A 72,089-nucleotide genomic window follows, 5' to 3' on the forward strand; every position below is an offset into this window, starting at 1 on the left:
AACTGAGCTTAGAAATGTTTATTTTAGTGCAGTGGATACTATGAAAACACTCTAGTACTCCTGACATAGATAGAAAATTGTGACCTTTTATCTTTTTCTCCAGATTCTTCAATATTTTACTGTATTAAACAAATACATACTAAAAGTAAGAGCGGGAGAGCAGCATCACTCAGGAGAGTGACCCCTACTCCATGCCTGGGCAACACAGTAGAGCTGACCCTAAAGGTGTAGATGCGTGAGATCCCACCCTGAGGACATGAAGACAGAAGAACTGGTTTATTGCTGTAAGGTGTGAACTTGCCAGGACAATGCAAGAGAGCTCACCCTGGTGGTGAGCACAAGGGAGAGCTGGCAGACTGACCAACCCTGCAACTAACCAGGCCCAGAACCATGTGTTGGCCCACCCCAACAGCCTTGCGATATGTGATCGCCTGGAGCACATGAAGGGGCAAGTGAAGGGGCTGGTCCTGCAGACCCAAAGCCGCAGGATTTCCACAACATAGGGCAACAGCAGGATATCCAAGAGGTGTTCCAGTGAGGGCCCAGCATTGATAGTGTAGCAGAAACCAGAGGTTCAAAAGGACAGGGAAATGAATAGGATGGAGATGCATGATGTGAACGACACAAAGAATAAATGAAAAGAAGGAGAAAAAAAAAGTAAGTCAAAATCTCCTTTATTCTTGTTTTGGGGCTTTGAATGAAAATGGTCACCACAGCCTCATAGGGATTGGCACTGTTAGGAGGTGTAGCCTTGATGGAGTAGTTGTGGCCTTGTCGGAAGAAATGTGTCACTGGGGGTGGACTTTGATGTATCACATGCTCAAGCTAGACCCAGTGTCACACTCTCTTTCTGCTGCCTGCCAATCCAGATGTAGAACTCTCAGCTTCCTCTCCAGCATGTCTGCCTGTGTGCCCCCATGCTTCCCTCCATGACAATAATGGACTAAACCTCTGAACTGTAAGTCAGTCCCAACCAAATGTTTTCCTTTATAAGAGTTGCTATGGTCATGGTGTCTCTTCACAGCAATAAAAACCCTAAGACACTTGTTCTTTGAAAAATTTCCCTCTATTATCAGTGTGCTATATCATTATAGCACACTTAGTTTATTTCCAAATCATAATACTATATTATCTATACACATATTTACACACACACTCATATACAGACACTCAAACACACAATCAAACACATACATGCACATATTCACCATACTCTTACACACATTTTGTAGTAAATGAGTGAACACGTGAAATACAAAAGGCCTTTCTACCCTTTAGTGAACCCGCAGCACCAAGCATGTTAGAAGGAATGGGTGTCAACACTCACATTGGGGTAAATGAAGAAATTGTTCATGTTTAAAGAGAGTCATTGCCCAAGTATAGGAAGAGAACAGGGAATCGTGGGAAATATGCCAGTTTGCAATGGTGATGACAGGGCGTAGGAACTGCTGCTGGCATGGCTTGGGCAGAGCAAAACCGGGACTGTCTTTAGGAAACAAGCTATTGCTGAAGCCTGGGGACGAAGCACTGTCAGGGCTTTCCTTTGTTGCTGACAAGAATTGGTGTTCTTTTCAACTTTGGTCATTACTAACACTCTTTCTGTGAGTGTATCTTTTGAACACAGAACTCGTTTTTGTGTTCATATATGTATACCAAGGAGTGATGCTGTGGAATATATCATGTGTAGTCTCTAGTAGACACCAACAATGAGTTTTCAAAAATGTCTGTACTTTTACTCTTACCAGCAATTCTAGGACTTTCAGACATTCTACACTTTGAATAATATTACTGCTATTGAACCTTTTAGTCATTCAGTTAGTTGCTTATTAACATTATGTCAGAGTTCTATTGTGCGTTTCTCTGATAACAAGTAAAAATGAGAATTTTTGTAAATACATACTAGCCATTTAAATATTTTCTCTAAAAGTTGTTCACATATTCTGCATCTTTTTCTACTTGGTCTGGCAGCTTTTTCTTACTCATTATTTTACTTTAATTTTTTCCCCTCAGGGCTGGAGTTGTAGCTTATGTGGTAAAATGTCTGCTGAGTCTGCACAAAGCCTGGATTTGATCGCTAGCACTTTGTAAACCAGGCAAGGTGGATACCTGTATACTTAGCTCATGAGAGGTAGAGGCAGAGGATCAGGAGTTTAAATTTTCCTCAGATAGACAAGTTTGAGGTCATCCTGTCTCAAAAAAAAAAAAAAAAAGTTTTTCTGCATTCACTGAAATGATGCCCTCCCTCCCACAGGTCTCTTTCCCATCCCCCCTCCTGTCCTCTTCCTCCCCCAACTCCCCTCTCCTCTCCTCCTCTCCCCTCTCCTCCCCCACCTAAAATACTCTGTTGATTATCTTGTAAACACTAAATTACCATTGAACATCTGGGTTGCTCTAGTTGGCTAGAACCTGTTTTTAAGTTTGACTGGATTTAATACACTAATTCTTCAAATTCTTTCCCCCATCAATGTTCATAAGAGAAATTAGTCTGTAATTTTCCTTTTTTATAATGTCTTCTGCAATCAAGATTATGATGACATCCTAAAGAAAAATGTAAAACGTTTCTTCTTTCTATTTTGAACTGTGTTGGTGTTATTCTTAAATGTCAGGATGAAGTCATCCAGAGTCAGGGTGTTTGTACGGGAAGGTTTTAATGAACAGATTCAGTGTTTCTAGTAGATAGCAGGGTGTTCAGATTTTCTTCTTCATCTGTTTATTTTAATAAAATACATTTTGAGGAAAATGTGAAAACTAATAAATATGTTTGTACGAATATATTAAAATATCCTCTTTTTTGCTTTTTACTATTCAAAGAATCTGTATAGCTCTTGTCTTTATATCTTTTAAAGTTTTTTTTGGTCATGCCAGGTGTGTGTGTGTGTGTGTGTGTGTGTGTGTGTGTGTGTGCAAAAAATTTTTGTATTTTCAGTAGAAGATTGAATCTTTCTGTTACGTTTAGTCCACAGCAAGGCCTAACTTTCTTCAATTCTATGGGGGCTGAGGAAGTTACAGAAGTGTGAAGTCAGCAAAGGTTAGTTCATAAGTTTGGGGAAGAGCCTGCACCCGTACCAACAACAAAGGCACAAGGTGGTGCAGTGAGGGCCAGTGTCGGAAGTATATCAACTTGATCAGATTACGAACAGCCAGCGAACTAGTGAGCCTCACTCCTGAGTGTATCTATGACAACGTTGCCAGGGACAACTAGATCGTGATGGTAAGTGATTGATGAGTGGATAAATTTCTTGATGGATTCATATGATGTCATTATTAGGAGGTGGGGCTTCATTGGAGGAAGTAGGTCACAAAAAGCACACCCTAGAGCTGTATATTGCCCTGGCCCTTCCTTTGTAGCCCCTTCTCCCTCCTTCCTGCTGAAGCAGCTTCTAGGACATACATTTCTATTACTATGATATTTTTCCCAAGCACAGAGGGCTAAGCAACCATGGATTGAACTCTCTGAAGCCACGAGTCTACAAATATATTTATACAGACAAACAAAACAGCACCTCACCTCTGTTCATTGATTTACATCAGATATTTGATTGCAATAATAGAAAAGATAATTAGCACAAGTAAATTATCTAGATCTAGCTAAAGTAATCGATGAAGATGATACATATAATATCAGATTTTTATATAAACTGAACTGACTTAGATTGGCAGGAAGCCACTGAGGACTGCCACAGCTTTCTAGGAAAGTCCATGTTTATCGTAAAAGCTTCCCATGGTAGACGGATGCCTGGAAGCTAACGAAGCTGCTGGCTTTAAGGTGAAGTCAATGCCTTTTTCCAAGTCAAGAAAATTCTAGCGCTCTTAATAGTTATAGAAAATCTACTCCCCCTATGCTTTGTAAGTGAAATAAAGATGCTCAGATAGCAAGACACCTGTTTACAGCACGACTTCTTGAATATTTTAAATTCATCATTGAGAATGGTTGCATGTATCTCTTTGAAAGAATCCTGTTCATTGACTATACACCTGGTCACCTAAGATTTCTCCTGGAGAGCTACAGAGGGCAATGCTATTTTCATAGCTGGTAATGCAACAACCACTGTACAGCCCATAACCAAGCAATAATTTTGACTTTCAACTTTTATTATTATTTAAGAAGTACCTTGGGAGACTATACAGCTGCCATAAATAATGTATTCTGTTGATAAAATTGAGGAAAGTATACTGAAAAACTTCTAGAAAGATTCCATCATTGCAGGTAACACTAAGAACACACATGGTTTGTGGAAGAATGGCAGAACATGGACACTGACTGGACTTGGAAGAAGTTGAGTGAACCTTCATGGGTGATTTCTAGGGGTTCAGGATTTCAATGGAGGAAGTTATTAGAGATAAGATAAAAACATAAAGAAAAAGAGAGCTAGAAGTAAAGTTTCAAGATATACTTGTAGAACAGCAAGCTCACAAGGAAGCTTCAGGGCATGAGGAGTTGCTTCTCATAGATGAACATAGAAAGTAATTCTGTCAGAGGGCATCTAGACCCGGTAAAGCTCATGTGAAATTTGCTGGGAGAACAGTGACAGAGTCAGAATGTCACATAAGTTTCATTGATATGCAGAGACAGAGCTGGAGAGCATGGATGAATTTTGCCACTGGGTAAAAGGCTGTGAAATAGCCAAACATACTCCAGATGGTAGTGAAGGGAAAAGTCCACCAGTTGGCAAACTTCTCACTGTCTTATGTCAAGAAACTGTCCCAGCCACTGCAGCCTTCAGCAGCCACCATCCTGATCATCAACATCTAGTCACCATTGTAGCTGGAGTTATCTCCAGTCCTGCCCAGGCCCACAGCCACTCAGACCCAAATAAACACACAGACGCTTATATTATTTAAACTGTTTGGCCTAATGGCTTAGACTCCTTGCTAGCTAGATATTATACTTAAATTAACCCATAGTTCTTATTTGTGTTTAGCCATGTGGCTTGGTACCTTTTCCCAGTTCTGCCTTCACATCTTGCTTCTCATGGTGGCAGTGGCTGGCAGCGTCTCCTGACTCAGCCTTCCACTTCCCAGAATTCTCCTCTCTCTTTGTTCCGCCTATACTTCCTCCCTGGATACTGGCCAATCAGCACTTCATTTATTAACCAATCAGAGCAACACATTCACAGCATACAGATATTCACAGCACACCATCGTGATGAGACAGCGCTCATCAACATCTAAGCAAATCTGCCACTAGTGAAGAGTTACAACTAACAGCAGGCTTGGATGAACATCAGCGTGTTTCAAGGATGAAACATTCAAATTTAAGGAATGTACAGTGTAGACATAATGGTAGTGCGTTCTTAATAGGCCCCAGTGCAGCGTAGATGAAATTTTCACATGTACCAAGGAGAGAAAGCATTTGTGTGACTCATTTCACTGCAGTATTTTGTTAAGGTGCTTGGGAACCAAATCCACAAGAGCTTTGAGGTATGCCTGTGTTATCCAACCCCAAACCCAGTTATGATTTTACTAAACACCCACTGCCAGGAGCCATCCCCAGTGGTGAATGGGTCCTGCAGAGGATGTAAGGAGTCGGTGGGAGAAGGAAGTGAGCCAGGCCATGGTGGTCGAGAGAATCTTGCAGCCTGACTGACTAGCAGCCAGAATGTTTCTTTATTTATACAGAATTTAGTTAGCAGGGATACATTCATGATGTTCCAAAACATAGATCATATCATTTTTGTTTTTGGACATGTGTTTCACTTTGTTTTGCTCATCTTTTAGTCATCATTAATAAGCGATGACAGAACAGAGTTATCATTTCCAATCATTTCCCCTCAAGTTTTGATATCATTAATAAACAGAGTTATCATTACTCATTAACCCCATGACCCAATTTTTGAGAATTTGGAAGGCATATGACAGTCTGTGCTCAAGCTGGCTACTTTGGTTGCTTCAAGGACACTAAACCAAAACAAAAATCTTCAACCACCCTGGGCATTTTGCCATGTCTCAAGCAGTGTATTATTAACTTTTAGTGGTCAGAGTGCCCAGGAAAAATCCTCAGGCTAAAGCTGCAGTTATTACAATCAATGTTCACATTTATATTCTTATAGAATTTGTCTATATGTCTAATCCTGGAATTCTGTTGTTCCTTGGTCATATGACATTGTAGTGACTCCACATGAGTTAACTCCTAAGAGAGGGAGGTCCTAACATCTCATACTTTTATCATCTTTCCACTTCGTACTTTGCTCAATATTTCTCTGTGTAGGGCAGAATTGTATGCCACGTAATTGTCTGAGTGTACAGTGGGAAGAGGCTTGTAATCTGAACTGTGGACAATTCCTCTAGCCCACTGAATCTTGTTGACCTTTTTGAATTTACTTTGTTTTGAATATCTTGTTCCAGTGTAAGTACAGGGACAGATGTTTCAAGAATGTCTCATAGCCTCATGAAGAGACCTCTGGCTTCTTTACATGTCACAACCTCCAAGGCATAAGGAAGACCTTCAAGTAGATAAGGATATCTCCCTCAAAGTGTTTATGTGTTGGGGGGGGACAGTATGTTCAGGACTTTCCTGGATAAGCTTAAAAGCAGCATTCCTGGGAGAAGGTATAAATGATTCATAAGGAATTTTCCATCAAGCCAATATCCCCAAATTGTACAAACATTAAAAGTGCCCCAAGTATGTAACAGGTAGAGATGAAAACCAAAAGTGAAATGGCAGCCATCATGTGGCTCAGCTTTGCTGGATCTTTGTCAAGCAGCTGTGCTGGCTTTATGACTTCTGCAATTCCATTCAGATATGGCTGTGCCAACCCACTCTCTCTATGCCAAGGTCATATATGTTTGCATTTAATAATCAAATTATATTAATCTCCTTTATCTTTAATAGTGCATTCTTCCCTTTCTTTTATGTCTTTGACAGTTTTAATTGGGTCAACTCTCACACTGCCTGGTGACTTTTAAACTTAATCCATCTGATATTTGTATATAATCAGTTCTGAGGGTAACTATAATAGATGCTGTGCTCTGATAATATAGACAATGTCGCTTCTTCCCCCCTGCTAAAATGTCACTATCCTAATGTCACAGACCTGTGAATATGTCACCATAATGAGGATAGAGATATTTTTATGCCATTAAATTAAAGAGAAGATCTGGAGACTGAGAAATTGCCCTAGATCATCTCAGTGGGTCTCTCACTTATAAGGATCTTATAAGGATGGAGGCAGGAGGGTCCGAGTAATGAGTAGGCGATGCAGTGATAGAAGCAAGGTGTTGTAGAGATATGAGAAAGGGTTATGGATCACAGAATGTGCACAGCCTCTAGAAGCTTAAACAACAAAACAACAACAACTCCCCTGCTGCCTTTAAAAATAAATCCATTGATTTTAGACTTCTGAAAATAAATATAAGCAACTAAGCTTGTGGCAATCTGTTACAGGAAATTGGCAATAAGAGGTCAATGTAACTCTTTTTTAGCCATTATATCAGGAGACTCTATGTTGGAGTTTCCTGGCATTTGTATGCAAAATGATACCTTCTATGGGTATGAATCAATTCCTTCCTGGTGTCCTGTTGTACAGAATAAGAAGACAATTAAACTCCCTGTAAACTCTATTACAGGAGAGTGTACGTAGCCTCAGGCTAGTCTGTGAAGTGGTACCATCAGTGATATGAGACACAATCATTTGTGTCTGCTGTTCCAAATTGGTATACAGAGAAAATAATTTGGAAGCTCAGTAGCTGTGTGCACAATATCAGGGTGGGGGGTGTTGTTGATTTATTTGGGAAAATATTACAGCTGGAATAGCAGCTGCAAGTGCTAGAGCATTTGCCTTATCAAAGTCAAGATTTACAGTCTTCCTGTGAGATGCTTTTGCACAGGACAAAGGTAGAGATAAGAGAGCTTTGAATGACTGCAACATTCATATCTTTGATGATGAAGTTAACATCCGCTGCTGGGGATGGCATATAAGATGGCTGATGTGCTGCCAGCAGAGATTGGAGAAAAGGGGACCCGAGATTGTGAACCATCAACTCTCCATGTGTTCCCCTCCGGATCTTCTGCTTAGCATGCCTCTAGAGGGCCAAGGCAGAAATGCCTACGTGTCCCAAGGTCATGCTTTATGGCGTGCACATGTCATACCCTCCTCCATATAAATACTTCTTGTAATACTAGTCTTTTTCTTCTATTTGATCTTCATGTTCTGTGTTCCTAGGTCAATGGTGATTTCTGTGATGCAGGAAAGGAGTGAAGTAAATTTCACAGGAAATTATGCAGAGATGATCACTCAGGCTGGCGTTAAGGCAGTTATGCAGTTCATGGAAAAAAACCTGCAGCCTGGAGAAGCTTTTTAGGCTTGGATAAACTGTATTGAATGTGTGGTCAACTATAGCATATGATATTATGTGTATCAACACACTGGACATAAATTGGCCATGATGAATAATTCAGTTTCTGAGGACATTGTGTAAAACTTGAGACCTAAGGGGTATTGGCTGAAGACTATGGACAGAGTAACATATAGATGGGATGACAAACTAAAGTGTGGGAACCTAGAATAGGAGGAGAATAGTGGCCTCCACCAAGAAAGGGAGATGACAACTTTAATTCAGATACTTTTTATTCCTCCTGAAGGAGTGTGGAGATAATGTGACAATTGATGGAGTGATTGCTATAAGCTTTATTGGGTTCCTAGATTGAAAAGAGCTTCCCAAAAAGGTGAACTTCCTTTCATAGAAGCTCTATAAATTAGATTAGGTCTTCCTTGGAATTGTTGGATATAGAAGGACAGAAGTTGCTGACTTGCAGGGACAGATTTCTTGTCTGACGTCATTGTAGCCCACCAGTCATGGGGATTGGTGTTTGCAGAGGGCTGAGGAGGAAATTAGGCAGCTACAGGGGTCTTGAGGTTGGAGCAGACTGTGTGAGAAGGAAATGACTGTCTGGTACATTGACCACTGTTCTTATTTTTACCTTTTTTTGTGAAATTGCATGTTGCTAGCCTTTGGGTCAAGTGCCCAAAAGATTGTATAATCATTAACAATAAAAATAGATTGTGCTTGCTTTGGTGTTAAGTCTGGGATAGTTCCTGTGTTTAGTAAAAGATGATGAAGAATATATTGGAGATTTTCTAAGAATAACCTTTGGAATCATGAGAACATTTTGTATTAGGTGATTTCCCCTTTTCTTTCTGTTCCCCCTTGCTTATGATAATAAATGACTGAGGTCACCAGGGCAAAAGCAGAAGCTAAAGAAGCTGTAGCAAAAGCTAAGAGAAGTTAGAGAAGTTAGAGAAGCTAAGAGAAGCTAAGAGAAACTAAGAGAAGCTAAGAGAAGCCAGGGAAGCAAAAGAAACTTAGCGACTGCAGAAGCCGGAAGTGACCTGTCAGTTTGCATGAACATTGTCTCTGAGTCGTTATTGCTCCTTCCAGGTATCCCATCCTTCAGACCCCCGAAACTGCTGAGGCTGGTCCCTGGCAATCCGCAGCTCTCTCACAATCTAGTTCTGTGATGATTTGCTATCCTAGGAGGAAACTGATGCTCTGTGTATTTTACTTGGCTTGTTCTGTAATAATTGTCAGAGGTCCAATGTGGAGCATCTCTCATGGGACAGTATATATTTTTCAATTTTGTATTTAGGGACCAGATGAATAGTGATAACATAAGTAAACATTCTAGTTTAACCAAAATTCTGGGTGTTACCTGACCCACAAACCCCATTTTGATTCACAGGCTCAAAAAGGCATTGTAAAGTAACCCCCAAAAGACCTGTGCATCCCTTTTCCCTTGTAGATACTTTCTTTCCTATATAGTGACAGTGCCTTTGGGGAAATACTGAGAAAACATCTACAGCTATGTAATTATGTTAGGACCACAGAGGCTGCTTTGCGGGAGGCTTGGCTTCTGATCCACAGAACCCTGAACAGACTTAGGTGTGTGTACTGGGTCAAACACTGATTCTTCATTGACCTGTAGAACTGAGTTTTCCATGTTACATAAATACTTAATGGGCTCCTTTTTTATCTATTTCCTAAGATTAATTAATAACTACAAAGTTTTGTGAGTTAGAAACCTCTGGTTACAACCTTATTTTTGATGCCTGCTAACAATAAAAACATTTGCCTTGTCAAGGATGATGTGCGTTGCTAATGGTCTCTTCTATCCAAGGATCCCAACATCCTTAGTGACATCAGAAAGCTCATCCTAACAGTAGTGTGACCCACTACCTCAGTGAGAGGGCAGAAACAACTGTAACTGAATGTCCAATGATGTTGATACATCTCCCACTAATAAAACTTTGCATTGCCTCATGGAGAAAATTGCTATCTGGACTGTAGCAAGGGATGAAGGGAAAAGTGGGGGTATGTAGTTCACAAATGATAAAGAAACTTTGTAATCTTGGTATCTCCAAACCTTTGACTTCCTTCTTCCATGTTAAACTCGAAAACATCAGGTGCCTCTACTTCATTATGCTTAGCCAAAACTTCATTCAGTCTACTAAATCAATTACTAAAGCTACAAATAGGTATCACCTCCCCATCCCCCCATATGCACATTCATGTAAATGAATTGTATCCAATCCAAGGTTATTTTCATTATGTGTTTTATCCTACCTAGGAATCAGCCTACATGCATTCCATCACTTTAAATCATTTAAATTAGTAAAATCTTCCAAGTGTCTTAGTGTATGAACTATTTCCTCCCAGGAGATAGTCTTGTGCTTACTCCTCATTCCCTCCAAAACATGCTAAAGATCAAACTCTTAATTATGGTCTAGAAGCAACAGGGGGCCATTGGATGGGCTTTAAAGAAAATGAGTGCCTAAGTAAAGTTATGACAGGATTTTCGAGCAAGAAAGAAACTTGATTGCTGATATAAAAGAGTATTTCCCCATCTAGGGGAGGCTCACGATGAGTCAGGGTTTCAGATTCCTATTTTTGTGTCAGTCTGGATTCACTTACTGCTGTGGAGTCATTCTTCCCAGACAAACGTTCACATTTTAAAAAAAGAAACACAAGAAGACCCCACTTCTGCAAGCAATAAAGTTAGACCCTGCTTGGTTCCAGGGGAAGCATTTTCCTTATGGTTGCCAAACCAAGGCTTTTTCAAGGCTCTCCACCAGACCTGAGATTCAGTGTTGGCGATGCTTGTACCCTCGTATTTGCTTCAGTAGGCACACTGGTCCAAGCGATCACAGTTCATAGCTGAGGAAGGGTGGCGCATTGCACTCCGTAAGTTGCTAGTGTCACATTTCCCACCCCAGAAACTCAGTGCGAAGCTCAAGTCCAAACAATGACCAAACCAGTGTTAAAGTTCTGCCTTTGCAGAGCCGTGCCCTCCGACAATGCACGTTCAATTCCTGTTCAACCAGTGTCCAGTTATCAGGAAAATACTACCAACGATTCAAAAGGAAGAATGTCATACAAAGGACTGGTAACTGGGTGCAATATTTATTCAGTAGGCAAACTTTAAAGCAAAAGTGATATAAACACCTTCAGAATCAGGAGAATGAGGATGAGTTTGGAATTCAGCTTAAAAGTTTGAAGAGAGCCAGGTGGTGGTGGCGCATGCCTTTAATCCCAGCACTCGGGAGGCAGAGGCAGGCAGATCTCTGTGAGTTTGAGGCCAGCCTGGTCTACAAAGCGAGTTCCAGGGAAGGCGAAAAGCTACACAGAGAAACCTTGTCTCGAAAAACAAAAAACAAAAAACAAAAACAAAAAAAAGTTTGAAGAGAGTCTGGAGATACGGCTCAGTAGTAAAGAGCACTGGTTATTCTTCCAGAGGACCCAGGTTCAAGTCCCTGCACCTACACGGTGGCTCATAATCATTTGTAATTCTAGTCCCAAGGGATCAGTTGCCCTTTTCTGGTGTCCATAGGCACTACATGCATGTGATGAGTAGACGCACATGCACCATATGCATAAGAGAAAAGTCTGATGAACGACCCTGTGGGCCTGTGGTTGAAGCACAGCTCAACCAGTGTTAGAGTCTCCAGGTTCTCAGGAGGGCATGTTGGCAGTGGACCAAGACCTCAAGAATCTAATGTGGTTTCTGAAGGAACTGCTACCACAATGAAGCATGCTCAATATGTTAACCAAAGCATGTTCCAGGACTTCTTTTTTGTCCATGAAACAAATGCCAAGTATGTGTACAGAGAACAGCGAAAGTGCAGAATTACCCTCTTGTAGTCAACAATAGAAAAGTGATTACATTAGGGCTATATTGTACCTTACTCAGGAATCATTGGAGACAACTGTTATATCCAGATAAAAACAGTTGTAAGTGACTGGAAGTTTACGGCTAACAATAAATACAATATGTATCTGTAAATAGAATAGAATATGTTTATTCTTAATAGCCCATCGAGACCATAGATTGTGTCTTAGTCACTGTTCTATTGCTATAGAGAGCCACCATGACCAAGGCAAATCTTATAAAAAGAAGTGTTAATTAGAGACCCGTTTACAGTTTCAGAGGCTTAGTCCATTATCATTATGGTGGGGAGCATAGCAGAACAGACAGGCACTACAGCAGTATCTGAGACTTCTGCATCCTGATCTGAGCGGGGAGAGGGGCGGGGAGAGGGAGAGAGAAAGGAGACTGGGACTAACATGGGCTTTTGAACCTCAAGCCTACCCACAGTGACACACTTCTGTTGTGGGATGTCTTTCTGTATGCTGTGAATACATGCTGCTCCCATTGGTTAATAAATAAAGCTGCTTTGGCTTATGGCAAGACAGGATAGTGCCAGGCGGGAAATCCAAGCAGAGATACAGGAGAAGAAGGGTGGAGTCTAGCAGATGACATCCAGCCACCCAAGGGGCAAGATGCCAACAGTTCAGTAACACCATGGCCACGTGGCAAAATATAGATTAATAGAAATGGGTTAATTTAAGTTGTAAGAGCTAGTTAGTAATAAGCCTAAACAATAGACCAAGCATTTATAAGCCATATTAAGCCTCTGAGTGATTATTTATAAAGAACTGTGGGATGGAGTGGGATGCAGAAAAGCCTCCAGCTACACACTTCCTCCAACAAGACCACACCTATTCCTCCCAGGCCACACCTCCTAATCCTCCTAATTTTTTCAAACAGTTCCACTTCCTGGTGACTAAGCATTCAGATACATGAGCCTATGGGGGCCATTCTCATTCAAACTACCACAAGTGGTTTTGCCTTACTCAACCCTTTCAATGTTTGGAAATCACTATTGAATAGGGTTGGCAATGTCAACACTTAGAGAAAGAAGCAGGAAGATTGTGAGGACAAAACAGAAAAAACAACCTCCAAAGAGATTCCTCTGTCAACACTCTAACCATTGGCCACTTATAGCTCATGTAAGTGATCTAGGGAGAGAACTGGAGAGCTGGTCATATGCAACAATCAGAAGAAAACACTCTGCCTCCTATGTGGGTTGCCTGGTCCAAACCACCATCATGTCTCACAGAGTGAGTGATTAAGCCTCCTACATATTCTATATTCATACGTGTTTATCTTTTGTAGACTATTCTTAACACAGCCACAGAGTAATCATGTTAAAAGCTAAGTTTTGTCACTTTTCCACCCAAATCATCCTGTTTGCTTCCTCATGCGATGTCTCATACAAGTTACATTTGTTCTCTGCATCCTGGGCCCAATGACGGATCCCTTTCTGACTCATCTTCTACTCTTCTCCCCAACCCACTGTGTTCTATGTGCACTGACTTTCTTGCAATACCTCCAAACAAGTCCCCATACTTAGACCTCAGGGCATTTCCCTTCATAGAGCCTCCATCTAGGATGCTGTCCCTACCATAGCTCCATGACTTTCTCATTCCCATTTTTACTCACTCTTTTCAGCAACACTCTCCCTCTTATTCTAATGAAAGTATCAATATATACATGGGCATTCTCTCCTTCTGACTTCTTGTTTGAGTATCTCTTACCGCCTTCTTCCATCTGGATTTTATAGACCTGGGACTTTTCATTTCTTGTTCATTGATGAATCCTCAGCATCTTCCAAGTCCCTGGTTTATATCTGGTCATTAATAAATATTACTAACTAAATGAATGAAAACAACCCTGGTCTTTTCATCTAAATCACTGGCTGTAAAAAACAATTGGATTTTATTTTTCTACTTGAATTCATTTCTGGGTAATATAAAGTCTATTATGCTCCAACTTATTTCATTGCCATGTCATCATTGATTATACATTCACATTTCCAAAGACCTTCAAATTTCTGAATAAAAAGAAGAAAATAAGATGTTTGTATTTAGAGATAAAGTTAAAAAAAAAAGCTTTGCCTTGGGAGTTACAAGACTTAGAGATGAGAAATCTTAGAAACTACTTTATGCTTCACATTAAAGTAACCCAATTTCCCCTTTCTACCTGTTAGTGTGCTGTGAACTTTGGGAAAAAGCATAAAATGCAGTGTGTATATAATTGGAGAGATCTTAATGAGATGTCCCTTGTATTCTTGGGCATTTGAATACTTCGTCCCCAGTTTGTGACACTGTTGGGTAGGATTGGGAGATGTGGCCTTGTTGGAGTACTTGTGTCACTACAGGGGGCTCTGAGGTTTCAGAAGCCATAAGCCATTCTTAGTTTCTTCTCTTGGCTTTCTGCTTATAATTCAAGCCAGCTGCCAGCTGCCTCTGCTCCTCCATCATGAACTACTCTTATCTGTCTGGAACCATCAATCCAAATAAGTCTTTTCTTCTATAAGTTGGCTTACAGTGTTTTATCATAGCAATAGAAAAGCAACTAAGACAGTACTTAACATTATTTTCTTCATTTTTCTCTTTTATAACGGGGAAAAAGGTTAAGGGATTAATGCTAATATCAGCAAGGGATACTCATCTCTGAGTTGGTAGTGACACTAATTCTAATAAACAAGGTGTGTGTTGCATGATTTTTTTCTGTTGAATCATAAAGAAATGTCTAGTCACATAGTGAGCATGGGGAGATCAGAGAAAACGTTCTTCCAAATCCAGTTTAGTGAACTAACAACTTTACTGGGGTTACTTAAGAAAGAATGGGTGCTTTAGAGGTTACTACACACTGAAGACTGCTACCCAGAGTGTCAGTGACCCACAAAAAGGCCACCACTGAAAAGTTTCCTTCGTTTTCACCCAAGCAAATCATTTGCTGTGTGTCCAATCTCAGGGTGGGTACCTGTGAACCTTAGAGTCTGTTGAGCCTCCTCTCACTTCATAAGAGGATTGAAATAGACCAGATCTTGTTAGGGTTCCACATTTGTATATAATCACAGCTGCTCAAGGTGGTTCAAGATGTAATGGTCCAATCCAGAGGAAATTACTACCCATAGGGTGAGTGGATTTAGACTCTGCAAGATAAGCTTAACTAAGGTTTGTCACTATTAACTCTACCCATTCTCTAGCTATATGTGACCAACAGTGAAGGCTGTGTGTAATTTTCTTATGTTACCTTAAAATGCATCTGAAGTAGAGGCTCTGACGATTGATGCTACACTACCGTAGGTTGCTTTTGCTATTAGTTATCTCTGCAAGGGCAAAATATTTCTAGCACATGATTCAGGAGCTCATAATATCTTGGATTTATATAAAAATGACTGCTTAATATGTTGATTAGTAAAAGTGTACTCTTTTAGAATAGTTGTATGTCTTCTTGATTATATAGAGATAGGGTCCCAATTAGCTCTGACTATCAGCTTGGCACAGCCTACAGTCATCTCAGAAAGGAATTGGCCAGATCAGGTTGGCCTGTGAGCATGTCTGTTGGAGAACACCTTGATATAAGAGGCCCCACTCCACTATGGGCAGCAATAGTCTCTGGGCAGAAAGTCCTGGACCATATAAAAAAGCTACCCAACGAGGATAGAAAGATGGCTCAGCAATTAAGAACACTTACTGCTCTTGTGAAGGACCCAGGTTCAGCTCCCAGCACCCACATGGCAAATCACAACTCTGTAATTCCAGTTTCAGGGGATCTGACATCCTCTCCTGGTCTCCAAGGACACTGCATACATGTGGTGTGCACTTACATTCATACAGGTGAAACACTCATCCACATGACGTAAACTAAATAAAATACTTAACAAAAAAGCAAGATATTTAAGCATATATTTGCTATCAAGCCAGCAAGCAGTGTTCCTCCATAGTTTCTTCAAGTTCTTGAGTTCCTACCATGACTTGCCTGGTGATAGACTATAATCTGTAAGCTGAAATAAACACTTAGCTTCCTCAGGCTGTTTTTGGTCATGAAGTGTGTCACAGAAGAAGAGCATATTTAGAACAGACAGGTTTCTGTATGCCACACAACATACCTAAGAGGACAATTCCATAAAATCTGTCCTGTTGGGTCTTGTAAAATATATGGAGAGACTCATAAGAGCTGCAGCCCCATTTATAATCACTTTTTCTTTGATTGCTTATAACATGCCAACTCTACACTCTAAATCAGCGGTTCTAACCTGAGTCTCGACCCTTTTGGCAAACCTCTATCTCCAAAAATATTTACATTGTAACAGTAGCAAAATTACTGTTATGAAGTAGCAACAGAAATAATTTTATGATTGACAGCTACCACAACATGAGGGACTGTATTAAAGGGCCACAGCATTAGGAAGGTTGAGAACCACTGCTCTAAAGGGACTTTCTACAAGTGACAAGGATTTGTTTTACCTGTAACATTAAGTGAGGAACCATTCTCTTATCAATATCACATCAGAATCTAGGTGATCCAAAAGAATCCACATGCATTCCAAAAGCTGTGGCTGACCAAGGCACAGGGAAAATATGCAATGGTATTATCTGTACAATTTTCCTGATATCTTTCTGTCTTTTCATTACCAAAACCTATCATGGATTGTTGAAAAAAATTTACCTCTTAGATAGTTCCAGACAGCCAGAGTAATCCTGTGCATTCATCCACTATTTTAAAACTCAAATAGTGCCTTTGCCTATGTTTATGTAAACAGTGGCATGGGGCTGACTGTTGGCTTGCTGGCATTAATGGACTGTACAAGACCACACTGGTGTTCATATTAAGGAGGACTAGGAAAGGAACATGTTCAGTAGTTCTGGCCCTAGGAAGACTAAGACTGTTGTTTTTGTGATCTCCAAATATAACCTCTTGGGAAAACCACTCTGCTTGAAGAAGTTAACAATAGTAAACCAAACAATGTTCTAGGAATAAATGTTAGATCTATCTTTAGTGCAACGGTATGCACAAGGTTAGACTAAGCCAGAAGGAATGTGCTTTGTGTGGTGAGGAATAAACTGAACTTATTTGGTACTGTTTCTCTTAGTTCACACCCTAGTCCTGGGCCCCCAGGATCATTGTTGGTTCTAGGGTTCCATTATTTGGAACATTGAAGGGAGATGAATGGTGAAGTCAAAGACTGTCTGAGAAACTTTTCCTCTTTGGGCTTAAAATCGGTGACTTATTCAAAGTACTTGAAGAATACTGGAGCTCCTGCCTGCCCTTATCATTACAACATGTGCAGAAGTAGAGGACTTCCGCAGCTGCCATGGCTGCTGTGATCTAACAGATGGCATTTCATAATTAAGGTTGGAATCAGGTTGGTGCATAACTTAAAAAATAAGTAGGAGTTAATGAGACCTGAGATGAGGGCTGTTTTCTTTGTCTGCCCTTTAATGATTAATTTGCTCTGACTAGACTTCTTATCTTGTCTTATTTCCCTCTAAATTATAGGAGGTGTGAACCTAGTGTTACTTAGCTTGATATCAAAATAATACTATAATTATTTGAAAATCTTTATTTTCCTGGAAAATGATTGTATTATTTTTCTTGTTTCTATGACAAAGTGAATGGCAGAAGCAATTTAAGGGAAGGAATTGACAGTTCACAGTTTGCAATTGAAGGTGATGGAGTCCATTATGGTAGGGAAAGCATGATGGAGTTGGAGCATGTTGCTGGTACTCTTCACATCTTGGTGGACCAGGGAAGAGAAAGACCCAAAGTAGGGCTTAGCTATCCAGTTCAAGTCTCTCTCCCACAGTGACACACTCCCTCCAGTCCTACCCACCTCCCAAAGGTTCCACAACCTCCCCAAATAGCACCACCATCTGGTAACAAAATGTTTAATCACAGGGACCTGTAAGGGACATTTCATGTCCTAATGACAACTATGGAATATTGATTTGTCCATTTGCATAAGATTTAAGGTAGGAGCAAGTTTCTGATATGTTTCTTGTGATCGGAGACACCCAGCCTTGGTGTCTCTTCATTCATTATTCACATTCAGTGAAAGTTCCCAGCACCTTCTAAAGGAAATGGTGTGGCCTGATAGGCTCTTGGTATTGTGAACAACCAACTTTTAAAGACAAGTGTAAACCATATGTAAGAAGCCAAATTGTTTGTCAATAAATTTATCAGTAAGTATGGGTATAATACTAATTCTGTTTTGAAGTTTAGATGTTCACATAGGTTGGTTCAGAAAGGGTGAGAGGTTAGCCTGGAGAATCAAAGTAAAACAAATGATAGAAATGTATATCACAAACAGAAAGACTTGTCCAGATGCTGAATCTCTGCTCTTAAGTCTGTTGACAGCATCTGTCACTAACTAGTCATTTATCACAATAGTGTGTTGCATGTAAGAAATATTAGAGGAAATCTGAGAAAAGAGAAATGAATGTGGAAGGTGAATATTTTGTTATTTTCTCCACTTACAGTTTCTTCTGTTCTTCACATTCCTTCTCAAGAGGTAGAATATGAAAAGGAATGTGAAGAATAGGAGAAACTGTAAGTGGAGGGGAAAAAAGAACAAAATTTTCTGTTTGAAGGAGAACGTGAGCCTGTTAATGGTTAATTTTCAACTTGACTGGATCCAGAGTTACATAGAGGACACACCTCAGGGTGTGCCTGTGAGTGCATTTCCAGAGAGGAAGATCCATCCTGAACGTGGGTGGCACCATCCCATGGGCTGGAATCACAGGCTGAATAAAAAAAGCAAAAGGAAAACAACAACAACCAACAATGTACTGCTGTTCCTTTTTCTTTGCTTTGTAGTCTTCCCAGACATGAGCAAGCAGCCTCTAGTTCCTGGGAGCACAGTGGTGAGCCATGTGTGCCTCCATGCTTTCCCTATGATGATGGGCTGTACACTCAAACCTCGAGACAAAGTAAATGCTTCCTTCCTCAGATTGTCAAGCATTTGGTCACAGCATTATAAGAGTGATTAATACAAGCCCAGATAAAAAGAGCAGAATGTCTCTTTCAAAACTGTTGTACCTTGATCAAATTCAGAAAATTCAACATCAGTATTCTAACACTATTTCATATACAAACTATGTTCAAATTTTCTGCCCTTGGTGTTATAATATTTTTTATCCAAGATCTATCTAGTTCAATGTCTCTGTTGGTTACCTTTCCATTACTCAAAGACAGTGGTTCTCAAGCTTCCTAATGCTGTGACCCTTTAATATAGTTCCTTGTGTCGTAGTGACTCCTGACAATAAAATTATTTCATTGCTACTTCTTAATTGTAATTTTGCTACTGTTATGAATTGTAATATAAATATCTGATATGAAGGATATCTGGTATATGACTCTGAAAAGGGTTGAGAACCACAGGTTGAGAACCACTGCTCTAAGAACTAAATGAATAATAATGGTGTATTTTGATTTGTAATTGCCAATGTGCCAGTCTATGATAAACTGGCCCAATTGCTTTGGGCCTATGGTCAAGCAGCCTGTTATGCAGAAGCACATGATAGAACAAAACCAGTCATTTCATACAGAGAGAAAAAGAAAGGAAGACAGCAGGTCATCTCATGGCTAAGATTGCAAGGTCCTCTTCAAAGCCACAGCTTAATAACCTAAGTCTTCTTACTAAGCCCCTCCTCGTAAAGATCCTGCCTCTACATCCCCATAGCACCATGTGCTGCATATTATGCCCACATGGGCCTTAGAGGGACATTTGTTCAAAAGTTAACATTCTATTATTTGTAAGACAAATTGCTAAATGGTCATATTAATTAAAAAAAAAACCAGAGTCAGATATTGGCGTGAAAACCTGAGAGATCAGAGGAATAGGACAAGCTACAGACAACTTCATCTCACCAACACCTTAGTTTCCAAAGAGACCTACTTCCTGTATGTATACCCATGCCTATATGCCTGATGGGTGATGTTGTTCTGTATGCTGTGAGTATGTGTTATTCTGATTGGTTGATAAATAAAGCTGTTTGACCAAAGGTGAAGCTGAATAAGATTAAGCAGGACAGTCTAACTAGAGAAAGAGGAAGAAGAAAGAGCAGAGAAGATGCTGCTAACTGCTGCTAGGAGAAGCAAGATGTAAAGGTACCAGTAAGCCATGAGCCATGTGGCAAAGTATAGATTTACAAAAATGGGTTAATTTAAGATGTAAGAGATAGCTAGCAAGAATCCTGAGCCATTAGGCCATACAGTTTGTAATTAATATAAGCCTCTGTGTGTTTATTTGGGTCTAAGTGGCTGCAGACCAGGCGGGATGCAGGAAAACTTTCAGCTACATATGCCTTTCTGTTCTGCCATCTCATTTCCTCTCTCCACCCAGCTATATCACTTCCACTTTCTGCCCAGCTCTGTCACTTCCTGTCTGTCTGTACAGACCTCCAGACCTTTATGGTTAGTGCTGGGATTAAAAGTATGTACCACCACTTACGGCTCTGTTCCCAGTGTGGCCTTGAACTCACAGAGATCCAGACGGATCTCCACCTCCCAAATGATAGGATTAAAGGTGTGTGCTATCATTGCCTGACCTATATGTTTACTACAGTGGCTGTCTTTTTCCTCTGATCCTCAGATAAAATTTATTAGGATGCACAATATATTGGGGACACAATATATCACCACAATTATTGGCTTCCAAAGTCTCATGTACGTTTCAAAATGCAAGTTGAATCTAGTCTGTTTCTAAGAGTCCCGAAGTCTTACTTGTTGCAGCATCATTCAATAGTCAAGTCCAAAGTCTCTGAATCAAAAGCACAAGTTATCTGAAATACAATGGTATGGGGAAAACATTTCCTATTGAAAAGGGAGGAATTGGACCAAAGAAGACTGAAAGCCAGCAGTGGGAATGTTCTAGAGCTCTGTGCCTGGCCTTCAGAGAATGCTGTGTCAAGATGCTGGCATAAAAGGGTTTGTCAATCCTGTCCTTAAGCCTGTGGTCAGGGGCTGTTTGCAGGGACACCAACCCTGTTACACTTTGGTCATCCTGACTTTGTCTTGCTATCCTGGTGGAAACTTATAACCTGATAATTTTTGCAATTTCTCATTAATTTTAGCTCTCATGATCTGACTTTCTTGCTTTTATAACCTTAAAATGTTGTTTAGACTAATTTTTTCATTTTTTTATTTTCATCAAATTAAGATTAGCATGTTTGTTGTATAAGATGGTGGTTTTCATTTGTGGTGTTTTCATAAATGTATAGCATAGTCATTGTTCATATTTATCCCCAATTACCCTCTCCCCATCTCTTGCCTCCCCTCCAGCCTTTGCTGTTTTCCTCTTTCCCTTTCAGTCTGGCTTGTATCACTTAAGATGATGATCTCTTGCTCTATCCATTTTCCTGCAAATAGCACAACTTGTTTTTCTTTATGGCTGGATAAAAGTCCATTGTGAGTCTGGGCATGCTGGTGCACATCTTTAATTCTTGCACTGAGACAGTGTCTGACAGGGTCTCTTGAATTTCAGGCCAGACCGGTCTACAAAGAATTCCAGGCCAGCCAGGGCCACATAGTAAGATCTTGTTTTTCACACACACACACACACACACACACACACACACACACACACACCCCAACAAATAAATAGGTAAATAAATAAAATCCAATGTGCATATTTAACACATTTTCTTTATTATCCATCCGTTTATTGATAAACATGTAGGATAATACTATAAGCTGGCTATTATGAATGTCATAATAGATATTGACATATCTCTTTTCCTTGAAGATTTAGTTTCTTTTTTTTAAAATTCATCTATTTATTTTATATCCAGGCCTTAGTCTCTTCCCTAATCATCCCCTCCCAGTCCCTCTCCCCCATTCCTCCCTCCCACTTCCCAATCCTCTCATCTTCTGACTCCATCCAGGAAATTCCTATGGGTGTCAATAAAATATGGCATGTCAAGTTGCAGTAAAACTAGGCCCACCCCATGTATTAAGACTGGGCAAAGCAACCCAGTATGAGAAGCAGGGTCCCAAAAGCCAGTAAAAGAGTTAGACACAGCCCCTGCTCCCACTGTTAGGAGTCCCATAAGAAGACCAAACTACACAACTGTAACATATATGCAGAGTGCCTAGGTCAGTCTCTGTTCCCTGTTCCCCCTCCCTCACCTTCTCCGGCTCCTTCCCACCTATCCCCATGCCATCCCCATCTCCACCCCCTCCTCATAGAGGGTATGGCCTCCCCTGGGTAGTCAACACAGGCCAGCACACGAAGTTGGGGCCAGACCTAGCCCCTCCCCACAATCAAGATTGTCCCCCACTAAGACTCATAGCAATGGTAGAGAGGTGCTTGATCTAGCCTTCCCCTGAACTCAAATTGGTGTCTACCCTAATTGTCATCATAGAACCTACACCAGTGACCTGATGGTAGCAGATGCAGACCACAGGCAAGCACTTGGCCAAGATCCTGGAGTTCAGTTGAAGAGACTCAGAAAGGATTATAAGAGCAAGGGGGGCCAGAATCGTGATGGGAATAATTGAAAGATTTTCTATAGCTTTAGTTGTATCTCAGCCTTTTCTTGTACTCCACAGATTCTTAAATTTTCTCTCTTGATCATGTTTCAGAGTTTTTCAAATTTGTGATCATACTTTTCTATTTTCTACGTTCTTGCTGATGTCTGAATGTAGTAGTTTTTTTGATTTTGTGTTTAATCCTTGTTACTATTTACTCTGCTTGACTTAGTCTACTGGTGATGCTTTCCATTGTGCTCTATTCTGATTTACTTCTTATTTCCACCTCTTTTTTTTCTTCCAAATCTCAATTTCCTTGCTGAATGCTGTTGGCTTTCACATCCAGATTTTGAATTGATTTTCTTTTTCACTCAACTGCTTATTTGCTTTATGAGGTCATCAACCATTCAAAAAACTAGACTAATGAATTTTCTAGGATTTCAACCATTTCAGTATCTTTTGCTTCCACAATTGAGATAATTTCAATCATATATATGAGTTATCTTGCCTTGGCTGTTTTTCTTTTTGTTGTAAAGTGGTAGGGTATATAACTCTTTCAGTTTTACTGGAGAGGTGTCATTAGTGAACAGCTTTTTCTTGAAGGCTCAATGCTCAGTACCCCTCAGAGGGGAGAAAACAAATCAGACAACTTCAAATATCACCACTCCAGCTGTAGCTACCAGATGGTGCCTGAGGGTTTTTTGTTCTTTTGTTTGTTTGACTTTTTTATGATGAGATTAAACTTATGAATCTTAGACAAGAATGCTACTTGGATGATTTTTTTTTCTTTCTCGGTGTATCACACAGGAAATATATGATTTGTGACACTCACTTTGTCTCCTTATGTGTCTTATCATCGATGGCATTAATTTTTATGACTCAGTTAAAATGATGACTGTGAGATTTCTCCATAGTAAATTTAACCATTTTCTTCTTATAATTTATTTGTTATTATGTTTTTATCACTTAAGACAATTTTTAAGTTCAAATATATTTTGATCATCTTCTTCCCCTCGCCCAGCTCCTTCCAGATCCTCTCCTCCTCCCTACCCATCCAACTTTCAGTTTTTTCTCAAAAAACAACCCCCAAACCCAATACAATAACAAAGTCCCACAAACCTAGGAAACAAAATACATCAATATTCCAAAAAGAAAGAAAAAAACTGGTACCAAATATAAGTGCGCGCACACACACACAAACCTGTGGAGTTTATTATTCATTGGTCAGCTACTCCTTAACATGAGACCTGCTCTGAAGTGGTTGATATATACAGTGTCATTTTACTGGAGAAAACTGATCTTCCCTCTCCCAGCATGTATAAATGATAGTTCATTTGTTAAACTTTACTCTAATGACTAGGTTTTTATTCATTTATTTTTTTAATTATAACACAACAGAATATAATAAGGTAAAACAAGAAACTATCACATCAAAGTTGGACAAAACAAACCAAAAGAAGGAAAAGAGCACAAGAGAAGACACAAGAGTAAGAGACCCACTCACTTGCACACTCAGGAATCCCATAAAAACAGTAAACTGAAAGTCATAAATAAAGAGGACCTAGTAAAGGTCCATGCTGGCCCTGTGCATGCAGCTTCAGTCTCTGTGAGGTTATATGAGCTTTGATCATGTTGGTTTAAAGGGTGTTGTGTTCTTGGTGTCCTGCATCTCCTCCAGTTCTTATATTCTTTTCACCTCAGCTTCCATGGGGAGATATGATGGAGGGCTGAGTGTTCCAAGATCTCTCACTGTGTAATGTCTGGCTGTGGGTCTCTGTATTTGTTCCCATCGGCTGCAGGAGGAAGTTTCTCTGATGATGTTAACCATTTTAAATATGTCATTAATAAGTGCTCTACGGAGGAACTCTTAGCAGTGAGAAAGCATTCCAAAATCCAGGAAGGAACACAAAGAAGTCCAAACAAAAGCCAGTGACCACATTAATACTGACGTCAGCTTAGGTCAAAGGAGCTTCTGCTTTTCTCAAGAGGTCATCAATGACTACAGAGTTTCACAACTGTGTAAAATACTGAGGAAAAGTGATTCCTGGGTGCCCTGTTATAAATGGGACACCTACTTCAGTTCCTCAAAAGCACAGAAAACACCATAGAAAGAAGAGAGGAGCCAGAGAAAAGTGGGGAGAGAGGAGACTACCATGTTGAGCACTGACTTCTAGGCATGATACAGCTGTTACTCTCTTGAATTCTCAGTAGTTATGACTGAGCCTGTTGCCCCCTGTCATGAAAGGAGGAGGGGGTTCATGGGTCTACAGCTCTCTCTGAGCCTTCATATGCAGTTCATGGTTGATCAGGGAGAGACTGGTAAGATGCTTATGCTAATGTAAACAACATAATGAAACTCATTTTCTCTCTCTCTCTCTCTCTCACACACACACACACACATACATAGACACACACACACACATACACATACAAGTCATGAAGGAGAAGGGGGTTTATTTGAAAGAGGAAGGCAGTATGACAAGAGAGGGAAATGGGGGTGAGTATGATTGAAATACATTATGTGAATGTAGGAAAATATTATAATGAAATCTATTATTATATACAGTTAATATATGCTAATTAGGTGACGATTTAAATGCAAATGATTGAAAAATCAGCAATCTGTGGTGGGATGTTTTTCAATAATGTCCTCATTACATCTTCATTAAATTGCTTTGTCATCCATTAAAAATTCATAGGAAAGCTATTTCTTTGCTAGAAAAATTCCCAGTGGGAGTAGAATTCTTTGGAATTTTCTATGTAAATAATTATGTTATTTTAAAATAAATGCTTAAATCAATCAAGCAAGAAATATTTATTCATTTCTAATCCCGAACTTTTATTTCTGTCTCATGATCTATTGCAGGTTAGGACCTTACGTACAATGTTGAGCAAAAATCATAAGAACAAACATTCTTGCCTTGTTTTGGATCATAGAGAGAAAGGATACTGTCTGGTAGCTGTGAGATTTTCATAAATATTCTTTATTGGTGCTAATTCCTTTCCATTTCTGTTTTCTCAATATTTCTTACCCCCTTCTCCTTCTTTTAGAGTACTAAGAATGGGTCCAAGTGCCTTGTGCTGCACCACTGTGAGCTATTCCCAGACCTCTGATTGTTTCTTAATCCTAAAACGGTATTATTTTTGTTTGTTTGTTTTTGTTTTTAGTTTTGATCATTTATATTTTGATTTATTGGTTAGCATGATCTGGGCTTTGTAGAGATCCCCAGCAGAGGCCTCTTTCAAACATGTCTTAAACAAGCAATGAAATCAGAATAAGGTGAAAATTTTTCTTTTCTTTCCTTTTATAAGGAATCTTGAGGGATTTTATTTTTTCCTTTTATTAAAAATAAATTTTTCTCTCACATAATCCTACCACTCTATGAGCATAGGAGATCTTTCCATCTTCTGATATCTTTGTCTTCTCTTCTCCTTCTTTCCTCCTTCCTTCCTTCCTTCCTTCCTTCCTTCCTTCCTTCCTTCCTTCCTTCCTTCCTTCCTCCCTCCCTCCCTCCTTCCCTCCCTCCCTCTCTCTTTCTTTCTTTGTGGTTTTTTGAGACAGGTTTTCTCTTTGTAGACCCGGCTGCCCTGGAACTGACAGCTTTTTCAATGCCGTAGTGTTTTTATCATACAAGTCTTTCACTTGCTTGGCTGGAGTTACCCCAAGATATTTTATACTATTTAAGGTTATTGTGAAAGGTGTTGTTTCCCTTGATTTCTTTCTCAGTCTGTTTGTCACTTGTATATAAGAGGGCTACTGATAGAAACCTTTTGCCCATTTCCCTTCATGTTTAGAAAGTAATGAAATTAAAAGCTCTTCTTTATGCAGAATATAGAAAGAATCTTTAAAACTAGTAATGTGATGAGCAAAACCCTCGGATTGAATCTCTAGAAAGAATGATAGCAAAAAAAAAAAAAAAACCAAAAAACAAAACAAAAAACCCACAGGCTAACAAGCAGATGAAAACATGTTCACTCTCATTAGCTCACCATGTTTCAGTCAATACGACCTTCTTGTTTTTTATTCCCAGCCAATTCTCACAGCCTTTGCTGTTTTCTTTGTATGAGTCACTTTTCCCATGACCTCTCCACGATTTTCTTCTCTGCTGTCTTCAGATTTCTACTAAAGGGTAACACATGTTGAAGCTACAAGGAGATGTGTATTCTACAATAATAATATTTTTAAAAGACCAACGTTGTCAGTATCAAAAAGAATGTAGAATAAGCAGAATTCTTCATTGCCAAAGGGAATAAAAAATGGGACAACTACTTTTGAAAACCACCCAGTTCTGTTGTATTTAAAATCAAAAGTACATTTGTCCTATGGCCCAGAAATTCCTCTTTAAATATTTATCCAAGAGAAATTAAGATGTATAAACACAATGAATTTATATATAATAAAATAACAGTAATAATAATAAAAGCTTTATTCATCATTGGGAGTAATGATATAATTCAAATGAATACTAAGAGAAATGGATAATTGTGCTACGTTCATACATTAGAACACCAACTAAACATCAGTGAAGAAAAAGAATAACTGGTAATTTTCCATTTAAGATCTGTATATTTTACTGAATCTAAACTTTATATGAGTTTAAAAAAATCTGTGCTTGAGTCCTCTGTGGATTTCTCTTATCACAGTGTCCCCACTCACTAGGCTTTGACCACCATGACCTTTTTGTCCTGGAAATCAACAAACAGCACCTGCTCTTCTCTTGGCTTGCAAACCTCTTTTCAATGTTTCTTTGTGGATTGCTTCCTTGCCACCTTGAGGCTTCTGCTCTTTGCCATCAGGTAAGAAACTCTGGCCAATCTCCTTGAACTCTACTCCCCGACTTACTGCCTGTGTGGTTCATCTCTGTTGCTGTGATAAAACATTCTGACAAAAAGAAAATTAGCAGGGGGGATGGGTTGACTTGGCTTACAATTCTGGGTTACAGACCATGATCTGGGGAAAGTCAAGGCAGGAACTAAGGCGTCACATCCATAGCCGAGAGCAAAGAGAGACAAATGCGTCCCTGCTGTCTGTCTGCTTGCTGGCTATCTTTTTTACTCTCATGTGGTTCAGTGCACAGCTTCAGGAATGCTACCACCCACAGTGTGTTGTATCTTCTTCCTACTCCAGCTAACAATCAAGACAATCCACCAAAGGCATGCCCACAGAGCAGCATGCTCTTGAAAATCCTTCATTTTAACTCTCTTCCCGGGTGATCCTAGGTGGGGTCAAGTTGACAGTTAATGCTAACTGGCATACCCCTCCAGATGCTGGGTCATTAATGTTAACACAAGAAACACAGCTCTCTGAAGAATGTTCCTAATTAGTCTTTACAATAAAAACCTGGAGTCAGATATAGAGGGTGAAAGCTGAAAGATCAGAGAAGCAAAGGAGCAGCCACAGTCTCTTCTTAACTCTCTGGATCCTCTGACTGAATGGACGTAATCCTGTCTCTGAATCCTTTGGCTGAATGGGCGGGATCCTGTCTCTATGAATCCCCTGACTGAATGGGCAGCTGAGATCCTGTCTCGACCCACCTTATATTCCTCTTTCTACCTCCCTAGTTCTGAGATCAAAGGCATGCACCACCACTGCCTGGCTCTGTTTCTCTTTTAGACTACTTCAATCTAGCCCAGGGTTCAATGTAGCCCAGGGTGGCCTTGAACTCCTGATACTTCCTGCTTCCTCCTCCCAAGTGCTGGAATTAAAGGTGTATGCCACCACTGCCTGGCCACTATGGTTAACTAGTGGCTAGCTCTGCCCTCTGATCTCCAGGCAAGCTTTATTTGTCAGAACACAAACGAAATGTCATACAACAGCTCTCATATCAAAGGATATAGGGTTACATGTTGGAGAGAGAGAGAGAGAGAGAGAGAGAGAGAGAGAGAGAGAGAGAGAGAGTAGAATTGGGTCCAAGAAAATGAGGTGACATATAGCTGTGAATCTAGTGGCTTCTTATAGGACTTATGACAGAAACTGGATTGAGGTATGGGGAGATGAGCTGGTTTAATATGACTTAATGCGTTAACCTGATTACGATGTGAGTTTAATAATAGCACATCTTTTGTTGTTTATCACTCTATCTCCAGTACTTAAAACAGCATTGACACAGAGGAACTCTTCAGTAATACCCGATGAATGAAGAAATGAGTGTTTCTACGGCTTTAGTTGGAGGTATTTTGGTGCCAACATCTGCTTGGCTTCTGGTAAGGACTTTGTGAAGCTTCCATTCATTTCATGGGTGAAAATGGGAACCTAACTCTGGGAACCTAACTTCCAGAGAGAAGATTAGCAAGGTCTCTTAACCTCTGAGCCATCTGTCCAGCTTATGGGTGGAAATGGAAGGGTGGGTATGCAGGATGGCTCAGCAGGTAAAGGCACTTGCTGCCAAGCCTGATGATCTGAGTTGGATCCCTGGGACCTGCAGGGTAGAGGAGACAACTGACTCCCACAAGTTGTCCTCTGACCTCCACATGTACTCTGTGATACTCCTGTGCCTTGAGGCAGGGTGATCCCCTTCGTACAAAATCAGCTTAGGTTACATAATGACTTCAGTGCTAACCAGAGCTACAATGGGAGATGCTATCTTAAAAAAAAAAAAGCTGATAAAATTCTTTAATTTATTTTTTACATTAAAATGATTGAAATGGCCAAGTGAGCAAAATTTCATATAGCTATCTATTCCATTCCATTATTAGATTAAGGTAGAAACACTAACACTGACAGATACTCATATTAAAAAAAATCTAGAATTATTTTAAATGAAAAAGTATCCAATATTTACATGGGCAATGATAGAGAACTTTGGTTTGACCTCCTGGAGATAAAATCCCCAAATTTCACAAAGTCGATTTCTATTAAGTGTCATATGCCCAATATTAGACTGTATTGCCAAGGACATGATTTCTCAAAGAGTCAGAAGGCTCCTTCCTACACTAGTTCTATATAACTTTGCTAATGATGCTGAGGTTTCCAGAATAACACGGAGTTGAACATACATCACGCTTTGGTTGAACATTAAATATGATGACACCACACTGTACAGCTCCGGACTACTGAGTGAAGAAATCCCAGGAGCTGATGTTACTATGTTTATTCTTCACTAACTGTGAGTGTGAGCCCACATCACTGAAGACTTCAGAAACTTTAGCACCAGAGGCAGCTTGGGGTCTACTAAGGCAGGAAGATGTTCTCCCAGGCCACAGGTTTGCTGTTTTAACAAAAGGAGGTCTGGACACAAGTTTCTTTTCCAAAGTCTGTTCCAAGTTTCTTTCTCAGAAATTACTTCAGTGAGTAAACAGTTCCCAGCTCTGCAGCTCTACCACGACTTCCTAACTCATTATGCCCCCCACCACCACTCGTGAATGTTCTTCAGAGCACTTAACACATAGAGTTTATCAAATGCATTGTTCACAGCCACTTGAGGTTTATCTAACAACAGCCTCTGCGACCTGGAGAGACAAGCGACAGGATTGCAAGTGATTTCCTATTTTTCTGGCAGATGTTATGAAACAATATTAGCAGGGGAAAATGACATTAGCAACAAAGGGAAAATAGAGCAACGAAAGTTCTTGGAGGAAAAACACGATGAAGGTAATTGGTCCTCACTTCTAGTTGTTGACTCACTGGAGATGAGGTGCTGGAGTACACAGCTGAACGTACTCACTGACAGCCCTCCTCCGCGAGAGAAAGACTGGAAATTTGTTTCAAAATGAATCACAGAACTCAGTGCTCCACAGAGTCATTCAGAGAGCTTAATTAACTGAAAAGCCTTTCTTGTAACAGCTCATTTATAACGAGGGCAGTAGTACTTCATGAAGACAGCTCTGTTCCATGCTCCTTTGTTGGAGAAGATGATTCCATGACAAACATCTAGAGCTCTGCCCCAGATGCCTCCCTCCTCCCCGAAGGGCCCATCAATCTTGGGTTCACTTCCTTCTCCTCGCCTTCCAGTATTATCTAGGAATGGAGCTTGGGCGTGGGGGGCTGTGTTCTGGGAGGAGAGCATAGAAATGAAGTTTTGAATTTCATTGTTGAGTATGCTCAAACATATTTTTCTACAACAACACAAGCAATGGAAAAGAATTACTCTCACACAAACATTTCTGAAATATAAACAGAATGTATGTGCATGTGTAGGTGTGGGTGCATGCTCACATGTACGCATGTACATGTGGAGGCCAGAAGTTGAACACTGGGTGTTTTTCTCAATTACTCTCCAACTTATTTTTTGAGACAGGGACTCTCACTGAACCTGGAGTTCACTGATTTGACTAGATGGGCTGACCAGCAAGCTCCAGGGTTCTCCCCGGTCTGTGCTTCTTCATCATTTGGATACAGATAGGCCACACTGTCTGGCTTTTTACAGGGATGTGGGGGATTCGAGCCAAGGTCTTCATGTTTGCCCAGCAAGCACTACCAGTTGAGCTGTCTCCCAAGCCCCCAAACCGGAATCTCTGAAGCTGTACAAGTCTTCATTTCTGAGGGAGGAAGGGGACAGCTTGCTGTCTTGTTCTTGTCACTCATGTCTGCTTTTCAAGCCTTAACCTCTGCGTTTTCCCAACATACACCACTAAATCTACTTGCCCATCAATGCACTGAACTGAAAGCATGATATATATATATATACCTTTGCCTTGGGGCTGTAGAGATGGCTCAGTGGTTAAGTACAGTTGATGTTCTAGAGGGCAGGAGTTTGGTTGCTAGCACCCACATTAGGCCACACCAGCAGTCAGCCACCTGTAGCTCCAATTTCAAAGGATCCAATGCCTTCTTTTGGCCTCCTCAAGCACCCCTTACACATGTGGCTCTCTCTTTCTCTCTCTCTCTCTCTCTCTCTCTCTCTCTCTCTCTCTCTCTCTCTCTCTCTCACATACACACACACTCACACAAACACACACACACATACACACTCATACACATTTGTTATTATTATACAGCACAGTGTTATTCATTAAGCAGCACTGTTTACCATGTGAGAAAAGCCACAAGGCACAACAAAACCCACTGTAAGAGTTTATTAGGGGAAAGAGAACAGGGGGGCAGTGCTTAGGCCTATGAGAAATGGTGCAGGGAGGGAGAAGAAGAAGAAGCGGGGAGGAGTCTGTGACTCACTTTTTATGGATTCCCCTACACATGGGCATGAGTTTATGTAGCTGTGCCATGTAGCTAGAGTTTTCCTGCCTGGCCCACAGTCAGGACAAATCTCTCTCACCTGCCAGTCCCACAGCCGCTCAGACCCAACCAAGTAAATACAGAGACTTATATTGCTTACAAACTATATGGCCATACCAGGCTTCTTGCTAACTGTTCTTACAGCTTAAATTAATCCATTTCTATAAATCTATACCTTGCCACGTGGCTCGTGGCTTACCGGCATCTTCACATGCTGTTTGTCATCGTGGCAGCTGGCAGTGTCTCTTTCTGCCTTCCTGTTCTTTCTTTTCTCCTCTCTGTTAGTCCCACCCATACTTCCTGCCTAGCCACTGGCCAATCAGTGTTTTATTTATTGACCAATCAGAGCAACACATTTGCCATACAGAACACCCCACAGCAGTGCCACACATGTGCATAGATTATGTGATCATGCTGTGCATAAATTACGTGATCATGCAGCGCACAGATTACATAGGATGTAAAGCCCTGCAATAATTAAATACCTTGCCTGGCTACTGCACAGCACATGTGTGGTCATGTAGCTGGGGGAGTGGCCAGGAATTCCAAAATTCCAGACTCTTTGCTTATTATAAAAAAAAAAAAAGGTGGGTAAATGGGAATGAGAGCACCGTGTCTCCTGAAACTGCTTCCAGCTGATTTGGTGGGCATCGGTCAACTCTTGGGGGGGGGCAGGGTAGGGAAGGGGACTTTTGAGGTAGCTAAATGTCCTGAGGTAGTGGATTATCCTCAGCTGCTTTGAGAATCATCTAACACCTTTCACTGCTTAGGGCTCTGTGGCTGTTTGGGTCTGACAAGCTGACAAGGTGCTGTCCAGGTGGATTCAAGCTGGCTCTGGAGCTCAGAAGAATTTTTTAAAATGTTAATAAGCAGCCACAGGAAATTTAAAATCTTGAGCTGGTAGCCATGATATTATAATGTTTAGTACTCTATTGGTTAGTGTTTGTGTGTGTGTGTGTGTGTGTGTGTGTGTGTGTGTGTGTGTGAGAGAGAGAGAGAGAGAGAGAGAGAGAGAGAGAGAGAGAGAGAGAGAGAGAGAGAGAGAGAGACCTGGAACATGCTTTTAATTTTTACCTGAGACAAGCTTTATCTAAGACAAACCTCCAAGGCATCTGTTTTCTTTAGTAGTTTAGCAGAGTCCAGACCCTTTTGAGTCTGCGAATGTAGTGTAAATACCTCTGCACTGTTACTGTTTTTTACCACCTGGGTATACTTGGTGGTCCTTGGCCTCCAGCTCTGTGATGGTCCTGTAACAATTAGCTGAGCAGTTAATTAGAGATTTCAATGTGTTATTAGAGACAAAAGGAAACTGATGTAGCAGAATATGGTCAGTAGAGACAGAAGGGTGTCTTGCAGCTGATAAGTCTGCAAATAAAATAAATGCTCCTACTTTAGCTAGAAAATCTCCTCCCATTAGGGGAACAGGGCAGGTTGGCACAACTAAAAAATGTGTGGGTGAGAGGGATATCCCTGAAAATACAATTTAGTGGTAGGGTCTGGTGAGGTGGGTAAGGCTGTCCCACTATCCCAACAATAGGGAAATGAGAAGAAGAGATGGGACTGCAGAACTCCCTCAGGACTGAGTAGGTGGCTCCAGTGTACAAAAGAAAAGAAATGGATAGACCTGATACTGCAATGGCTACCCTGGTTTCCCTGTGACAGATGGCACCTTCAATCCTCACCCACAGCCAAGCCTACAAGATCCACTAGAGGATGGTCTTTGTTTGATGTCCTCATGCCATGAGATGCATGGGGGCAGTCAGCTGACCAGTGTCCCTCTTGGTGGCACTTTTGACAAGGCCCAGTTGGTGGTCCATGTGGGGCAGGGCATTCACGAGCCCAGTGGCCTTCTCTACCACATTTTTATTTTTATTTTTTTGGTTTTTCGAGACAGGGTTTCTCTGTGTAGCTTTGCACCTTTCCTGGGACTCACTTGGTAGCCCAGGCTGGCCTCGAACTCACAGAGATCCACCTGGCTCTGCCTCCCGAGTGCTGGGATTAAAGGCGTGCGCCACCACCGCCCGGCTCTCTACCACATTTAAAACAGGGACCTGGAGGCTTTGGGCTGCTGGTTGGATAGTGTGTGCCAGCATTTGGCAGTTCTGTTTATGGCCACCTCTAAGATTTCTGCCTATGGAAGGGGCCCACTCTCAAGATGCTTAAGTTTAGCCCTGATATCAGGGAAGCTCTGGGAGACATGGGATGGATTTTATTCCTTACCTTGAATTATGTTTTCTAGCTTTTTATAGTTTACTGGTTTGAGGGCAGCCTTAGGAATATCTGCCAGGAGGCAGGTTATAAACTGATCTCTAGCTAGAAAGCCACCAGGATATTATATTCCCAATGTGGGTCCTGATTGGGAACAGCCTCAGCCCTGGGTGGGTGAGCAGCATTAGTTTGATGAAACTCATTTGCATGTATCCTAGCCTGTTCCCAGCCCCATCTGTGCTCCTCAGGGCAGCTCGAGAATTAGTGACAGGAGGAGTAAAGGTGGGAGCCAGGGTCCAGCCATTGGAGTGCTTGCCCAATACCAGAGAGGAGAAGAGTGCTAAAGGTTTATTGGAGTTAGAGATTCCTCAGGTTCCTTGCAAAGCTAGGAGCATGTGGGAAGGAGAGAAAGAATCAAGGAGGGAGGAAAAAACTTAGGTAAACAAAGCTTGGGGATAAGGTAACTTTTCGTTTGCCTATTCACTGGCAGAAGTTAGATAATTTCCATGAAATATCAGGGTGCAAGAAGCCATTAGGTGGCCATTTTTATTGTTACCTAAGGGATATTTAAGGCATTTCTCAGAGGAGTGAGACTAAGAGGAAGAAGCCTTATGTCTATGACTGCAGCAGAAAAAAAAAACAAAAAAAAAACAAAAAACCATGATCCAAGACAATCTCAGGCATCCACAAGATCAAGGAAGGATCTGACACACTGGTGCAAGTCACCCAAAGCTTCAGCAAGAAGAAGGGTGAGGGCCAAGGTGTGCATAGCTGGGGAGGCCCCAGGGATCTGACAGCATTTAATGCTTCATCGAGCATGAGAGAATGAGTAACGTGTACACAGCGCGAGGACGCCCTGGGGGTCCAACAGCGAGAAAAATATCTCAGACTACAGTCGTGGGAAATGGCCAGAGAATGAAGGCAGTTTATGCTGGCTGAAAAGGGAGAACTCACCAACTGAAGCAGCTGGTGTTATGTGAAGTGGTTCCGTGGCTGGGCAAGTGAAGAAGCAGGCAGTTGTAGATAGAGCAAAACCTTGGTACAGGGTCCCGGGTGCAGAGCGCTGGGAGAGCCTGCTTCATCTCGGCACCAAAGTTAGTTATTATTATGTGGCACTGAGTTATTCATGAAGCAGCACTGTTTACCATGCAAGAAAAGCCACAAGGCAAGGCAAAACCCACTATAAGAGTTTTTTAGGGGAAAAAGAACAGGGGGCAGAGCTTAGGCCTATGAGAAATGGTGCAGGGAGAGAGAGGAAGAAGAGGGGGGAGGAGTCTGTGACCTGCTTTTTTATGGATTCCCCCACACATGGGCATATGGGCTTATGTAACTATACCATGAATGTGCATAGATTATGTGATCACGCTGCACATTAATTATGTGATCATGCAGCGCACAGATTACATAGGACGTAAAGCTCTACAATGACTAAACATCTTGCCTAGCTACTGGACAGCGTGTGTGCAGTCATGTAGCTGGGGGTCAGGGGGAGTGGCCAGGAATTCCGACAACAACACACTCACATATACACAATATTAAAAAAATACATTTGTCCAGATTTCTTTTTTCCATAAATTATGGATAAAATTTTCATTAGAAGTTTCACTAAATTTCTCTTTTTTAACATGCTTTTCTAGATACCTCCTATTCTTAATTGATGCTATAAGACATTGCTTCTAACACCTCAGCATTGACATTACTTTGCTTTCATTAGCATCTGGTTTCTGCAAGCATATTGTTCACCACCTGAAGTCAGAAAGCAAAACTTTAACATCATTGCATCTGAAATGCCTGGTGGTGTTTACTGAACCATAGCTGAGGATGCAAAATTAACCCTAGCTTTATTACTTACAACCTATTCAAAGTTAGCTGTATCATTTTACCTGTTGGAATTCACCTGGTTATACACATCTAAAAATGGCTTTACTAATACCAATGCCTTGCTGCAAGGGTTAACTATGGCAACAAATGCAAAGCACTTCAAATGCCATCTGATCCATTGTTTGTGATTGGTAAATGGTAGCTTAAAACAAACGCTGTGTTCTGTAGTAGTGAGGTATAATAATAACCTTCTTCAGATAAATAACTCTGCTATGCTTTCAAGTTGATCTTCAGTTAAAAACAAGAGCCATCTGTGAAGCTGAAGAGCAAAGCACTTCCTGGCAATTCTATTCTGTAGGAAGCCTTGCCCCTCTTTTCTGTGATGCTGTTAGCAGCCCTACTCATCTGTGAATGTTACCTGTAGATCTCTCTATGTCTACAATACTAGGATAAACTTTGCAAAAAATTGAAAAGACCTTCCAAGATACTTTTCCAGGTAGCCATCTGGATAATTTTGCTTAGATATTTGCTGGGGTAACAGTTATGTCCAGCATTTTCAGACCTGTGTGAGAGCATTCTACTAGGTACTTTTCTCATTGCTGAGGCAAAGTGCCTGATAAGAAGGAACCTAGGTTGGTCTTGAATTCTACAACTTCCTTCCACTTCTTCCAGTCTGTACTACTAGGCTCAAATTGATTGCTGTGGGATGTTTTTTCTGTATGCTATGAATATATGTTGCTCTGATTGGTTGATAAATAAAGCACTGATTGGCCAGTGGCCAGACAGGAAGTATAGATGGGACAAGAAGATGAGGAGAATGCAGGGAAGAGGAAGGGCTGAGTCACCAGCCAGACACAGAGGAAGCAAGATGACAAGGCAGAACAGAGAAAAGCCATGTGGCTAAACAGAGATAAGAATTATGGGTTAATTTAAGCATAAGAGCTAGTCAATAATAAGCCTGAGCTAATGGCTGAGCAGTTATAATTAATATAAGCTTCTGAATGATTATTCTTTAAGTGGGCCACAGGACTGTGGGGGCTTGGTGGGACCTGAGGAACATCCAACTATACTTGAAATAACTTCTCAATTAAGTTTTCTGTGATTTTTCTTTCCTAATAAAGTGATGACCCTCTCCAATGTAATTCCACTGTGTCTTTCACAGTGTTCCTTCACAGAACTGTCAATATGTTATTGCTCTTGATAAGTAGGTAGGCAGGAACTAACATGTATTCATGTTTGTGATCTTACTTTTTATACTCTACCACATTGGCTATGGTACATGACAATCAAGGTGATTTCAATGAATTAGCACATTTTACCATGTTCATACTCCTTCAGTAAGTTGATCTAAGACTTTGAAATCTAGGGGGAAAGATACTAGCTATAAAGAAGCTGTTCCTTGAGCCAATCACAGATGTGAGTGGGATAGCCTGGATTATCAACTTTGCAGACCTAACTTTAGTCTAGCCTATGCTACCTCTCTCAGTACAGGGTTGTGTAGCTGGAAGATTTTCTGTGTCCTACCCAGTCCTTCAGCCACTTGAAACACAGTTAAACACACAGAGGCTTATATTACTTACAAACTGTATGGTCTATGGCAGGCATCTTGCTAGCTAGCTCTTATATCTTAAATGAACCCATTTCTATAAATCTATACTTTGCCACATGGTTTGTGGCTTACCAATACCTTACATCTTGCTTCTCCTGGCAGTAGCTAGCAGTATCTGCTTTACCTCTCCTTTCTCTTTTTGTCTATCTGTTTAGATTTCCAGCCTGCCTCTAAGCTGCCTTGCCATAGGCCAAACAGCTTTATTTATCAACCAATCAGAGCAACATATATTCACAGCATACAGAAAGACATCCACAGCAGGGTTGACTGAGTTGGAAAAGCAGAGATCAAAGCACTTTGTTTATTAGATCTGAGTGAGGCTAGCAGGCCTCTGAAACATGCAGAGAGTCATCTCTGTCGGGGTCTAATATGGTTAGAGACAATGATTTACATTTACCCTTGATTTTTCTTAATGGACTGATTAACAAGCCTCAGGATCAAAGACTCCGGCCATTTATCTTTGTTCTTTCACTTTAATGATGGTTGACATGCTGTCAGGGTTTCCTAGAGGAGCTTTGATTTTATTCAACATGAGATAATGGAAATCTCACCATATTCTATATATAGAGAGATGATGGAATCTCACCGTGTTCGTTCTATCTGTCTGTCTGTCTATCTATCTATCTATCTATCTATCTATCTATCTATCTATCTATCTATCTATCTATCTATCTGATATATATATATCCTATAGTGATCCTAAAAAGGGGGAGTAGGAATAGAATTATCCTGGTTAAAAATTAGCTATCCCTAATCTTCATTTTGTAGATAAGGAATCAGAGAATCAGAGATACAATTTGATTCCCTGCACTGAGCACTGGCTAGGATACAAAGTAGGAGTAAGTATTGCCCTGGAAAACACAGCCTGGTGCACATAACCTTTTATTTATTTCCATCATTATCGGTACTCCTTTTGGAATCTTGGACATTAATAATTCTTCTTATCTTTAGGATAGATAGAGATAGAGATGGAGTCAGGAAGAGAAAGAGCAAGAGCCAGTGAGAGAGAGGGAGAGAGAGAGAGAGAGAGAGAGAGAGAGAGAGAGAGAGAGAGAGAGAGAGAGAGAGAGAGAAGGCACTATATTAACAGATGTTTGGTAAAACATAGCATACAAAGTTTCTCAGTAAAACTAGCTTTGGGAAAATGGGTAGGGCCAGCTTATAACCATTTTACATCTTCCACAAGTGTGAACGTAGGCACTGTCAATAGAAATACATGGGTCCAAAGCCAAGAGAAAAACTAGAGAATGGTCTACTTCACCAGTGGGGACAACAGATGCTCCCCTCTGTGTGTTTCCTAATGGGAGGAAGAGCTGAGAACATCCTTTCCTGTCTTGTAAAGTATGGGGCATAAAATCTGAGGAAAGAAATTTACTCACATTTCCGTTCAATTTAATAGACAAAAATTAAGTGAAGTTACTCCTCAGCTGAGCAGGAAGCTCTCCAATTTCAAACCCTTGATTGAAAACAACCATGGGAGGAGGGAGAGACAGGAAGGGTGTGCACAGGAAGTAATGTAAAATATCTCTTCTAGCCAATAAATAGCAAGTTTTCTTCTAGAAGCTTTTAGTTTAGTGCTCATCACTTCCCCCCATGCACCATAGTAACAGCCCCTAACTGGTGTGTGTGTTTCCAGTTTAATTTGTTTTTAACAGCGTGCAAATTCCTCCTCTTGGATGGTTGAAGCATGGCTTTTTCTTCCATATGTTTACTATTACCTGAAAAAAGTTACAGCTTATACTTCAGTTTCCTCTTCTATAAAACAAGGAAGGTGTTCACTGGCATGTAAGGGATTGTCACAATCAGATGTATTAACTCTATAAATCACTAGCAGGTTATGTTTTTCTTTTCCTCTTTATCTTGGCTGCTTCTGGTTAGTCTATGGAATTCCTCTTACTAGGTACCAATCTTACTAGGCAACAGATCCTAGAATCAAGTCCTGAGGCAGGACTCCCTCCAGAAGTCTTTAATCTATCCATCTAATGAATCTTGGATGATCTAGGACAAGAGACCCCTTAAAGAAGACCATTGGCTTCCCTAGTTGAGTCTTATGGATGTCTGCAACCGAAGCTTGGGCCACTTTGGTTGCCGGATGACATGCTGGTAAGAATCACTTGAGACTCAAGATGCAATTTCTATCTTCTGGAAGCCCTGGTCACTGCACTAACTGTAAGTAAAATAAGAAAGACAAAGCCAAACACAAAAAGAGTGTCTACAATTGTGGCTGTGGCCTTTATCCTTCAATATAATTTGACCATCTTTATGAATGTTGTCTCAAGTATTCATGCTGTACATGCATGAGGACAGGGATCTGTAATGATACACCATTGTAACTGAGTCATTGTGGACCAAAGATTCAACAGAACTGAGGTTTAACCTGGAGCAGAGAAAACTTTGCAGTAGCCAGATCCAAGGGCAAAGTTCAGGATTTGGCCTTTTCCTGCTTACCTCATCACTGTTTAAAGCTCTTGGCAGAAAGGTCCTGGAAAAAATAGAAAATATTATTACTTAGATTAGTGCCAGTTTCAGCTAAGCTCCACTGAGTCAATAGTTCAGCGCCAGAGGACTGGTTGAGACAGTAAGAATAAATAACTTCTAAATGTCTCTGAGCATTTAAATTTATGATCTATAAAATTCTACCCAGAGAGGGGGAAATTCTGTATATATTTAAATTACAGACAGGTTCTGCCCAGGGATTAGTCATTAACAAGGGAGTTTTCCATAAATACATGCTTTAGATGTTTTTAGCAGACTTAAGTATTTCAAATATCACAGACCCCCTACTACATAGGAGGTACTGCTCAAAGGACTGGATAGATATGGTTATGATTTATGAAGTTTAGGTTCTATGGGAGGGGGACATTCAACACTGGAAGTTGTCACTGATAGGCTTTGGATTGATTTTCCTCAGTTACACTCAAGCTTGAGGGGTCAGCCTCCAGCTACCACCAGGGTATGCAAATAATTCCATGAAGGTGGTGAAGCCTTAGAAAAAATTCTTATATATCTGAGGACTAGACTTTTTCTATCTGAGAGTCTTTAGAAATAAGTTTTTATCTACCTGAGGGGTAAAATAAAAAACACACTTTCTGATGATAACTTTCTCTTTTACTCCATTTTAAAAATTGTCTCTGATTCCTTCTGTCTTTACATTGCTACGTACTATGCATACAGCTACATATATTTCTTTCTATACATACCACCATATATCTCTACACACAGTTACATCTGTTTTCACTCACTCTCTCATTCATTCATTCTCTCACATTTCTCTCCCCCTCTCTATTGCTTCTTCTTCATCTCTAGCTCAGCACACACACACTTCACTCACGTTCTGCATAGTTTCCTCCTCTATATTGCCACTGCTTTCTCTTAGCCAAACTCTGGACAATTATATGTTACATTTTCAGGGTCTGGCCCATGGTCCTAACACATGATAAGTCACACAGTTTTTCTCAGGCTAGTTAGGTCACAAAGACCAGCCAGTAAGTAAACACTTGGCCTTGTATGTGACTCTTTCCCAGACAGAGAATGACATTGAAATTCAGGGCTTACAATAGCAGTAGCAGGGCTGAACCCTGAGTGGTAGGGGTACGTGCAGAAAAAGAATTATTGCAGGGAGTTATGTCTACTAAAGTTGCTTCTGTTCCGACCTTGATTTATCAACAAAAAACACCTGGGATCTTGTCTTTGTATATTTTTTGCAGAGGCAGCTTAGTCTGTTTTGAATTTGTTCTAATATTAGCTGTGTTTGAGACTGAGAATACTGTTACTTTCCTGTGTCAGTTAAGAAAAATATTCCGATATTATTTTTATACATCAGAATTATACAGCTTAAACAGAAATCATCTTCCTGACCATCCACGACTGTGAGTGTGCCCAAGGATGGAAAACACACTACCAATGGGCTATGAAAGGAACCCCACAGATGTTCTTTTTAGGGAGGTATAGCAGTGGCACATGAGAAAGTTACAGACAGAAAACAACCAGTTTCCACAGCCAATGACCCCACAGCTTTGCCAGGTGGGGCTCCCCATCAGGCAGTTATACATCTGGTGGGTTGACTTGTCAAAAACTAGTTGTCACCTGCTGTATACTGCCATGGCCCTCAGCACACTCATGTAGGAGGCAAGCAAACAAGAGGAGTGCCCTTATGAGTAGTGACAAGGACAAGTCCATGCTGCTTCTTCTACTCTGCAGTCTCTGGAGTTCAGTTACCTGCCTATCATCTCTTTCGATCCTCTGAATGCCTGGAAGTTCTACACCAGCTGGTCCAGATAAGCTGTGGCCACATGTTCTGACAGCCCTGTGTTGAGACCAGTGTAAAAAACAAAAAGTGAACATGTCCATTTTGCCAGGTATACCTTCAGAGGGAGTGCCAACAACTGACATAGCCAAAAGAATAGAATTGGTATATCAGAGCTATACTACGTGGACTAGGGCTCTGGTTTGCCTCAGAGACACGAGGTGCATGTAGGAACTTGTAAGAAGTACATGAGTAAGTTTGGATCACTGCAAGAACTTGGTGAGACAACAAGATGTGCATCTCCATTTTGTTGGAGGTAACTGGATGAAGACAGCTTGCTGGATTATTGTATTACCCACCACAGCTCAGAAAGGAGGCCTGTGTTCTGTTTGCTTTGCCATTTACTACCTAATGGAAGTCTAAGTACCTTCAATGGCAGTTTAATTAGACATTTGCAAGTCAGCTACACTTTGTTTTTTGATTTTATAATTTTTGAGGACTTGCTTATATAAAGAATGTTAGATGGCTCAGTTATTAAATATGTAAATCATTCAAACACCACATAATTTTATGAATAGAAAAGGGACCATTCACTTATACCATTTAAAATGATACTTGAAGGACTGGAGGGAAATTATCAATGTTTGATGGAGAAAAATATACTACAGTCTTATACATTTGTCTTTGTTTTGTTGCATTCAAGAACTTCTTTCATTATGATGGTTTAGATCTGCTTTTACACTCTTGAGGTTCTGAGACACGTAACCATAAAGAATAGTCTCCATTAGCCATTGACAGATGAGACACAGGCTGAGTATGTGGTGGATGAGCTCTGTGTGCACATTGGTGATGCTGTGTATAATACTACTTGCTCATGACTATCATCATGGTTAGACAAGATAATCAATTTCTGTTCTATGTAAAAAGATAGAGAATGGAAGAAACCAAGGACACCAGAGGAAATCTGAAATCAATTTTAATGTTCATGTTCTAGTCTCTAGTAAAGGAGTGTGAATATTCTTATGTGAGAGGAGGAAAGGAAAAAATTGAAGTCAAGAAGATCCATTTTAATCAAATTAAAGTACATGATGCTACAATAAATTTTGTGTTTAGAATGTATACTTAGTTTGGCGTAGTGGTGCATGCCTAAAGTTCAAGTTCTTGGGAGGTAAGGGTGAAAAAAATCAGGAGTTCAAGGCCAGCCTTAGCTAATGACACCATACCCTAAAAAACATTAGGAAACTGAAAAAAAGGAAGAAAATATATGTAAACTCAACTATTGTCATACTATATCTATATATATAAGAATTTAATGCCATATATTTTGAAATATTTGTAGCTTATTACTTAGAAATATTTTGATAATGTAAGTAATTTCTTAACCCACCTGATGATATTTATGGCAGAAGTTTTTCACATTGATAATTTTGAGTGGAAATCCTAAGCTTGTAATTTTAACATCTTAAGAAAGTATAAAATAAAGCATAAATTCTAAAAACTAAAGTGGGGAGCAGCATAGAGGAGATCAACTCAGTCCTCTGTCATGCTTAAAATGACTTTGCATTTTCTTTGAATGGACAGTTCTTTCTTTGTGACGGGTGATGGTTTCTCACTGGAGCTGGTATACATACAGGATTATAGAGCATACTGTATACTTACTATCTTGAGAAATTTTGTAAACACGAAAATATTTTTATTTTCATTTTTTAAAATTCCAAAACCACAATGTAAAAAATATTAAGCACAGAGAGAAATTATCCCATGCCCTATGACTCCAGTACAATCTGGCCTTATCTTTTTCTTTTCCACTGATTCATACTTTTCTTATTTTAAAATAAAACACAGTTTATATATAGAATACGATTTACATATTGAATAACACTGTAATAGAATGATTTGATGTGGTTTTAGACAGACTAAATGGGGAAATTTTTCAGGTTATAAAACCTGTCTCCCAGGACAAATTTCTTTTAAATCACTTTTTCTAAGTGGGCTATTGTGATAAATGTGCTCAGTGACTAGTTCTGTCTGTTATTGTACTGATGGTCAACAGAATTGAAGAGAGATCCCAACTTTTACAGTCACTGGCTCACAGTAACAGCACACATTGGTTTCTTTGGGGATGCAAAGCTCATCCTCAGTGCACAGAAAGTTGCGTTCACATATATCCACCATGAAAACCAAGTAATGGAGTTGAAACAAGAACAGACCTAGCTTTGTATCTTTCAAGACTCCAAAGTGGTCTTTGTCTGTGCTCCAACCTTTCTCATCACCTTGTACTTTTCTTAAAGATTTTTAAGTGTATGTTTCAGGATGCACGGCTTGGGTTTTTCACTTGTTTCTGTGTTCCTTTGTTCCAAAGGGGTTTTTATAAAATCTCATGTCTATCAGTGTCATCTGTATGTTGATAGCTCCTCACATTAAGGCTCTAGCCTAGATAATTTGCTGTATTTTTGTGCTGTGGGATAATGCTCTTGTACACTGGTTTAATAAAATGCTGATTGGCCAGTAGCCAGGCAGGAAGTATAGGTGGGGTGAGCAGACTAGGACAGTGCTGGGAAGACGAAGGGAGGAGTCAGAAGTTGCCAGGTAGACATAGAGGAAGCAAGAAGACAAGGCAGAACTGAGAAAAGGTACCAAGCCATTAGGCTAAACATAAATAAGAATTATGGGTTAATGTAAGTGTAAGAGCTAGTTAGTAATAAGCCTGAGCTAATGGCCAAGCAGTTATAATTAATATAAGCTTCTGAATGATTATTTTATAAATGGGCTGGGGGACTGTGGGGCCAGGCAGGACTGGAGAAAACTTTCAACTACACTTTTGAGTGTTACTCACCTCATCCCTCAGCAACCACTATCTCCTGCTGTGTAAATGTGTCTCTTTCTGAATGATGTAAAATAGTACCCATATAGAATGTAGACTTTTAAGATTGACTTGCTTTCACTCAGCATACTTTTGCTGAGAGATTAGATATTACACATGTCAATGGCCATTCATTTTCATTGTACATTCCCACCACTCTTTATTTAAATGTTCATCTGTTGAGAGATACTGGAGTTATTTTCAACTTATGGCTCTTACAAATAAACCTTCTAAAGGAATTAATATACATTTTTAGTACACACATGCTTTCATTTTTCTAGAATAGATATTCAGGAGTGTGATTGATGAGTCAGAACTTAAGTTTATATTTAGTTTTCTGAGGAACTGTCAAATCATTTCCTAGAGTAGCTTCATCACTTTACTTTCCCATCAGCCATGTAGGAGAAACTTGTTTGTGTACCTCCCTGCCAGCAGTCGCTATAAGGAGTCTACAAAGATGGACCTCCTCAGTGTGTGTACTGAAATCTCATTACTTCCTTAGTGATGGATGACGGCAAACATCTTTTCATGTCTCTACTCCCTACACATGCTTTTCACCAATTTTCCTTTCATTTATTTGTTCATTGTCCATTTCTATTTTTCTTTCTTTTATTGAGTTTCTTGAATATTCTATGTGAATCCTGTCAGAGATAAGCTTTGCAAATTCATTCTCTGCAGTTTGTCTTTCTTCTTTGTTGAGACAGGATCTTTCTAGGTCATCTAAGCTGGCTTTGTCTCTGCTATCCTGAGAGTATAGACATCATCGTACCTGGCTGTCTTTTCATGATCTTTATAGTGTGGTCTGCAAAGAAAAATTAAAAATCCATTTAACTGTGGTTATTCCAGTTTTTCAGTTAATTAGAATTATCTTTTTGCCCCATAGTTATCATATTACAGATTACAAATATTCTACAAAACGCACTTAAATGTTGTTCCAGCCACTTCCTGACTTCTTTTCACACCATCCAAACATACCTGTTTCTGTCTATTGAATCTAATTTTCTTTCAGTTCTTTCTACTAGAGACAAAGAACCAAACTGGAATCAAACTTAGCGCAGTTTATAGCAAACTGGATGCTATAATAATGCACCAGCATGCAGACTGATGGTTCCCAAGAGCTTCCTGGAGACAAATTTAAAACCAACAAGTGACATGAAGAGTGGCAATTTTCATCTACATGGAAGCTGTTTAGAGACATTATTTAGATTGTAACCCAGAAACAGATTTGAGTCCTGAATTTACCAATACATATTTCTGTGTCTCTGGAATAACTTCCTTGTCTGTAGGATGTAGCTAGAGTTTTTTCCAGTCCTTCTTGGCCTATGGTCAGGACAAATCTCTCTCATCCGCCAGTCCTGTAGCTGCTCAGACCCAACCAAGTAATCACACAGAGACTTATATTACTTATGAACTGTATGGCCATAGCAGGCTTCTTGTTAACTGTTCTTATTATCTTAAATCAACCCATTTCTATTAATCTATAAGTTGCCATGTGGCTCACGGCTTACCGGTATCTTAACATCTTCTCATGGTGGCGGCTGGCAGAGTCTCTCTGACTCAGCCTTCCTGTTCCCAGAATTCTCTTCTCTGCTTGTCCCACCTATACTTCCTGCCTGGCTACTGGCCAATCAGTGTTTTATTTATTAACCAATCAGAGCAACATATTTAACATACAGAACATCCCACAGCAGTAGGGGCTGCGGCAAATTTAATATTCTACAATTCTAAATCATGGTGACATATCACCCAGTTGCAGACAGGGGTCTTACCTGTGAGAAAAGTGCTGCACAATCCTGATTGGGAGCATTCAGAGGGGGATGAGGTGGCCATCCCAATAACTCTAGAGAAAGCTTTCTTGTTTGTTTAGTTTTGGGTAGGACAATCATAATGAAGACACCAGATACTTCCTATTCTTTCTAGAATTTAGTGTTTAATAAATCCTCCACGTCTCTGGGATTTCTGTATTGCAGTACTCTGAAATTCGTTAATTCTAATCTTAACCCATACTGAAAATGAGTGATTGGCTTTAAATTAGACAGAATAGCACCTTTTTTTTTCTTATTGTAAGTCTGGGTTAAGGGACAAGAGGGGCAGGGGTGGGAAGGGAGGAAGAAACAGATACACAGCCATGCAGTAAGAAAAATACCACCAGGCTTGGCTTCTAAGGAATTATAATAGCATCTTTGCTCCAAGAGAACTTCACAAAGAGAAGTACATCTCCAAGGCAATTTGGGAATCAGTTTTAAAGACGTTTTTCTTCCGACCTGTCACTGTAAGATTAGGAAACAAAAGATTCTGTGCATATATGGAGGGAAGAGAAGTGTAAGAATGCTAATAGCTGCTGCTGCTGGAGGAGATGGAGTAGAGACAGAGCCTCTCTCCAGATCATGAGTGGGAACATGGAGGAACATGGTCATCAAATTGTGTTGAGCAGTTGGGGAGATGGTCCAGTGGGTAAGAGTGTTTGCTGTGCTGTGTGCTGGGAGTTTAGAGCTCCCATCCTCCACATAAAAATAGCACAGGCCTGGTTACATGCACCTGTAATTGTGCAGTGGAGACAAGTGGAGCCTGGAAGCTCCCTGCTCAGCCAGCAGAGCCAAAATTATGAATTTCAGGTTCAGTGAGAGACTCTGTTGAAAGGGAATAAGTCTTCCTTTGGCTTTCACATATGAATCCTTACCACCCAACACACACACATACTCAGACACACTCACACACATAATCAAACTGATACTTAGAAAAGTAGTTGGTTAATTGGATCCAAACATTTAACTGGGTGTGGGAGTAGATCAATCCAAGATGGAGGTTGTTGAACTGGAGATCACAACTACAGAAAGAGATGAAAATATAATTTAATCAGGGGGTTGCTAACCCAGAACACTGGGTTAAACTTCCTCCATGGAACAGTTGGATGCTCTGTTTGTTTTTTGTTTTTGTTTTAAAGGAGAATAAAAGCAGAACTTGGCAAACAAACCTTTAATTGATCCCTAAGTTTGATACTGTTGGAGACTTTCGGGCTCTGTACAACTATATCCAGTCGTTTAGTAATTTAATGTCTGGCTCTGACTACCCACTTCTTAAGAACAGCTTTGAGAAGATAAAAAAACAAACTTGGAAGATGATGGCTGATTACGTTGAACGAACAGCAGAGACAACGTGACCTCAGCCACTTTGGCTAGAGACCCTGCAGGGCCTCACTGGAAAATCCTTTGATGACTAGAGTGATGATGTTTGCAGAGCTGTTGTTAATGTTACAGCTAGAGATGCTAAGACAGTGACATGGACCACGGACTTTGAAAATAGAGAAGCAGTCACACACATAGGGAGGGTATACGAGGAAAGGTTGGGACTTCCTCCAAACACGGCTATTGGTCATCAGCCCCATGCACACTCAGCTACAAAGAGCGGTCCCACCATTAAAGAGTACACTTTCAGAGTATTCTCATAGGACACTGGTCAAAATTTGGGAACTGAACCAAAGTCTCATCAAAGCAGAGTGGACTGCACTGAAGTTTGATTCCATCTAAATGTGGCTAAGACATAAGAGAAGTCTCCTTCACCTTTGTCTTGTACGTCTTTTCTTCTAGAATGTCCATTATCCCAATCAAAGAATTACAGTACACGTCATCCCCAGAATCCACAAATGTGTTCCTGGTCCACTCGGCAACAGCTGAGTAGAATTAACATCACACATGCTTGCCTTCCTACTCTGGGTGGTGTGAAAGTATGAATACAGTTTTCTAGCAATCTGTTGCCTTTGTAATAGGCCCCCAGACCTTAGCACAACTGACACCATGATAGTGTTCCATTTAAGGCCTTGAAACTCAGCACACAGGCAATAAGAACAAAGACCTAATCCATCAAAGTCCATAGATCTGGGAGAATCCCTAAATGTACCAACCTTGCTTTTTGGCTTCTGTGATTCCAGTTCTGGCTAACTGTTCTTACTTATTAGCTGAGGTGTGTCAAACCAGGATATGGTTTTCGTGCTTAGAAGCCCACCCTGAGAAAAGCTCAGGACTGGGCTTGGGTCCCGAATATCTAGCATAGTTGCTGACCAGCTAGTTAAAGACTTTCTATTGGCTTGAACTTGTGTCTTCTTTGGTGAATGCCTCACATCACCTTCCACAGTGTTTTCCCTGCCTGTAGTCTTGCTGATGGCTGCTTAATTATCATCTGCTCCCTCCTTGACAACATCAGTGATTCTGATTCCAGTTTTTACTTTTGTTTTGATATTTTTTTCCTCATATAACACTTGTGGGGGATCCAGGAATATGACAAAAAGGTGGAATAAACACTAAGTATGTGCATTCTGTGACCTTTTTTTGTGACTGCAAAGCTTTGCTACAAATGTAAGCATTTCATTCAAATCAGTGATCTATTTGTGTGGTTTCCTAAACATAATTGTGGAGTACAAAAAAAATGTAACATCATAATTATATTCCTAGCTAGAATTGGTGCACCTGTTCTTGCACCTTTTTGTTTTGTTTTGTTTTGTTTTGTTTTGTTTCCGAGACAGGGTTTCTCTATATAGTTTTGGTGCCTGTCCTGGAATTCGCTCTGTAGACCAGGCTGGCCTTGAACTCACAGAGATTTGCCTGGCTCTGTCTCCCAAGTGCTGGGATTAAAGGCGTGGGCCACCACCGCCTGGCTGTGTTTTTGCATCTTTAAGCTGGTATTTTAGCACTTTTTAAAACTCGGTTATTTTAATTTGGTTAGAAATGGCTCAAGTTGAACAGTGGTCCCATTCATATGAAAACAATGTACAAAACCAAATAAATATGTACAGTCAACTGTCTTTTAGAAAACTAGATCTCTCCTGTTTCTCCATATCTGTGGAAGGAATCTGTACTTTGTAGTACACAGAAGTCGCTTCTCTTCTTGTAGTATCTTCCCATGGACAGTCCAAGTTTGGAGCATTAGTTTATTATTATGTCTATTAAATTATGTTAATAAATTGAATAGATAGCTCATATACTGAAACCATTTAACCATCTCAGATTTGGAAAGGATTTGAAGGTGACCCACTGGCCAACTCTTCTTCTTTTCTTTTTTTTTTGTGCACAATATAACCAATTATTCAGTTTTGACCATTTTCTTTCCCTTCTAACCTTTCTACCCCACCTAACTTTATGGTCTCTCTCTCTCACTTTCTCTAAGACAAAACAAAAACCGCATTAAAAACATGGAGTCTGCTTTGTGTTGGCATAGAGCCTGCCTGGGAGTGTGGTTGATAGACCCAGTGACACTCTGAGAAAACTGATTTCTCTTTCCCAGCAAGTATCAGCTGCAAATAACTTCTTGGTTAGAGGTGGGACTCTGTGGCTACTTTCCATTCTCAGCCCAGCACACTTTTGGACATGTACCCTGGGCCAAGACTTGCCACAAATCTTGAGGATCCCCAAATGATTCAGACACAATCCCTTTCATGAAAGAGCTGGCATCTGCAACCAGCAAGTCTAGTCAATACAGCAAGATAAACAGTGCCAAGGACCGGGGAGATAATCCAGTCAGGAAGAAGAGCTCCTGCTGCCCGTGTGCAAGGACTTGAGTTTGGATCCCTGCCATCCATGTCACATCCAGGCACGGCCATCCACATCTGTGATCCCAGTGTCTGGGCACAAGGGTGATGGAGACAGGAGGATCACTGAGGATTTCAGGGGGTTGCTGGGCAGTCAGAAAATGACAAGCTCTGGGCTCATCTGGAGATCCTGTTTCAAGGAAGTAAGGCAGAGAATAACACACACACACACACACACACACACACACACACACACACACACAGTGGTGACAAGGATACAAGATGTGGTGTTTCTGAGGCATGTGCAGAAACTACTGAAAACAGGAAGGAAGAATGATGATTTCACCCTAGACGCATGGAAAAACCACACGAGAGATTTGTAGTTGGGGGGGATAAAGTTAGAGAAGGTTTCAGAGTCAAAGAGGAGTCCTCTCTGGGCTCTAGTAGCACCAGATTATTCTTTTGAAGGTACAGATGGAGTGAGGAGACTAGGAGGTGAATGGGGTAGAGTTAAGTAGACATCCCCAGGCTTCTAATCTGCAACCAAATGCAAAAAAAAAAAAATGTCCCTATTACAATGTTATTAAAGATTCAAATTTTTGCTTTATGTTTTAAAAATCCGTTATATTGTCAACAGAATGATTTGTCTGAAAACAGCATCAGAATCTGAGCATTGGTTAGTACCTTGGAGAGTATGTCTAAAGAGAAAGAGGCAAGAGCAGACATATCCTTTGTACAGCTGGGACTAAACTCAGAATCCAGTTTTTGTTGCCTTTTTCCATTATCTTGCTTCACAAACACACAACCCACCCCTTTCAGGCTATACTTACACTCTCCCCAGGGTGCTAGATAATGTTGTCTATTTAGACTATTTTCATTTTTACATCATTTTCCCATGAAGATTTTGTTGTTTCCTCTTTCAGACATGACATGAGGACCTCAGGCTGGCCTGATCCCCATGGCACCTTAAAAGACAGTGTTCCCCAGGGAGAGGCAATGTTGGGGATTAGTGGTCTCAGAGGCTGCATTCCCATCGGCCCTGGGCTATCTTAGAAGAGCTAGAACACAGGCAAGGTTCATTCCTTGTGGAGGAAAACATTCACGACTGCAGCCAGCACGGCTTCTTCTGATGCCATTTACAAACACTGCGGTTTGAATCTGTTCACAGAAAAATTAATTGTCGGTTTTGAATGTTATTGCAGAAGAACCCCGATCAGTTTCTCAGTGTACCATTCTGGGAAAATCTGACCATCTACAAGATTCTATTTCAGATGGTCTCCAGGAAACAGCTTATTAAAAGCATGCCCTTTCCAGGAGTGGCTTAAGCGGACAAAGCTCTTTCCCTTTCGGTCCCCAAGACAATGCAGGCATTGTACGAAGACAGAAGAAAATGTGTCTACATTTATGTGTTTTAGAAAAGCTAAAGGTGTCCAACTGTAAAATGTTTCTCTCCTCACTGACACTTCTGACCTGCCTTCATATGTTTCTCCATGACTTAGACCTCATAGTCCCTAACCAAAGCTTACCTACAGAAGAATGCAAACCAAACACATATCTCGATAGCTGTGAGAGCATTAGCATAATGTTTGGCCAAGAGTCAGTGATCCATGTGTGCTGACTAATCTGGTAGTGATTTCTTTCTTTGCTTGCTGGTCGGAATCCCTAAACTCTGTTTGTATCAAGCCCTGGAGTTAAGAGGCACTCACTTTGAGATCAAACAGTATACTCACAGTCCCTGAGGAGAAGAGCACCTGGGAACACACTTGTGACCGAGTGCAAAAAGTGATTTCAGTGGCTGGAACTCTGGCTATGATAAGGGAGCATCAAGTGCCCTCAGAGACAGGGAAGGGGTGTAGATGATCTCTGACTCTCAAATCCCAGGAGCTGTTGCATAATTCCTAGAAACTGCAGCCATTTTTCAACACCCATTAGTACAATGCAATTTGCTAAGAATCTACTGGGAAGCTCCAGAGAGCCTGATAAGCAGAGAGGGCCATCATCCTGAGTGAGGTAACCCAGACTCAGAAGGACATAGTATGTACCCACTCATAAGTGGATACTAGATGTAAAGCAAAGGTTTAACCAGACTACAATCCACAGCTCCAGAGAAGCTAGCTAACAAGGAAGACCCAAAGAGGGACCCATGGAAATAGATGAAATCTCCATGAGTAAACTTTTGATGAGGACTGGGCAATGGAGGGTAGGGGATAGGGGATGAGAACATAAGGGAATGGGATGGTTAAGCTGGAACAGGGATGGAGTGGGAAAGCAATGAAAGAGATATCTTGATAGAGGGAGACATCATGGTGATAGAGAGAAACCAGGTGCTAGAGAAGTTGCCAGGAATCCCCAAAAATGACCCCAGCTTGGACTACTAGAAATAGTGCAGAGGGTGCCTGAACTGAACTGGCTTGCCCCAGCGATCAGATCAGTGAATACCCTGTCATCACAGAGCTTTTCTACAGTGACTGATGGAAGCAGATGCAGAGATCCACTGCCAAACACCAGGTGGAGCTCCAGGAGTCCAGTCAAAGAGAGAGGAGAGGGATTCTATGAGCAAGTGCATCAGGATCATGATGGGGAAACCTGCAGAGACGACCAAACCAAACTAGTGGGAACTCATGAAAGTTGGATCAACGGCTGTGGAGCCTGCATGGGACTGGACTAGGCCCTCTGAATGGAGAGACAGTTGTGTAGCTTGATCTGCTTGGGGGGCCCCCTGGCAGTAGGATCAAAATCCATCCCTGGTGCATGAGCGGGCTTTTTGGAGCCCACTACCTATGATGGGACACCTCATGCAGCCTTGAGGCAGGAGGAAGGGCTTGGACTTGCCTCTACTGGATGTGCCTCCCCATGGGAGGCCTTGCCTTCTTGTGGGGTGTGTGGGGGGGATGGGTTGGGAGGGGGAGGCTGGGGGGACAGGAGGAGGGAAGAGGGGATCTTTGATTGGTGTGTAAAATGAAAAAAAATTTCATAATTAAAAAAAAAGAAAGGAGGTCCTATAAGCAAAGAAGGTTACAGAGGATGGAAGAAAGAGAGAGAGAGAGAGAGAGAGAGAGAGAGAGAGAGAGAGAGAGAGAGAGAGAGATCCAAATGCACAAACAATAGTGAGAGGCAGTGTTTGAAAGGATGCACAGGGGACAAGTGCCCTGAGTGCTGAGTTTTCAGGGAACAGACTATTTCCTCTGGCAGGGAGGGGGAAGACAGTGCAGCAAAAGGGAAGCCAATGTCAATTCTGAAGGAGCACTGAGGACCCCTGAAGTTAGGATCCCCGTGTTCATTGTGCTCACAAGGCAGGGAAACTTTTTTGTTTTTAAGATGTATTTGTTTATTTATTATGTAGACAGTGTTCTTTCTGCCTGCATGCCAGAAGAGGGCACCAGATCTCATTACAGATGGTTGTGAGCCACCATGTGGTTGCTGGGAATTGAACTCAAGACCTCTGGAAGAACAGCCAGTGCTCTTAACTGTTGAGCCATCTCTCCAGCTCAAGGCAGTGAAATCTTATCAATAATACACAGCACGTTCATCCCCACTTATTCTTTAAACTGTATGTGTATACTTGTGTGTCTGTGTGTAAGTGGAGGCACACGTGTACCACAGCATGCATGCAAAGTCAGAATCTGTCTGTTTTGTCTCTGCCACCTTGATGGATTTCAGGATAGCTGCCCAGTAAGCTTCAAGCCACGCTGCCATCTGTGCCTCCCATCTGACTTTGGCATGGGTTCTGGTGATTGAACTCAGGCCACTGAACTACAGTGTAGCAAGTTAAAATATCTATAAACATTATTGTATATATTGTAGACTTATGTTTTCTTTCTTTTTTGAGACAGGGTTTTTTTGTGGCTGTCCTAGAATTCACTCTGTAGACAAGGCTGGCCTCAAACTCACAGAGATCTGCCTGCCTCTGCCTCCCAAGTGCCTGATTAAAAGTGTGAGGCACTACTGCCCTGCTTATGTTTCTTAATATAGAAAAGAAAATCATATATATATATATGATTATATATAATCATATATATGTATATATATTATATATAGATATATGTATATGTATATCTATATCTATATCTAGATATAGATATACATATACATATAGATATAGATATAGATATATATAGAGAGAGGAGAGATTAAGTGACTTGCCCAAGGTAACACAGCTAGAAAGGCCAGAGATAGTCATTCAGACCCAGAGGCTACGATTTTGTTTCTCATAGTGTCCTGAAGCTTCCCAGGTTCAGAAACAGGCATATTTGGATTTGAATTAATGTAAGTAAATTCTGTGCTCATTTTTTTGTGGTGTCTTCTTTCTATTTCCTCTTGTTTGTAGTCTACTAATAGGATCATTGGTTGATTTGCGTTAGTTATAACTCCCATATAAATGTTCTCTTTCCTCATTTGCTTTCTTAAGAAAAAAGGCCTAGCCAGGAACTGATGGTACACACCTTTAATCCGAGCACTGACAAGGCAGAGGCAAGCGGATCTCTGAATTTGAGACCAGCCTGGTTTACAGAGAAAGATCCAGGAGAGCCAAGGCTACACAGAGAAACCCTGTCTTAGGAAAAAGAAAAAGAAAAATGGCCTTACTACACTGAAACTATAGCCCATACTCCAAAGAACACAACTTCAGTTAACCTGCTTCAATACTGTCACTAAGAAAAAAAAACATTGGAAATTACCAAAAGCCCCAACTGTTTCCCTGACCTGGATGCGTATCTTTCATTGTACTTATTGACTACAGCATGAGGTTTAAATATTGCCCATCCAATGGGCTAAACCATAAGACCCATAAGATCATGAACATCCTCACTTTTGTTCAGAGATGCAGTCTAGTAAGTAGTCCTAGAAACCTGGATGTTTCCTGCCGTATCTGTTTACTGGACTGAGTGACCACTGAAGCCAGAAGGATGGGTAGACTGTGTGGGTCTCAGTACGTGTATCCAAACATGAATGTATGAGGGAGGCAAAGACATGGACAGCAATTCAGTTGATGCGAATCTAAATCCTCCAATTAACTTTTATAACTCACATTGGACTTCAAACACATATTTTGCTACTGTGTAGCATTATGTGTGCTCTCTCTGTCCCAAGTTGGAATCTAAGATTTGACGGTGAGTTTCCAAAGGCTCAACATGCACTTCGAGGATGATGTTTGGACTTCATTCATCTATCCATCCCAGTCACTACTGTGGTGTCCTTTGGTCCTCTCCATAATGGTTTCTCTCTAGATCTTAGAATTCTGTCAGTCCATCCTTCATATACACATAGGTACAGGATTTTGAGTGCAGTTTTTCAGCCCTGTCTTGAAGTCTGTCTGTGGACCTCTTCACCTGGATACTCTAAGGAACCATTTCCCTCAAAGGATATTCTTGTGTTTCTCAGGTTCTGTTTTAAAAGGTTGGTCCATCTTCTACTCTCCAGGCCCCCATAGACCTGGACCCATCTTCCTAGGTGTGTTAGTTACTTTTCTCATACTGTGACGAAATAACTGACAATAAATGACATAAGGATGCTCGCTTCGGCAGCACATAGACTAAAATTGGAACAATACAGAGAAGATCAGCATGGCCCCTGCACAAGGATGACTTGCAAATTCATGAAGCCTTCCATATTTAAATAAACAAATAAATAGATAAATAGATAGATAGATAGATAGATAGATAGATAGATAGATAGATAGATAGATAAATGACATAAGGTAGGAAGGACTGATTTGGGCTCACAGTTTGAGAGCATAATCTGTCCTGCATGAAAGGTCTGATAAACAGCGCTGGTGGCAGCGCTGGTTACGACAGAACTCAGTATCAATATTCACAGCTTTATTAGGAGGAAAAGCGGGGAAGGGGATACAGGAGAGCCAGGCCTGGAGAGGAAAGCACGTACGGAGAGAGGGAAAGATGGTGGGGGAAGAGACAGAGCAGAACAGAGTGCGGGTGGGGTCAGTGACCGGCTTTTTTTTTTTTTTTTGGTTTTTTCAAGACAAGGTTTCTCTGTGTAGCTTTGTGCCTTTCCTGGAACTCACTTGGTAGCCCAGGCTGGCCTCGAACTCACAGAGATTCACCTGGCTCTGCCTCCCCAGTGCTGGGATTAAAGGCGTGCGCCACCACCGCCCGGCTAGTGACCGGCTTTTTTTTTTTTTTTTTTTTTTTTTTTTTTTTGGTTTTTCGAGACAGGGTTTCTCTGTGTAGCTTTGCGCCTTTCCTGGGACTCACTTGGTAGCCCAGGCTGGCCTCGAACTCACAGAGATCCGCCTGGCTCTGCCTCCCGAGTGCTGGGATTAAAGGCGTGCGCCACCACCGCCCGGCGTGACCGGCTTTTTAAGGGCTCTCCATGAAGCAGGCTTGCGGAGCTTCACACATAGTCAATGTAGTCACCAGCACACACTGATGACGTAAGACACAAGACCTTTTGCTTAACTCCTAAACTGCATATGTGCGGCCACACAGCTGGAGTAAGGGCAGAATTCTAACACTGCAGGGAAAGCAAGATGACAGGAGCAGCTTGTGGCTGTGGTTTGGCAGAAGGTCAGGATCCCTGATCACATCTGGGCAGATGAAGAATCAGGGAAATTGGAATACAGATACCCAGCTGGATCTCCCTTCCATCTCCTCTTATTCAACTGGTAAATCCAGCCTGTGGGATTTGTGTCATCCATATGCTGGGTTGGTTTTTCACTCCCCAGTCAATCCTCTCTGGAAAAATCCTCACTGGTGCACCCTCATCAATAGGTATTCCATAATCAAGTCAAGTTGACAAAATTCATGTCACACAGGGACCATATAAGAGATATAGAATGAAGGTCTTCTGTTTCCAAGGCCCAGAAAACTAAGTTCGCATCAACTCCCTCCTGTCTTTTCTTTTCTTCCCAGGCCTGGAGAAGTATTTTTCTAGTCGATGGGGTGAGGCTCACCTGACTTCTAGCTTTGTCTACTTTCCAACGATTTCACATCTTCTTCGATTCTTTCTAGAAAGTTTTGGAAAACAAATCCAAAATCAAAAGACTCACAAGGCATTTTGGTCCTCACCAGAATGGTAAATAGAAACTACAAGCTTGTATAGAAGAAAAAAATGGGAAGACCACAGGGGGTGATTTCTACTTCAAAAACATTTCATCATATTTCTTTTTGGTAAATCTTTGCATTCCTGTGGGATAAGAAGATATTTCTCATCCAATCTTTTGATATCTTTCCTCAAGAGATTAGAACCTGGGGCTGTCTCAAATTAGGGTCTCTAGGGAGATAAGCTCCTTAGGCAAAGCAATACAAAGAAAAACAGCATACTACTCACAGTAGAGCTGGCCATTTTGAGGTCACTTGTCAGTAGTTGCTGAGGTTGACATGGTTAGTGACGGAAGCTGGCTTATATTTTCATGGTGGGGTGGGGAATTCTCAAGTCTATTGCATCTTGCTGAGGCATTTTCTCAACACACGTACGTAATGTCAATGTCATAATAGTTATCTTGGTAACAGAACATGAATCCTTGGGCATCAGTGTGCCTGTCAGTATTTGTTCTCATTCTGGGAGGTGTGGGGGGGCGCAAAACAGGTTGACCACACAGCTTCTGTGACAGGCTTACTGGCAGGCAACATCTAGATCCAGCCATAAACTGACACCACCCAGGGATCTACCCAGGGATGGGGAAGTACCTAACACCCCAAACATTCGAACCATTAGATAAGGTGGCCAGATGTCCCTGAGTCTAGCACACACCTATTTTTTTTTTTACAGATACCCCTAGACAATTGTCAGCCAATCAAGATCCTGAATCCTGGAAATCCCCTCATCCAAACCTCTACTATGATAAAAACCCTACCCTGCCTGGGCCCAGGGCTCTTTGCTCTTACCACTGCCTCAGACAGAGAGACCAAGTCCCCGGAGCTTGAAGATTATAAAGGATCTTTGCTTTTACATACCAGATTTGGTCTCTGTGGTGGTCTTTGAGGGGTCCCCTAGATCTGGGCATAACAGTTCTCAGATAGTATTACATTGGAGAGCCTAGGATGGTATCTAGTTATTTGGATTTTCTGGGATTCTGCCTTTGGTGTCAAGCAGTTGTCTCCGTTTCAAACACCACAGGGCTGGTCGGAAGGCATGGTACTTGGAGGTCCATCATCACCTCCAGTTTCTGCTGTGTAATATTCTTGTCCAGTCTTGTTCATAAGTGAACTGAATTACATATGCCAAGAGACAGATGATGATGTACATTTGTAATCCTAGCCCTCAGGAGATACAGGCATGAGAATCAGGAGTTCAAGGCAAGCCTCAGCTATGTAGTGAGTTTGAGGCCAGTCTGGGCTACAAGAGGCCCTACTTCTAAATCAAAAAGGAATAATTAGAGTAAATAGATAGTATGTCAAGAAGCTCCTACATTTACCATTGAGCAGTTGAGGAGAGTGCTGCCTGATGTATATGCACAGGCCTTTTGTTGTCTTTCGCACAAGCTGTGGGGAGTACATTCTTTGTTTCCACCAGTGGCTCTAGAGAAAGAACAACTTGTCTAATCTTACACTTCACATTAAAACATTTTTTGTTAAGCATCACAGACTTGGTCTCAAATGCTTCCAAGGGGTAAAATTTGATCACAGCAATGACTGCATTATCCTGGCAAGAACTTGAGATCCATAGTCAGGAAATGAGGGCCGGAGTTCCAGCTCCATCACTTTTAGGTCCAGTGATTTGGTGTGACAAATCTTGATTTAAATCTCATTTTCTCAGGTTATAAAATTACATGAATAGTCATGTCTACCTCATCAGCTAGAAAGATTAAGTGAAATCTCATCTATGAATAACACTTTGTGATCTCTGAATTAAACAAAAGCCCATGTGTTCATTATTTACACTGTTCATCTGTGATTCCTAGACTCACTGTGTGACTCACACTCTTCAGTTTTCCCCAGACCTTGCCAAGGTCATCCGTGATTGCATAATGCAGATACCTACCCAACAATATAATCTTCATCTCCTTGACCCTAAGTCCTTCCCCACAAGCAATCCAATATTGCAGAATCTGGGCCTTGGAATAGCCTGACCTCTGTGATAGTAAATTCCAATATTCTACAATCTGATCCCCATCTCCCCAGCCCCTACATAAAGTGGTTCTATTCCTCCAATGCAGCCAGGCTCCTTACTTCATTACAACTTTGTTCTTAAGCCAAGCATGGTGGCTCATGTCTAGGGTCCAAATAATCAAGAGGCTGAGGCAGAAGCGTTGATATAAGTTAGAGGTCAGCCTGGTTAGGTAGTAAATTGCAAGCCATCTTGGGTTGTAAGATGAGGTAGCCACTGGTAGGATTCTCATGCTTTGGGGGATGGATGGCCCTTCATCCCTGTAGATATGGATGAGTTGGGAGAAGAACATGTTGAAGGAATTATGATCAGGGATGGAGACTATATGATCATATTTTATTTTATTTTATACGTAAAATTCTCCAAAGTAAAGAAAAATTAAAAATAATAACAAATAAGAATTTAAAAAACACCAGAGTGAATAAACAGCTAAGCAAATTAAAGAAATACTGAGTGTTCAGAAAGGAAGGCTTTGTTCTTCAGTTTTTTCTTTTCCTCTCAGTCCATCACACTTCTGATAGTTTCATAGTTTCTCCGTTTTTCCTACCCATCAGGGATCCACACTGAATCTCTCACAGCACTTTGAAGACTGGACTTCACCTCTCTATGATTCCCCGTGTCTCTTCATGGCTGCTGACAACTCCATCTGCATCTGCCTTCTCACCCACACCTTTGAATTTCAGTGCACTCCTACAGGGTGTTGGAAATCTGGCCCCTGACCCAGTGGTGTGCCCTTGTGGTCTGACGAACCTTTATCTCTGTTCAGGCTTCTCTCATCTCCAAATGGAGCTGGCTTGTATTCCTTAATGCCTCACAATGCAAATTTCTAAGAATAAAGATGATTTTTTTACTCTACCCCCTCTGAAACATCACTGATGACCACAGGCACCTTAGGTTTATGAGGAATGTACCATCTATCTCTGAGCCCACAGACTTACAATTTATTCTAATACGCATTTGTCTCTGCAATTTCTGCATCCCTTTTCATTTTACTTTTGTTAGTATTTTGTATTGTTTTGTGTTTTTGAGACAGGGCTTCACTGTATAACCATGTTGGCCTCCAACTCAGGATCTACCTTTCTCAACCTCCTGAGTGTTGGAATACAGGCATACACTACCACATGCCATGACTGTTTCCACTCACAGAGAGAGAAGGAAGATTTTTCTTCTCCAGATCAGTGTTAGTTCTTTTTACGTCTGATGATTTATTCCCATAAAGTAATTTATATCTTCAATGTTGTCTTTAAAGTTCTACTTACTTTGCTTACCCATTCCTTCTTTCTTCCTTCCTCTCTGATTCTGTTTCTGTCTCTGTCTCTCTGTCTCTTGTCTCTGTCTCTCTGTCTCTGTCTCTCTGTCTCTATCTCTCTCTCTGTCTCTCTCTCTGTCTCTCTCTGTGTCTCTCTATGTCTCTCTCTCTCTGTCTCTCTCTCTCTCACTCTCTCTCTCTCTCTTTCAGAGCCTGGGCTGGGCTGGACTAAAACCAAGCTGGTTCTCATCCTCGTTGTTATGAGTGACATTTCTCAGACATTTTCCTCATCTAAACTTCCTATGGTTCTCTAGATAACTTAATTTTCTTATCTGTTAAAATCCCATTAAGGAAAAAAAATGTGTAAGTGACACTAAGTGCTTTGGTTGTAAAACTGTAAGGCTTATCTCTTTTTAAGAAAACAGTGGTTATCCCAGACATAAACAATAACCCTCAAATTGGGAGTCTTGGTTTAACTATGGCTATTATTCATCATCATTTAAAAAAAAAAAAAACCTGGAAGCATGTAACACCAGAGCCAAGTAGCTTTTTCCTTGTAACTAGAGTGTGTTGAGAGCATTGAAGGTTACGTCATACAATACCTTCATTGTGTGGATAAGGAAACAGAGGTCCCAAGAGTTCAAGTGATTGATTAAGCCAGTATTGATAATGTATGTGTTTTATTCCCTATGTCTTTGATGCTCTGGTATTTGAGGCTTTGATACTGGAAAGACTGCCCTGTATAGTACTAGTTAAGTCCTAGAGAAAGCAAAGCACCCATATGCAGATTTTGGTATAGAAAGTCCAAACCACCATCTGTTTGTTTGGGCCCAGACTAGTCTTGAACTGAACTAAATTAGTCTGGAATTGAACTGGAGATCATCCAGCTTCTCAAATGTTGGGATTACAAGGATGTGCCGGCACACCATGTTCGACTCTGTGTTTCATCAGACCCTCACATCAATACTCCTGTAAGGTACCTCAGTGCCAGGTTGTAGCTGCTAAGGCTACTGTTCCAGCTCATAGCCTTCAAAATGGAATCAGAAGATATGATCTTAAACTTTTGTAGTTTACGTAAGCTATCTGTCTGTGCCTTCCTGGAATAACCACAACACAGGCTCTGGACCATTTTCCACTATATTTCTTCTCTTTCCTGACCGGTTAGGTGGCCCCTATAGGCTTGAATTTCTAGGAATCGGTGAAGATAAACTTTCTGTGTGAAAACAGTTCCATGTCTGCTCTGACCCCGCTGGTTCAGGTACATTTCCAACAATATCAGTTGTTAGTAGTAAGAGATATGGGACTGGTACCTGAATGTCAGACAGGAAACCCTTTCTTCTTTTACTTTTACCGTGCTCATACAACACCAACCACCTCCAGAGAGACCTGAAGTCCAAGGATGTGTCTCTGAAGAGGACCAAGTGAGATCATAAAGATAACTGCTGCTGGAACAAAAATTAAATACAGCACAAATGTATAGTGACATACAGTGTTAATTACTATTCCCAGAAATATCTAAAGGAATATTCATAATGTCTGTTGGTGTTGTATTTATGCTCACATGTGGAAGGAGGTTAACATGAAATTGAGCTGGAGCTAGGGAAAGGAACCAAGATTTGCTCACCTGGGTTTTGTGCTTGCCTATTGGGCATCTGTGGAAGCTTGCCTTATGGGCATCTGTGGAAGCTTGGCCTAAGCATAGTAACATTAGAAATTCAGTGGAAATGCTTAGCCTTGTGGTCAATGATTATGATCCCAGCACTGGAGTTGAGGTAGGAAGGTGGTATTGGGGGTATTGAGGCAGGAAGAACATGAGCAAGAAGCCAGCCTGGGTCAGAGTGGACATGAGAAGTCACTTGGTTTATGTGCACACGGGAATGAGAAGAGCCAAAGACCCACCTGCACATGTTGGTGTGCCTGGAGTGGAGCGACCTCAAAGAAAGCTTTTATACTCCATATCTGAGGAAACTGAGACATGGTTATCTATTTCCTAGCCAGGCCAGCTAATCTGTTCTAAATGGTCTGACATCATAGACGTTGGGCTCTAAATGGCTGTTTTTGTGAGAACGCTGAATTCCTGGGGTGAATTGGCTGCTATAGGGAGCAGCGGGTAAAGTGATCAGAGACGGTGAAAAGAATACCCACCTCTCTCACTGCTCTAAAGAAGTCAGAGCAAGCTCAAAAAAGGTCCAAGATTTTGAACATCCCGGAAAACAGTTATGACAGTGAAGAGGACGTCCCTGACTAGAATGAGAAGAGGCAGAAGGAGGCAATGTTTCATCCCTGAGCTCTCCCAAGACCAGGATTCCTCAGCTCCCCTTTGAAGGCTTGCGGTCCTCAGTCAGTTTGGGACTTTAAGGCAGGAAAATGTGGATTATCTATGTAAAGATCATGTCGTTTGGATCCGGGTCACTTGCTGCAGGACCTGAGATGTTAAGATGACTGCATGTTAATTTTCTTGTTTTTCAGCACAGCACCACCATGTAACTACTATGTTATTACTAAGTCCACTCAATGTATGGAGAAGAGAGAACTGAAGATTTCAAATGCCTGAAACCCCAATCTTTACTAATGAAACAGAAAACAGCTCAATAGTTTTCTAATCTATCACTTATCTCTGTTTCGTTTTTGTCTGGAGTACAATTTTTAAGACAATTTAATCACTTCTCTACATGTGTATGAACTTGACCTGACTCTCCACTTTTCTGGGACAATCATTTTGGCCTCTTAATGAATGGAATTAATAAAAATGTATATGTTGATATTACATGAAATCTCTCATATTGACTGGACATGATTGCATACATCTTTAATCTCAGCACTCAGGAGGCAGAGGCAGGCAAATCTCTGTTGAGTACAAAACCAGCCTGGTCTACATAGCATGCTCCAGGTCAGACAGGGGCTAAATGAGACTTTGTCTGTGAAAGAGAAGTCTGTCAAATTGAACTGGAATGGAGACATATACTCAAGCTAATTAAGTAAGCTCTAAAGAGTTATTCCATTACTATGTGACTCCTTAGGACTTCGTGGATGTAAAAGGTCTGATTTGGAGTTACTGCCTCTTATTCTTTTGAGCATATTTGCTATCTAGTCTCTGTGTTGGGAAAAGCAAAATGCAAGGTCTCAGGCACTAAGCAAGCCAGGCAGCACTGAAGCATGTCTCCAGACCTGCCATTTGCACCCTCAGCATAGCTCTCAGCTAAAGGAATTCACAAGGACCTTGTAGCCCCATAGTCACTCTGGAAGTTTCAGAACATGGATACCTGTTAAGAAGGAAGATTGTGCCGGGCAGTGGTGGCACCCACATTTAATCCCAGCACTTGGGATGCAGAGGCAGGTGGATCTCTGTGAGTTCAAGGCCAGCCTGGTCTACAGAGTGAGATCTAGGACAGCCAGGGCTGCTATACAGAGAAAGCTTGTCTCAAAAAACCAGAGAGAGAGAGAGAGACAGAGACAGAGACAGAGACAGAGACAGAGACAGAGAGAGAGACTGTTGGGAAAAATAAACTGAACTGCTGCTAAATTATCTCAGGAGAACATTTGAAAAACGTTTTCAGTTTTCATTTGTTAATGAAATTCACACATGCTATTTAGACATCTCCTCCAGGGACAGCAGAAAATTCAAAAGTCCTCTGGGGAATTAAGCATTTAAATTTCCCATAAACTTGTTTCTTTGCAAGCAGAGTTAATCAAGTCAGGCAATGAGAAAGGAAAGGAATTGCCTTTATCCAAATATACAAAGCTGGACTTCTCGGGAGACGCTGGTCTCTCCCAGACCTCATGGATTTCTAAAGCTTTAAAAAAAATACATAGTTGAAGATTGAATTTTTTAATGTTGTTCATTCTTTTTTATATTTCTTTTTTTCTTTATTTTATTTTTTTCTATCATCAGCTAGATACAGTTTAAATTCTTATCCTAATAGTGAAATGTTTCACTGAAGCTTGCCCAGTGATTGAGTAAAACCAAAACTTATTATAAGCCACAGTCATCCTAGGGTCCCCCCTGCTATGTAGCCTTCCTTGTTCTGTATGTTTCAGTCTGATTGTTCTTTGCTTTATAACTAGTATCCACTTATGAGTGAGTACATACTATGTTTGTCCTTCTGAGTCTGGGTTACCTCACTCAGGATGATATTTTCTAGTTCCATCCATTTGCCTGCAAATTTCATGCTGTCATTGTTTTTCTCTGCTGAGCAGTACTCCATTGTGTATATGTACCACATTTTCTTAATCCATTCTTCAGTTGACAGGCATCTAGGTTGTTTCCAGGTTCTGGCTGTTATGAATAATGCTGCTATGAACATAGTTGAGCATGTATCTTTGTGGTATGATTGAGCATTCCTTGGGAATATGCCCAAGAGTGGTATGGCTGGGTCGTGAGGTAGATTGATTCCCAATTTTCTGAGAAACCGTCATACTGATTTCCACAGTGGTTGTACAAGTTTGCACTCCCACCAATAGTGGAGAAGTGTTCCCTTTGCTCCACATCCTCTCCAACATAGACTGTCATTAGTGTTTTTGATCATAGCCATTTTGACAGGTGTAACGTGGTATCTCAGAGTTGTTTTGATTTGCATTTCTCTGATGACTAAGGATGTTGGACATTTCCTTAAATGTCTTTCAGCCATTTGAGATTCTTCTTTTGAGAATTCTGTTTAGCTCTTTAGACCATTTTTTAATTGCATTGTTCAGTATTTTGATGTCTAGTTTCTTGAGTTCTTTTTTTTTAAGATTTATTTATTTATTATGTATACAGTGTTCGCTTGCATGTGTCCCTTCAAGGCCAGAAGAGGGCACCAGATCTCTTTACAGATGGTTGTGGGCCACCATGTGGTTGCTGGGAATTGAACTCAGGACCTCTGGAAGAACAGCCAGTGCTTTTAACCTCTGAGCCATCTCTCCAGCCCCTTGAGTTCTTTATATACTTTGGAGATCAGTCTTCTGTCAGATGTGGGGTTGGTGAAGATCTTTTTCCATTCTGTAGGCTGTCCTTTAGTCTTATTGACCATGTCTTTTGCCCTACAAAAGCTTCTCAGTTTCAAGAGGTCCCATTTATTAATCATTGCTCTCAATGTCTGCGCTACTGGTGTTATATTTAGGAAGTGGTCTGCTGTGCCAATGCATTCAAGAGTACTTCCTACTTTCTTGAAGATTGAATCTTAATACTATAATCATTGTATTCACTGAAATTGTGTAAGTCAGTGATATATAGTTTTGTGGTTATTAGTGATTTTAGAACTGCTCAAAATTTCCTCTCAATTCTGTCTGTAACCAACACAGTCAGTTTACTACCAGGGCCCATTACCACAGGCTGCAGCTAACCACTACTTTGTTTCTCCACGAAGTGGCTTTCTCTAGTCAGTTCATGAAAGTGGAACCATGGAATAGCCTTTTGCAACTGGCACTTTCCAGTCCTTCTAATGCTAATCCATAGTTGTGAACTGAAATCCTCTCCTTTAAACTCATGTGCTGACATCCTATCCCTACTAGAATGATATTGTGAGATAGAATTTTGGGCAAGGAATTAACTTGCAGTGATCCTTGAGGGCAGAGTCTCCATCGTAGCATTAGTATCTTTATAAGAGAAAGAGACTGAAATATGTTCTTCATGCTACACTAAGATTTGAGAAAATGGTTCTCTACAACCCAAGAAAAAGGTCCATGTTCTCTCCTTGGACTGTGTCGCCTCCAGGACTGTGGGAAAGAAATGTCTATAGTTTGAACCTCCCAGTCTATGATATCTTGTTATAAGAGCTCAAATTGAAAGATATTCATATTGTGATAGCTGTCACATCATTTATTTCTACTACTGAATGCTATTCCTTTGTATGTATATACCACTCTTAATATTTTTTCAAGACAGGGTTTCTCTGTGTAGCCCGGACTGTGCTGGAACTCTCTCTGTAGCCTAGGCTGGTCTCAAACTCACAGAGATCTGCCTCTGCCTCCTAAGTGCTGGAATTAAAGGCATGTAACACAGCTGCCCAGCTATACCACTCCTTAATATCAGCTGATGCATAATTAGACTGCTTCTACTTCAGGGCTGTTACAAACCATAATGCTATGAATATTTGTATACCTTTCTGTGCTTGTCTATCCTTTTGTTTTGTTTTTTAAATGTAGATTTCTAAGGGTTTTGCTGCTTGGGTCATATGGGGAATTGAATTGTTTTAAGAAGCTCCTTATTTCCCAAAGTGGTCCTGGCATTTTACATTTCTCCCAGTGGGTTCCCTGTGTCCCAATTCCTCACCAGTGCTTCATCTTGCCTTTTTGATTACAGCCATCTGTGTAGCCACATCCTATTCTATTTCCCCAGTGACTAATAATGTGAAGACATTATCTGATGTCATCTTCAAGGAGATGTGTTCCTGGTGTCTTGTGAATGTGAGATTTTAACTGTTTACCTTCTTGGTGTGAGTTATAAGACTGTGTGGGCAGATTGCAAGCCCAGTGCCACTTTGAGATCTTTGGCAGCAGTTAACTCTGCAGCTCACACACGATTGAACCTGTATGATAATGGGTATTCATAGACGGGTAATGCCTGGGGAAAGCTCACCAACCTAAGACAGAGCACCTGTGTGGCCTGGGCAGGTGTCACCATGACGGGTAAGGTGACCTGCTGACGTCCCATGCAACCTAAGTCAGAAGCTCATTTTCTAGTAAAAGGGGGACCTGTAGGGTCCTGGCCCCCATTTTGGGTAACTGTTGCCTTGCTTGCTGACCTTGACCTTGATATCCTCCCTATGCTAATTCCCTGCTCGGTTCCACCCTCCTGAATGCTTAAGGGAAGTTCCTTGTCTATGTATTCTGCATAATGGGCATTAACAGCTTAGATGCAAGATTGTAAAACATCGGTAGCGAACTTCTGCCCTCTGGGGTTCTCCCATTGTGCTGTAAGCCTGTATTTAAGACCTCTTCCCTCCTTCAATAAACAAAAAAAGAAAAAGAAAAAGCTGAGCAAGCCTTGGAAAAAGCCATGGGAAAAAACAAAACTAAACAAAAAAAGACTGTGTGGGCTGAGTATGGGGCATTTTAAAATGTAATCAGAAAGTGTTTCTTCATTGGGGATTTTTACTTTTAATTTTCTTCAGTGCTTTTGCTGTTGGTGCATGCTGAGATTTACAGTGCCATTTGAAGTACTCTTCTAATTTATTACTAATGTTCCATATTCTGGAGAATTTCACACACGTATACAATGCAATGTGATCATATCCTCCCTACAATTTCTCTCCTTCAATGCTCTCCATATCTCTCTAGCACTTCCCTCTCCCAACTTCCTGTCTTCCTCTTTTTGTGGATAGGTGTTGGCCAGCCATCAGAGTACAGGAATCCTACCAGTGTCCACATCCTCATTAAAGATGATTCTCCCTTCTCTGGCAACTGTCCACTGCCAATAGGGTCTCAGAACAAGGAGGTATCTGGAGAGCACCTACCACATCTATTCAGGAATTTGGGCCACATTAATCTAGTGCAGGTCACCAGAGCTGCTGGGAGTTCTGGAGTCCAACAGTCATCTCATGTCTAGATGACAGCATTTCCCAGCATTCCTCCATATCTTCTGGCCCTTAGATTCAACCCACCTCCTCTGTGATGTCCTTTGATCCCTGGTGGGGTAAGTGGTATAGGCTGATGACAATATTCCATTTAGGGCTGAAAACTGTCTCTTATTCTAAACACCTGAAGTAAATATGTATCTTTGTACTAACTGCTGTCCACCGCAAAAAGAAGCTCCTGTGATCAGCGTGTCAAGAGCAGGCCAAGTCTGTGGGTATAAACATGAATGACCATTGAGCAAAATAGCAATAGCCTACACTACCCTAGGACCTACCTCCTAGCCATGGGGTTTTGTTTAGGATTATATGGTACCAGTCATGAAATTCCCTCCTGTGAGAAGGCTTCAGATAGTTGGTTACCTCACATAAATAATGCTACTATTTTCCTTGCGTTTATATTTAACCCTGTCTCCTTAGTATTTACTGCTCTCTATACAGTTTAGTGTTGAGTCAAAGATTAACATAAATCCCAAAGCCAAGAAAATCTCCAAAGTTTTGCTGATGGACTTATTTGTGGGTTGAGAGATAATAATAAAAATTGTTTTTTCTGTAATTTCTGGCACAGAGTTCCCACACTTGGATTTATTCAGGATAGACTATACCTTCACTGTCCATAAGGAACCCATCTTGGGTATCACAGCTGAGCTTACACTAAAGAGGTGATAAGTGGCTCCTAGACAACCTTACGGCAGGGTTGGTTACCCTAAAAGACAGGCAATTTGAAGACTGGAACTCTCAGTCTTATTCATCCATTCCTAGGGAGTGAAGGGGCAGGAGGCCTGAAGCTAGTTCTAAAACTTTGTTGGATAATGCAGTTCAGAGATCTGACTTGGTGAAGACACCCAAATGTCAGGAGGGGGCACACCTCAGTTCCCTGGGTACAGAAGTCTTTGTGCTCAGATTCCTTTGTAAGAAACTGGTAAGGTAAATCTAGTTCTGTAGGCCCTCCTAACAGAATATTACTCATGAAGAGGGTTTGGGGAACTCTCAATTTATAGCTGGTAGATCAGAAGTAGTGGTTGTCTGAAACTCACAACTAGAATCTGAAGTGGGGATAGTCTTGTGTGTCTGAGCCTTTTGATTTGTAAGGGTTGATGCCGGGGTTTTCTAGATAGTGTCAGAATTGAGTTGAATCATTGCACATCTGCTGTGTCAGAGAACTGGTTCACGTCAGAAATCACACACCTCAGAGCTCGGAAATGCTCTCCGTGTGCAGGTTGTTTGCAGGTCTTGCCTCACTTTGCCTGACTGCCAAACCTTCCCATATCTCTCTGTGTGTCTGGACTAGTTCTGTCAGTCGGTGGTGTGTGATCGGGTTGGGCCCATCTCAGCCCACTCACTGATCCTGGGCTCCTCAGATCAGTCCAGGATATGGGAATCTGATCAGTGGCCCTATGTACAGCTCACATTGCGGATTTCACTGTAAAGTCTGTCTCCCTCTTTGTCTCTCCTTCTTTCCTTCAAGCTTAATCATTTCACCATTGTTATTTTGTATTTTGCTTTCTTTGAAAAAGATCCAAGGGCAATTATTATTAAGGTATTTGCACACATATACATGTGCATATACACACAAATGCATATATTTGTATTCAAATGAACTATTTATGTAAATTAATTCACTCATGCTATTTTGTCCCATTTTCTTTTCTTCTTAGTTAGTACTCGTATTGGATGTCATTAATGTAATCATCAAAATAATCTCTCTAATTACCTTCCCTTATTCTTTCTTGTTTTGGGAGATAGTATTATACTAACCCTGCTCTTTGTAATGATAATCATAATTTTTAAAAATGACTCAGACATATTGTAGAGAATTTTTTTAACTTTTTGAGGAATGAGGTTTTATTTTCACCTTTCTTTTTCTGTCCTTGAATCTCTGCAAGCCCAGTTTTCATTGTCTTTATTGTCTTTTTATTTTTAGCTCACATCTGCAGCACCACATGCAAATTGAATTTTTACAGACTCTGCTTTCTTGAGGAGAGTACCCATTGTCCCTTTTATTTTTATTTCTATAGTAATTATACACATTCTCTGTGCTTATTTATAACTGTTTTTTTGAGGAGGAAATCTATTATTTTGTAAAAGCGAAGTGTTGGGGATGAGATCCCATGAGGAAGAAGAGGCCTGAATGGAGGCATTATCTCAGGTAAATGGAGCTATTGTCCTAGAGTTCTTTTTCACGAAATCTTCAGTTTTTCTGTTCTTACAACATTATCATTTTTGTTTCTTTTCTCTAGGATAAGTGAAAAATTAATATATTTGATACTGAAACTGTGACTGTCACAGGTTCCCCTCTGCCTTGCCTCCAGGCCTTTCCTCCCTGAAGAGGGCTGGGTCAAAGAACACTAAGAACAGTCTCTGCTTTCAGCCTTATTTTCTGCCTATTCCTTATTTGGGATTGGATCTGGGTAGACACACTCCCCAGCCCCACCTGCTCATCCTCCACCTCCTTTATACTTTCTGTCATGCTGTCTATTCTCTTGGGTCATGGAATACAGAAATCACAGGACCCTGCTTTTTACTTTGTAAATAACTTTATATAGTGGGAAGTATCTATAGAGGGGCCTCAAAGCAGCTTGACCACACAGCTTCTGTGACAGACTTACTGGCAGGCAAATCCAGATCCAGGAAAGCCATAAGCCAACCACCCAGGGATGGGGAAGTACCTAACATCCCAAACATTCCAACCATTAGATAAGGCGGCCAAATATCCCTGATAGCACACACCTATTTTTGTTTTACAGATGCCCCCTAGACCAATGTCAGTCAATCAGGGTCCTAAACCCTGGAAATCTCCTCACCCCAACCTCTGCTATGATAAAAACACCATCCTGCCTGGGCTCTGGGCTCTCTGCTCTCACCTCTGCATTGGACAGACAGAGGGACCAAACTCAGAGCTTGAAAATAAAGGCTTTTTTATTTTATATATGGGATTCGTCTCTCTGTGGTTGTCTTTTGGGTGTCCCTGTTATCAGGGAATAACAGGGTCAAATAAAATGGCCATCCATTCTGGTTTTTGGAATGGACTTGTTGGGTTCAGGTCTCTGGATTACATGGTACAGCTGGGGGCTAAAAATGTGAGGTTTCCTAGAATTCCCTCTAAGTCCTTGGGGTCAAATATCCACAATCCTATTCCTTTCTCATGCCTTTTGGATGGGAGAGACATTGTGTATTCTGTCCCACATGACTCCTCTAACATTATTCTAATTAACAGAATATTCATTCTCTCTATTTGTGTCTCTGGATAACTGTCTTGGTGGTGTCTGCTCTGAGGACAACCCTGCATGCATCCTGTGACATTGTGCCATGCTTTCACATTAACTTCCCCAAATGTTACAGAACTGAGTGAATTGCTTTTGCATGGCTTCCTTAGATCTCAGTTCATTAAAAGCAGGGGTTTCTTTTAAATTCTTAGCTTATTATCATCAGTGTATTCTCTGAAGGGAAGATTTTAGTTTCTCACTGATAGGTAAACGGCGCTGGTGGGCAGCGCTGGTTACCAGCAGAAAAGTCACGGGCCACGGCCACAACTACCAGAGTTACAGAGAGCTTTATTAGAAGGAAGGAGGGGATAGGAGGGAGGAGAGCCAGGCCTGTCGGGGAGGGAGAAATGGTGGGAGAAGAGCAGAGAGCAGGGAGCAGAGAGAGAGGGTGGGGGGGTCTGTGTCAGGCTTTTTACGGCACAGATTGCATAACCACATAGTTGCCAGCACACCCTCCCCCATGACATAAGATGCAAGACTCTGAGCTGCGCGTGTGCGGGAGTGGGGGCAGGATCCCAACACTCACTGTAACTTGAATTCCTCAAACTGAACTCTGATGTTTTCTGATTACTCTCATTAGTAGATATCATTTATTTAGTGTAAATCTAGAAAATTTATTAAATTTTTCTGTAGAAATTAGATCAATTTGAAGACCCCGTGTCTCTAAGGCCTTCCTTCACTTCATTTTTCTTCCTAGTAACAGATACCATAAAACCCACAAATTTAGATCCAAGAGAGGACTGGCCATGAACTCACAGGTTGCCATCAGCAGTTTTCTTCTGTTTTGATTTATTTATTTTTATTATTTTTTTAATTTAATTTTATTTATTTATTTTATTTTTTGTTTGTTTGTTTGTTTTTGAAGACATGGTTTTTCAGTGTAGCTTTGGAGCCTATCCTGGAACTTGCTCTGTAGTCCAGGCT

At 41.0% G+C, this 72,089-nt stretch overlaps 1 non-coding gene and 2 pseudogenes across 1 annotated transcript; all 3 read left to right on the forward strand.

The window, feature by feature from the left end:
• Window positions 1–28,561: 28,561 nt before the first annotated feature.
• Window positions 28,562–42,219, forward strand: LOC131925724 (E3 ubiquitin-protein ligase RNF125-like; annotated as a pseudogene).
• Window positions 42,220–46,958: 4,739 nt separating this feature from the next.
• Window positions 46,959–47,964, forward strand: LOC131925725 (eukaryotic translation initiation factor 4E-like; annotated as a pseudogene).
• Window positions 47,965–55,543: 7,579 nt separating this feature from the next.
• LOC131925911 (U6 spliceosomal RNA) lies at window positions 55,544–55,650 on the forward strand. Its single transcript, XR_009383405.1, has one exon. It is a non-coding gene; the product is annotated as a U6 spliceosomal RNA (small nuclear RNA).
• The last annotated feature ends 16,439 nt before the right edge of the window (window positions 55,651–72,089 follow it).

The sequence above is a fragment of the Peromyscus eremicus genome, chromosome 15 (genome assembly GCF_949786415.1).
Source record: "Peromyscus eremicus chromosome 15, PerEre_H2_v1, whole genome shotgun sequence".
NCBI classification, from domain to species: Eukaryota; Metazoa; Chordata; class Mammalia; order Rodentia; family Cricetidae; genus Peromyscus; species Peromyscus eremicus.